Below are 72,089 nucleotides of genomic sequence, written 5' to 3' on the forward strand. Positions count from 1 at the left end.
CTCCATGACAAGTCAATGGGTTGACATAGAAGGTGCCACTAACCTTCTCATCCTTTCTAGGATTTTGACAGATGGAGGATATACACAGAAATTACAGGAAGAAAAAGGAAATGAGTGCAGATCTTACCAGTTTTTGTATGACTCCAGTTACTACCAAAACGACTAGAAAACTGTTTTAGCCAAGACATCAGATACTCAGATTAGATGCCCCTTCTCCTTGGAAATGAGGACATAAGCAAACACCAAACAAATAAGAAGAGTTTGCTATTGCAAGGGAGTCAGCCACTACCACTTCAACTTTTGCAGAGATTCAAAGGCATGCAGAGGACTGGGAAAGCCTTATAGTGGAAAAAGGGGAATCTTTAGGTGTGCCTTGTTCAGAGGCTGTTGGCCTGGGGAAGCTGTAGGCACGGTCAGCTAGAAATAGGGCATCCTCTGTGGTGGGTAGGGGTGCATATTTAGCTTTCACTAAAGTTTTAAAATTGGAATCAGGCACAAAAATGAGGGAATATGTCAATTATTAATCAAATCATGGCCATTTTGGGCCAGTTATTACAGAGGTTATTATTTGGCTTCCTGAAGTGTTTCTAGAGATAGCCGTCTGACTCCTTCAAGTCTGACTGGTTTCCTGGTTTGTCATTATAGAGAAAGGGGTTGGACAGGTTGCTGCAGGTTGTGAATCAGAGTTCTATTTTTAAATATAGACTGGGCATTGCTGGTTTGTGTATTCAGACTCCCAGAAGGAGGGAAAGGCCAGGAAGAAGAGGGTAATTGCCCTCTCTCTACTGCTATCTCATACTCCCAGAGAAGGTGCAGGTTTTAAGGGCAGAAGCATAAATGTCAGGAAAGGGTCATAGGTAACCCTCCTTTGCCCATCACTTGAAGATTATTAAAAATTCTCATTGAAGGTTTGTCCCCTAAGTAATCAAGAAAAATAGCATACAAAAATGAAGAACCATAAACTGAATTCAAATTAAAGTGTGCCCGTAGCACAGAGATTGCTATGCAAAATGACTGTCTGTATAAACATACTAATGACATGTTATTTTGTATCAACCAGTATCATCATGTATCAACCTGTATCCCCATGTATCAATCTGGTGATTGGATGGAAGGTGCAGTATGTATACAGGTGTGCTTGACAAAGAGTGGGAAGGAGAGACCAAAATCCAGAGAGAGCCTGCGAGATCTGACTTGCTCCATCAGAGCTGTGCATGCTTCAGAAAGACTCGGGAAATGTTCCTGTTAATTTTGCCTTTGAAATAGACTACATTGGTTGAAATGCAAATATAAAGGCGGTTCCAGTGATACACAAGTGAAACTCCTTAGCCTTGCTAGTTGATTTGTGTTTCGGATCATTCTGTTGATGGGCTGGCTTTAGCAGAGTGTGCCCTGGTTAGTATTTATCGTGATTGATTTTACAGGCTGACCTTCGTCTCAGCAGACACATGGCAGTGAAAATGAAAGGTATTTAGGAGACCAGCCAAAATATCTACATTGAGGCCATGAAAAATGGAACCCTAAATGCCCTGATATCCACTCTAATTTGCCTGGTTTACCTGGTGTTAATTGCTTCCTGGCCTTACTTCTTAGAATGGACCTTTACATTTCATATCCTGTTCACTTGGAAGTCCATTGTTTTAACTCTTTCCACATATGGAGGTGGATGCATTTTCATTTTCTTTCTTTGGCTTCACTAAAGACAGTTCAATTAACCTCTGAACAGTAGGTTTGTCAATTCTGACTTTGCATCTAACATTTTCTTGAATTTCTGTTTCTACTGGGCTCTTGGTGGTAAGATCAGGAAATTATCACGAACAATGTATGTGTTTCCTAAATCAAATCAAGCAATGGGAGCACAAGCAAGAGTGTTTGTTTTTGTTTTTAAGCAGATTTTTAAAGGAACTGATTGTTAAAGAAAATATTTCCTTTCTTCTTTTGTTAATGTACCTGTTATCTCTTTTGCTATAGATTTAGCTTGCATACATTTTTCCATTTGTCTTGTTTCTCTACAGAAAACTTCTCTGTAGATTGAAAATTAAAAAAGTAAGTAAGCAAATTAGTCCAAGGCCTTTGGGCCACCCTTTTATATAGATTGTTTGTTTCCCCAGAGCATTTTGAAACTGCACTACTGCCCTTCCCTGTATTTAATGAGACCTATGGGCAAACACATGATTCAGTGGAAACTAAGAGGCAGAGTTTAAATATGCTCCGATGACAGCTGGCTTACTTGTGCGAGCTGTTGCAAAAGAACTTTACTAATGGTTCAAGCAGATGGACAGAAGGAAGAAAGCTGAATGTTAGAATGTGTGAGAGGCCAAAGGTCAAGGTGAATGAGGCTGGTGATTTCCTGAGGTCTGTGGGTGTTTTGTGTTGCAGTCTAAATTGAGGGTTGTTTTTAATTTGATGCATTTTTCTAAACTTTAAATAGCTTCATTAAATCTCCCCGCATCCCAAATGTCTCAACTCTTCAATTAGTTCTCAATTAAATTTTAGCTTTTACCTTTTAAGATAATATGGTATTTACCTGTAAAGTATAGACATCTATAATGTTTTTAAGGGTATGTTTAAAGTGGTCCATTTAATGAATATTTTTTACAAAACATGATCCCATGAGGTTTTTTTTAACCAACAATGGTACATATACTATATCCTCTTGCCCTTTTTTAACTTAAAAATAATTTTTCTGCTGGTGCATGGTGATTATAAAACACTTTAAATATATTACATAAAGAATAACTGCCATTTGATTATTTCTGGAAAACCCTACTTTCCAGATACTTGCTGCGATTTAGGTTAAAAATCCCATGCCATTTTTGTATTTCTTCTGATTTTGTAACTCTTATATCTTTCAGCTTTAATCAAATTCTACTGAAGCCAAGACATTAACTAACTTTCAGTTTGACAATCAAGCCCTTTAAAGGAGGTCATAAATTTAAAAGGAAGATTGTTTTTGTTCCAGAAAAGAGATTATTTTGAAAGCTAAAATATATGTACCACTTATGGAAAGAAACAAAGTAAATCTTTGTTGCAAAAGGTACATTCTTTATTTCTCTGGTTCAAGAAATGGAGCAGGCTGCTGGAAGAAGTGGAGAAAGGTGCTCCTCTAGCTGCCTGGGTACCATGCCTTTCTTCCCATAGGGGATGGCATTGCATTGGCAGTTGCCTTGGGGTCAAGTATTTATTTATTTAAAGATATAATTTTAATTATATGAAACCCCAAATTTAAGCGTGTGTAAAATATTAACACAGAAATTAGATGTATTGTTTATCACCTTGATTTCCAAGCCATGTCAGACTGAAATCCATTTAGGAGTCATAAAAAATCACCAGGACTGGCCACTTAAAAAAATTACCTCAAATTACAATTAGCAGCTCTTTATTTGCAGTTTTCATACATACGTGGAGGTGCTGTTTGTGTTGCTGTTTCAGAAATAATTCACTATGACCAACTACACTGAAAAATAAGTGCACAGGTACAGGTTGAGGTCATTTAAAATCAAACACATTCAAAATTTGAAGATAAATAGTGTACTTGCCATCGGTGGTTAATTTTTCCTATACTTTGGTTTCTGGTGATCTTTCGGGTGAGGACTTTGAAGGTTATATTCATTATTAAAGAAATTCTTTAGGTGATGGGAAGGGTCTCAAATGAAATCTATAAAAGCAAAATATAACACCTGTAGAAAGGAAGGGAGGAAGGGAGAGAGGGTGCAAAGGAAAGAGGGAGGGAGGGAGAGAGAGAGAGAAAGAGAGAAAGAAAGAAAGAATAGTAGTAGATATGTAGATATTTATTTCTCTTCATGTTTTCAGCAAAAGGTATTGACTGGAAAAATTTTAAATTTGTATTAATTGTATTAAAATGATATTCATAAAGAGAAAAATATCAGTTCCACTGACTTAATAAATTTCTCTGCACAGCTTTAACCTAACTAACCACTTTTATGAACAAAAAGTCATTGGAGACTCGATTGGGGAGCTAAGAAATTAAAGAAAGAAAAAAATGTCAATAAACCTGACTTGATTATGTAAACTTGGCTTATTTTTGAATATAACTAAAAATATATTTTAAATATTAATACACAATACATGTTTTAAACTTCTGTCTAGTCACTGTCCGTGATTTTTTTAATAACAATTTTTAGTTTTTGCCTTTTAGCACTTTTTAAACACATGTGCCCAGAAAATTTCCCTTTTAATTGATGTGCCACTGAGAAGACAGCCCGGTGTAGAGAAAGGAGCAGTGGACTTGGCAACAAACAGCTATGGCTCCACCCACAGCTCTACCTCCAACTGCTTTTGTGAGCTTGGTCAAATTTGTTAACCTCTCTGAGTTATACATAAAATGGGGATGAAACCTACCTTGCAGGGTTGCTGTGAGTTTTAAGTGGGTTAATTCATGTAAAGTGGCAAGCTCTGCTCAGCAAATATTAGTTCACTTCCTCTTTAGTTCACTTGAAGAAACATTTATTCAGACACGGTATTAGGCTAAATGCCTTAAGTATAATTGTCTGGTTAATCTTAAAAACAAAACACAAGTCATGAGGTTGGCTCTCCAGTCGTTGTTGTTCTGCACTGAGAAAACTGAAACAGAAACAGCTAATAGTGAGTGGCTTAAACCTGGGTCTGCTTGATTCTAAAACCTGTGTCCTTAACTATTGAATATGCTGTGGAAAGAGATGGTCATATGAGCACAGAGAAAAAATAGATTAGTAGTGATATAGGGATCAAGGAATAAGAGACCAAAAAGATCCAACATTTTTGTAACTCTAATATCTGTAAAATGAACTTGAACTTTCTTTAGATATGACAATGAGAATTAAAAAATATTCTAAATGCTTGGCTATAATACGTGGATACAAAACAGAAAAAGTCATGCAAAAAACAGAGTAGATAGGACCCAAATGGACAGAATGTCTGTTGGTGAATCCTGTATAAGGAGTTATTTTGATATTGGCACGTTGGCATGATTAAGCATTTTTTCTCTAGTACATACTGTATTAGTCAGGCTAGGCTGGGTTACAGTGTGGTGCAAAAACAGACAGTGCCTAAATCTCAGTGGCTTCATACAGCAGGATTTTATTTTTCATCTGTGCAAAGTCTACTATAAGTCTGATTGCCTTCCAGGCAATCAACCAGACCTAAGTACATACTCTGCCTAACTGCCTAACCCATCAACCAGACCTAAGTACATACTCTGCCTAACTGCAAGGGGAACAGAACTGTGTGTTGTGTCACAAATCTGCACCATGTATACTTAAGACTGTTGGTAGGCTGTTTATTTTCAGACTATAACTTTTATGACTATTTAACTGAGATAATTTCTATAAACTAAAACTCCCCCCAGTAGAAAAGTGTCACTTTTATCTCAGCCATTTCTGATTAAGACATATTAAAACACTTAAGATGATTTAAGTGGGAATTGTTATCTGGAAGTGATTTTGAAAACTAAATATTCATTGCTCTTCAATCAGCAGGGATTATGTAATGTTTGCTCTGCCTTGTTTCAAGCAGTAGAATGTGATCTTACAGTTACAAATCTGTATAACAAAGAAAAAAACAACAACAAAAACAAAAGAACTGCTCTTTCATTCTGCCATAGTTTGTGGTGGGACTTGGTTTATATTAGAGACCGTTCATTTATTCTTGGGTCATTGCGCTGCAGAAGGAGTGGTGAGGCAGGGTGAGGGTTATGACAGCTTCAGGGCATGCATGTTCTGAGGGTTCTTCCACAGTGAGACTGGAAAGAGCAAATGGTCAAAGCCCTGGTTTCTACCTTTCCCCTATTTGAACAATAATGACAATTTACCTGTGGCTCATGTGGTAGCATAAGCAAATAAGTCCAGCCAAAGTAAACAGCATTTCAGTAATTCAGAAAGCAAAACCATCTCATGATCATGAGAAAAGATAAAAATATAGATGTACATTGATGAGGATTTTTAAAATAATTGCTATCCATGACGTTCCTTCGGAGATTATTTCATTACTTCTTGAGAAAGCAGAATTTACTTCTTGTTTATGAACATGGTGAAAATACAGGGACAGGAGAGCGTAGGAGAAACTTTATAGTGGCTTAAACCAATTGTTTTCCTTGGCTTTGAATTTTTATTTTTAACAGGTAAAGTGTTGCATTTATTAAAAGCAGTAAAGTGGACCACAAAAAAGGTTATTTCAAAAACTGTCAGCCAAGCACATTTATTGAGTACTCAATAGCTATGGTCCAAAAATGTAAAAGTAAATAAACATAATAAAATAAATCAATTAACTGAACCAAGCAAACCACACTTGAAGCTTTTATCTTGTTTCCTTCCTTGGCGTCAAAGTCTGGACACTCTGGAGATTTATACCTACGGTGGTTTCATTGCCAGAATGCCTTCTTCCTAACACTTATCTCTATCAGAGGATCCAGTTAAAAAAAAAAAACAAAAAAACAGTTTTATCATCACAAGATTTAGGAGCCATAATTTCCTGATTCAGTTGCTTGGGGTAGGGATCTGAAATTTATATTTTAAAAAGTTCTTCAAGTGATTCACATATGTACCTGTTTCCAAAACTTGAATTTAGAGTGTTCCACAGTGGTGGGATTTGGGATCCAAGAGAGACATAAATATGGCAACACTTTATGGCAACTGTTTTACACAAAGACTACTTTTAAGCAGCCCCACTGATATAGTTAAACTATTTGTCCCTGCCCAAATCTCATGTTGAATTACAATTCCCAGTGTTGAAGGTGGGGCCTGTGGGAAATGTTTAGATTAATGGAGCGATCCCTCATGAATGACTTGGGCCATCACCTTGGTGATAAGTGAGCTCTCCATCTGAGTTTACACAAGATCTAGTCATCTAAAAGTGTGTGACACCTTCCCTTCCCACCCTCCCACTCTCTCTCTCTTTCTTGCTTGCTTCTGCTTTCTCCATTTGACATGCCTGCTCACCATTCGCCTTCTGTTATGATTGTAAGCTTCCTGGGGCCTCCCTAGAAGTCAAGCAGATGCCAACACCATGCTTCCTGTAAAGCCTACAGAGCCATGAGCCAATTAGACCTCTTTTCTTTGTAAATTACCCAGTCTCAGGTATTTCTTTGTAGCAATGCAAAAACAGCCTAATACACCTACAACTGGGCAGGTTACACTTTGTCTAGTGCTTCTGATTCTCACCTGCCTCACAGTATGTTTGGGTTAAAGCTCTGGCCAGTATGGACTGGTGTGCATCCTTGGCTCTTTCATTTCATAGCTGTATGGTCTTTGGCAAGTTCTTAATTCTGAGCTCTGGTTGCAGTTGCCTTGTCTAATAAAGGAGCTAATTTCATCTGCTTGGTAGCATTAGAGAGAATATTTGTAAAAAAGCCCTTCATTTGATGTCTGGAATATGGTAGGTGTTCTGTTTCCATCTCACTCAAAGTAAAAGTCAAAAGGCCCTCATAACCTTTGTCCCCACTTCCATTACCCCGACCTCCTCTATTAGTTTCCCTGTTGCTTGCTTCACATTGACCTCACTTCTGTTCCTGAAACCCTCCCTGGACACCTTGGCCCAGCCCCTGCACCTGTACATGCTTCTACCTGGAATATGCTTCTCTCAGCTACCTGCAGGTTTCCTCCCTTCCTTCCTGGCCTGAAACAAGTCCACGCTTCCCAGGGAGGCTCTCTCTCTCACCTTCCCTGTTTAAGTTGAAGCTTCTGCTTTCACTCTCTATTCCCCTTTCCTGCACTTACTACCATATACTATACTATATATTTTATTAATGTACCTTGTTTACTCTCTCTATCACCAGAATATAAACTCCAGCTGGGTGGAATTATTTGTTTGCTTTTGTAATTACTTCTTAACTTTCTAACAGCAATAACAATGCCTGGCAGACAGTAGGTGTTTAGTAAATGTTTCCCGAAAGAATGATTGTGAGTGGTGGTAGGTCAGTCTGGATAGGGGAGCATCATCCTTAGGCCAGAGAAATTCTGGGCTGGGAAGTTTTGGTTTCAGTTAGTCCTGGATGTCAAATCTTAGTATTATTTAGGGTGAACCAAATCACCACATTGTTCCTGTGAACACCCCAGCCACCTAAAATATATTTAGAAGGGTAATGACTCCAAGTTGTTCTAGATCCTACTTCCTTCCATGTCTCTCCATCTGGAATCACCTCTCAAGGCCAAGATGATACTTGATCTGCATTTAGGGAAAGGACAAGTGGGCAAAGTTTGAAACTGCCAGCTCAGAGATCCCTTGGGACATCTGTTTGATGACACCTGATGATCAGTGAATGATATTTGATTAATAATCTTGATTCACACTTTTCACCAATAAAATTTCTGTCGTTTTTCCTGAGATTCACCCTAGTGAACTTTTCAAGCTTCCTTGGTCCCATGAAAAGAAAAAAAATTCTCATGTTTCCTCTCATGCCTTCTCTGTGCTGCTGAAAAAGGCTCGGCTTCCTTAGCCTTTATTGTGTCCAGAGAAAGGGTCTCCCTCCCTTCCTCTATGGAAAGGCATAATCAGATGGGGAACTACACCTATCTTCTCATTTTCCCACTAAAAATAGTTTTTTCCCCCAAATGTAGTTATGTAGTTAAAAGAAACCTGGGAATTATCATTTATGACAGAAATGTCAATTTGTTGAAAAAATGTCGGTTTTACCAGATGCTTCTGGTGTTGGCTGCCTCGTCCAATTGCTCTCTCAACAGCTGCAAGCCCTTTGTCAGACTCCACACCTCCTCCCACGTGCTGTCTCTATCAGTTGGAGCCCAATTGGTGCCCGCTGCAGGCACTAAACTTCAGGCAAATAAAATAGGAGGGGTGAATCATGAACAAGACCAGTAAAAATAGCCTTCCTCTGTGCCTCTAAATTACAGTATTAAAATTACACTCCCGAATGCTCTTAGAAAGCTGAGTCGATGAATTTGGAGGATAATTTTTCAGTTGGGGAATCCAAGGATATTGCTGAAAAAGGAAAAGAACTCATATTTATGAAAGGTGTATTGCTACAAATTTTGCTGTGCAAAATTAGATTATATTTTACTCAATTCTCACACACCCTGTGATGATGAAACCCCTGTTTTACAGATGAAGAAACTAAGACTCAGAGAAATCAACTAAGTTACCCAAAGTCATAACAGGTACTCTTGCCCTTGCTCTGATTCCCCATTCTTTTGAGTATTTCAAAACACCCTAAATTTGTAATATCTCAATAAATGCTGCCATGGAAAGTTGCCATGATGGAATTTTGTGTACCTACAAGAGACTCTGACATTTGCAGACACTGTATGTTGAGAATGTTCGAATCCTCAAATTCAGAGGGCATTGTGGTATAAAATTCTCCACAATTGTCTCAGAGCTGTACTGAAATGGGCTGGCTAGATGGTGAGTAAAGGCTCAGTCACTGGTTATGTGATAGGCTTTGGCAAGCTAGCCAAAAAGATTAAAATCCAAGCCTTAGAATAATTGCAAATTATTACATTGTGAAGGTTGAGAGCTGGTAGTGAATAAAATGTTAAATCTAACAGCCTATGGCACTACATCAAAACTTGACTAGGACTTCTCTTTAAAACCAGCCTTAGAGTTAAATTAGGATTATGGTTAAAAGCAAGGACTTTGGAGAGTGACTTCCCAGGCTTAAATCCTTGGTTTTGCCACTTACTAGCTGTATTTTCCCTCCTATTTGCCTCAGTATTTTTAACTTCAAAATAGTGATGATGCAACTTGCATCACAGTGTTGTGCTAGCATGGCTTGAAATTGTGGTTGTCAAATGATCAGAACAGTGGCACTTAGTAGAATTTTGTGTTAGTTACTTTTATTATGCATAACAATGCAAATTTTATTTAAAAATTTCATTTGTTTATGGTTCCATTGAATTTTGCTCAACATTCTACCCTTCAGTTCACTTACTCTGGTCACCAGAATTGGGGCTGTACAACTTCATTCATTAAAAAATGTCAGATTTATCCTCAGAAGAAGAGGTTTTCTATTACATTTATTTATTTAAAACTTTCAACTTTTATTTTAGACATAAGGGGTACATGTGCAGGTTTGTTAACACGGGAATATTGTACAATACCATGGTTTGGGATATGGATTCCATCACCTAGGTAGTGAACATAGTACCCAATAGGCAGTTTTTCAAACCATGCTCCCCTACCTCCTTCCCCATTTGACTAGTCCTCAGTGTCCATTGTTCCTATGTTTATGCCCATGTGTGCCCAATATTTGGTTCCCACTTATAGAGACAGTTCTGTCACCCAGGCTGGAATGCAGTGGCATAATTATAGCTCACTGCCTGAACTCGAGGGCTCAAGGCATCCTCCCAACTCAACTTCCCAAGTAGCTAGGTGTAAGCCACTGTGTCCGGCCAAGAAGAGGTGTTTCCATTTCCAAAGAAAGACCTTGCCTCAGTTTCTGACAGCAACAATTAGATGAGTGTAGTGTCTGCAACATCATTGTTTTTAAAGGGACAATATTCAATTTGCATGTATAAATTCTTCAATGTTGATTAAAAATTAATTCTATTACTTTATAGTTATACCTCATAGAGGATGATCTCTTTGGTTTATTTCCTAAGATTTCCAACTCCATTTGTGATTTCATGAACATATTGAGATCTGTCCAATATACCGTACAGTCCACTGAATTAAACACAAACTCCAAAGCATCTCATCTGTAATTGCTATCAAAGACTCAAGGAGTTGAATCTAGTCTTATATTTGATACCAGCTGACGGAGATCAATAATTTTTGACCAATTACCCTTTTCTAAGTGGCTTACATTCAACAGGACTTATAGTTCTGAGAAACTATTTTAAACTTTCTTCAACCTTAGTTTACTTTAGCAAAGAAGTAAAAGATTTAGGAAAAGACAAGATGGTAACTTTTTTTTTAATATGGAGGTATGTCTCAGTTTTATGTTTTCACAGCAATTGTATTAATAACTTAAGTTTCTTTAAATGTTATGGAAAAGTTTGCAACTCTATAGAATATTTAATAATAGTTCTTTCCTCATATAGAAAATGGTTGGGTTACAATGTCAGATATTTTTGCAGTTAAAAGTTATTCACTGGCATGACTGATTTTGTTTATTCCACAAAGCTTTCCTCTGAAAAAGGAAGAACTACTAAAAACTGCAAAGAACTTCGCTTTTGCCATCTTCTGGTTTTCTGTTTTGATTCCCTTCTCTATATCTTGGGAACTCCTCTTTAGCTCCTTTTATTATAACCATCCTTTCTCTCTCTCCTTGTTTTTAATGAGATCTATTGGTCTCTCATTTCCTAGTAGGTAGGAGATTTAGTGCTCCTGATGTTCCCCCCAGTACCTAGAACAGTGACCCCCAAAACTCATGGATGTGGGAATAGTTCACAAATAGTTCACAAACTGTTATGTTAGGATTATTTTCCTTTGAACTGTGAACTATTAGAGATAAAATATCTAATAAGGAGGAATGAATTCTGTTAGTGGACCCTGAGACCTAGTGGTGGACTAGTGAGGAGAAAGCATGGAGGTCCAGATGGAGAAGTCCTTTCCTGAATTCCATAAGTATGTGATGTAACACACACACACACACACATATGCACACACACATATGCACACATACATGGGGAGAGAGAGACAGAGCAAGAGAGAGAGAGAGGATATATAAATGCATCCTTTGCTCACAAATAAAAGGATTTTCATTGCTTGGACTTTAAGAAAGCTTATATACTTTTAAGAGTCCTATTTTGTTTGCTTGAACAAATCAGTGAGTCCAAAAATTGGCTTCCTACGTAGTTTGGATAATAAAAACAATATTGAAATAGCATTATTTTTGTGTGGAAACTGCGGAATTTGAGACTCCATGAAGAGAACTAGTATAGTCTTTCTACTTGCTTTATTTTGTTTCCAGACAATTAAAACTATGAAAATATTAATTCTATTGAGTTTTTCTTAATGTCATTTTACATGAGGAATATGACTGCACCTTTCAGATATTATAGAAAGGCAATGCAAATGTTTTCTAACATTGGGATAAAATCTGGTTGTTAAATAAAGTGTACATCTTTTAGCCTGAATAGTAAGAAACATCAGTCCCAGAAGAAATAAAAACTTATTTTGAAATGGTATTTTAGGCTTTAAGTATACAGAAGGTTTTCCAAAAATGGAAGAGAATGATTCCATTTTGCTACCCTTTAAATAATGAAACTACAAAATAGTGCCCACATCATGGTATATAATACCCTTCCATTGGAGGCTTATTTTCTTGTCAATATTTTTACTTCAAGTCTAATCTTTTGATATGATAGAGACTTCAAATTAAATCACAGACAGTGGTTTTCATTTTCTTCCTTTAAAATGACATTATTTCCAGCTCTAAAATGATTGTGAAGAAAATGCTTAACTCCCTAAACTGGCTGTTTAAAGCGCCACAATAGATTTGACTCTCAAATCGCATCTGTGGTTAAAGTTCACCTTGCAATGCATTTGAAATAAGTGTCTTGTGTTGAAAAACAAAAACTGTAAAACTTTTGGAGTTTCAAGTTTTCTGACTCCAAGTTAGTCATTTTCCTTTACTACTAGAAGAATTAAAGACATTAAAAATCAGCTGTTAGTGCATGTAATTGTGGCCTCTCATTTTTCCTTTTTCTGGAAATGAAAGGAATGCTGAAAGTGTTCCTATTTTATAATGTAGGAGGTGGCCAAGCATTTACAACTCTATATACTCCTCCAGTTGAATTATTCTAAACCTCAGACCTGGCCAGCAGGTTTCTCCCAGACGATTTTCATTTTCATAACATTCACATCCAATAAGCTGCACAAAACATAGTGTGAGAGAAAAAGGGGGACAGGAAATGGCTCTGTTGCATGGTTATTACATCCTATTGCCTGTGGGTTGCTTGTTATGAGTTTTAACTATGTAAATATGACGTATATGACATCAGAATTTAATCTTAAAGCTTCTATGTGGGAGATAGAGTGTGACTTTATTGTTAGGGTTAAAATCAACTGGGTGTTGACAGGTCTCAAAAGTCACTGAGTAAAAGCTTAAAAAGAAAAAGCTCAGACTGATAAGCTGTTCTTTGATTGACAACTTCAGGCCTGACTGCCACTATTGAAAACAGTTGGGTGAAAGTTTGGTTGAAGGGAAAAAGTGTTATTTCATAAGAAACTATACTGGGAAATATAGGATGATTTATAAGCTGATATAGCACAAAACCCAAAGAAAAACAGGTGTAAGGTTTAGAAAATCTGGAAACTGGGAGAAAGGACACTGTCTATGAATGATTTAATTAATATTGTAAAAGGACTTTACCAAAAGAATGCTGACTCAACCAGAAAAATACATTTCTGTCCACTAGCTTTGGGTTTCAGCAAATCATTTGTCAACAGCTTGTGGTGAAACAATCTAATAGGGAGTGGGAGGAAAGAATAAAATGCACAAGCAAAATATTACAATGGAAAATACATGTAGGAGGAAAAAGAATATAGTTCTTTTTTTCATCTTTCTAGTAGAGTAGAACCAATTCTGGCACTGTAAAATTCATTATGGAAACAATAAAATAAATGCATTCTAAAGTAGCCATCATTGGTTGATTGAAATGTTATGATTGTTATACATGCCATATCTTATCAAATATTATCCATAAGGAAGTATTCAGTTCCTGTTGTGCCAATTATCCTACTATGTGCATCATAAACTTTTATGGCTTGTTATGGAATGTCACTTGGCTAACTATTTCTCCCTTCAAATATTGCATCATCAGATTCAGATGGAAAACATATTCTAATGTGGCAAAGTGTTAAAGAAATTTAATACTCTAGGGCTAAATGAAACTGCTATGGTTCATCTCCTGGATAAGAACAACAATTTATGAATGCAATATTCATTTCCTGAGGTGAACACAAGCAAAAACCTTGTCTGAAACTTAAAACCTAGATGTTTGGCCTCTGGTAGTTTCCTCATTTAACTCATTGATGTCATATATTAAGGCCACTGGTAAGATCACATCTGGGGAGTGCTCACTTTTTCAACTTCCCTAATTACTTTTACAGGGGACTCCTGGCATAATTACATCAGCCAGGACCAGACCACAGAGTTTATGAGATCAGTCTTTCTCTTTTAATATATTGCTAAAATGTCAAAATAATCTATTTGTTTTCTCTTGATCATGAAAACTGATGAAGAGTTTGGCATTTTAATTCACAGAGGCATCCATTGAGATCTAGGTTCTAGAATAGTGCATAATTCTATGGAGAAATCATGAAATTATAAACTTAGCATGTATATGTCTTTAAGACCAGAGAACCCAGAGATGATTCCACAGTCATTTGTATTTGTAGAAAGACAAAAATTGCCAAGAACTGTCATTTTTCTCCTTCCAAAAACTAAACATCTGCATTATAAATTTTAGTATATTAAACATAATAAAGTAAATTTACAGGGAAATCCATTTGAGTCTTATCTGTTATTATCAGGGAGAAGTAGAGGACATATCTAGACAGCAATATTTTGAGCTTTTAATGCAAACTTCTTTCATTGACAAGAAACCACTTTTATTTAAATATTCTAGAATTCACAGAAATTCTAGGTGACAAGGTTAAATATTCAGATAAATATATGAGAAGTTGATGATTTGTCCATCTGAGATTTCTATAGAATCAGGAGCAAATTTTGCTCAAAGTATGATTTTGCATGACTGTCAGCTATTGCGGGCACCTATAGCTGGGGGAAAATGAGACAGCAACAGAGAGAAACACATCGCAAGTTTTCATATAAAAAGCCTTCTTGCCTTTCATAAACTCACTTCTGAACACTAAACTAAACCACGTACGGAGTTGAAAGATGCTTTGACTCTGTAAAGATCCAGCATTTAGAGACTTCAGCTTTTGTGGAAAAAGTGCTCATTGTAAGATAATCAACTGATTTGAGGGGCATAAGAACAATAATAATAAGAAGAATAAGAAACCATTTCAGGTGATAACTGGAGAAAGAAAACCCCAGCAAGGTGTGGGGCAGGCTCTGTGGTATAAAATTAGAACTCAAACCTGTCATACACTTTCAATAAGTGAGGGCCATGTGGAGATAACTTGGAGGGAGAAGGATAAAACACAAAGAGAAAAGAAGAAAGAAGCCTAGCCCCTTCTGGAAGCAGCTGCATCTACCGTTCTTGGCATGCAGTGTTCTTTAGTTATTCTGTCTTCTGACACTGCAATGCTCTGCTTGAAATTCCTTGCCATTCCTCACAGGTCTTTTTCAATTCACCTTTAAAAAATTCTCACTTTTTTTTTTTCGTTGGTCAGACCTGCAAGGGAGAAAAAAGCAACTTTCTCTATCAGACAGTCATGGCATATTATTTTGGCTTAGCTAGAATTTGCTAGAATGAACCCATTATTACCCTTCCTCTGAGTGCTGACAATGTCATCATCTCTGCATTCTGCAAGTAAATTTGAACTGTGAGTCAAGAATGCCTATTCCAGGGAGATGCTAGGCATACATAACTGCCTTCTCATCTGCTATCCTCTAACTCAGAGAAGAGAGGTAGAGCAGGCAGAAAGGAGGGTATGAGTAAAGAATTGGGTCCTTACTAATGACTCACATATTGCAACAGGTACCTTACATACCTGAATTATCTCACTCCATCCATATCACAATTCTACACTGTAGGTAGGCAGATATGCTTACCTTTTTTTAAACAGGCAAAGAAACAGATGAAGAGCTCACATAGCTTATAAGAGCTCAGTTTGACTCCAAGTTTGTGCTTCTTTCACTATATTCTGCCATAAACTCCTTTAATATATTCCTTTTCAAGTATTTTAAAGACATTATCTTTAAAATGCTGAATGGTCAATAAACGAAGGTATGTTTTTAAGTGTTTTATGAATCTTAATTTTTTATGCCCAAGTAGACTTACTTTATTTTATTTTATTTGAGACAAAGTCTCGCTCTGTCACCCAGGCTGGAGTGCAAAGACTCAATCTCAGCTCACTGCAGCCTCAACGTCTCAGGCTCAAGCGATCCTCCCACCTTAACCTCCCAAATAGCTGGGACTACAGGCATGCATCACTATGCCTGGCTAATTTTTGTTTGCTTTTTGTAGAGACAAGGTCTCACTATGCTGCCCAGGCTGCTCTTCAACTTCTGGGCTCAAGTGATCCTCCCACCTTGACCTCCCAAAGTGCTGGGATTACAGGTGTGAACCACCATGACTGACCTAGGTATTTTAAAGAGCCCCTTTTCTAGCAGATGATCAGGCAGACACCTCTTCTATTGAAATACTACATAAGGAGCTGCCAGTGTATCATAAAGCAAGATCAAATGAAAAGATTCAGATAAACAAAAGCCCTGTGGGGGAAGTAAAGCAGGGAGTAATATAAATCTCAAGTGCAGTTACAACAGTAGATTCTCAGTAGGTTGGAGCAGAAATTCCAAGCATTAGAAGTTTGTCGGGGTTTACAGATCCAATCATGCCTCAAGGACATGGATCACAATATAGCTGAGGTGGTAGGCACCCACCTGGGTGAAATCCCAGGCTATTTTCTTAGTTGTGTTCAGTGGTCTTATGGCCATAGTCTCTTCTACACTCTTGAGTGAAGGGTCATTCTTGTCTTCCAGGAACAGTTGGCCTTTTTGGATGAAGGTGTGATTACTAGAAAGGAGTACTACTGGGTGATAAAGTAAGAAGACAAAGGTGCAGACAATCAAAAGCAGCCACATCAGTCTGGTGATGGGTGAGGGAACAGGTGTCAGAGCCAGGTGACCTTTACATACATCACGGCTAACTAGAAAACCATTGGGTGACTTGCTAGTTCCTCGAACTTCTGGGAAAGAGAATGGTGTTATAGGTGAGAGAACAGGGTGAAATCAGGGAGGTGTAAAATAGCAGGATTTATTGGAAGGATAAGATTTTTGATGCAGTTGAAATAGAGGATTAAGGTTGGGGGGGAACGTGGCAATAGAATTTTTATCGTCACAATAAACCAAAGGCATAATAAAGTACCTAAGAGATGTTTTGCTCAACATTGTCCTAAATGGCATAGCCAGAGCCCTTTCTTCTAGGAGTTTATCAAGAAAACGTGTACTGATGCGGAACATGGTCATAGCTGTGCAGAAGAGACGTAGCTAAAATGCACAGAGAGCTTTACATATACCATTTGATTTAATCCCCATACAACCTATTGTGTTGTATCTACTACTATTTTGCCTACTCAATTTATGTGGAAACTAAAGCTTGGAAAGGGCAAGTAACTTCCCAGGGTAAAAGCTAATGTGTGAGAGTTTAGAACCCAGAATTAGGGCCCAGGTCTTTTGGACTTCAGGGCCTGTGGTGATGAGCAATAGGCAGTGCTGCTCCTCACTACACTATTCTGAGTATTGTATCTGGGCCTCACTTCAATACGCTAAACTGTAGCTATCAAAGGCTACTGGATTTTTTAAAAATTCAGACATTCATCGATTTAAAAAAAAAATCTTTCCATCATTATTAACTAAGAGTTGACCGTATGCTTAGTACTGGGCTAGGTTGTTTGCTTTAAAGATACAGGCATTAATTAAATATTTCCATATGAGTGTGTTGGCAAAGTTTGGTGTTCTAGTGTGAAATGCAAAGTCTGTGATATTTAATCATAATTATGGAATCAAAATAGTGTGTATTACGATGAATTTTTCTATTTGTATCAATATGTTGGATACAAGTATAGTTTTGTTACATTGATGTCTATAGTGGTGAAGTCAGGGCTTTTAGTATATCCATCACTAGAGTAACTACATATTACCCATGTGTGTATTATCATTGTCCTATTTTCAAAGCAGAGCAATTGCTTTTCAGAATTAAGTTTACACAGGCAAGTATTTTTCCAAATTGATAATTAAATGTCCTTGCTGTAGTCAGAGTTCTAACTTCAGTCATGGGGTAGCTACTGAAATTATATATTTTTAGATGTGTGTTTGTGTGTGTGTGGGCATGTGTGTGTGTGTGCGTGTACACGATGGAGGGGGTGTCACATAATTGAGAAGAATATTGAATAGACTGGCTCAGGTGGGGAAGCAGAATGAAACACCAAATCAAAGGCAAAACATCAACTGCATGCAGTATTGCATAAATCAAAGGGGCGCCGGATGATATGGATGTGGTTTTAGTTGTGAAAATGAAAAAGAAAGGATACATTTTGAAGAAAAACTGACTGCTTAGTAGAGATTAAAAAAAACATAATTTTAAGGATGTGTGCTTTAAATAGGAAGATAATTATAAAATTAAGTATGAAACTCAATGAAACTATTATAATAGGGTTTTTTTTCCCCCAATGCCTATTGAATTTCACAGGACTTACCAAAAATTGAATACAAGATTTTTCTTGAATATATCATATGTATAACCTATCAAAATTGTTCAACAATTTCTCTAAGGCTTGCAACAAATTTAACAATAAATTGAACTTGCAACAAACTAAACTTTAAGCTTCAGAAAAGACTAGTATATTTACATGTAGAATCCTTATACTGCCTTAATGTTTATTCTTTTATCTTAAGGTCCCTGCCTGGAGGAAATTCATTTTCCTTTCTGTTTGATTGAAAGCTTGTAACAACCTCCCTCCCATATTTACAATAAGATCAAAATGGCATTTTATTTGCCCATCTGGAGATCACCAAATGCGTAAAGCTTGTCCGTGTGGAGGCCATCTGTTGTGAATGGAGACACACATGGAAACTTAATCCTTGAACTTCTTTTTTAACTTTCTCTTTTGCTTGCCTGAGTAGAAGGCAATTCAGACCTGTCACTTGTGATACAAACTGTAGGCCAGGACACACTGCTGCCTTTTAATGTCACAAACACTTTCATTTGCCCAACTGTGAGTACCTCTCTGAGAAGATCTAAAGGGTGAAAAAATTTTAGCACCATCTTTCATGACACAAATTGAAGGTTAGAGTCAGAGCTTTCCCTAATGGGCTATTGCTTGGGTTGCACTTAGAACAAGGGAAGAGTCTTGGGGAATCATAACCATACTTTTTCTTTGAAAGTACCCATGGTCTCTCTAAGTAATTCTGAATGTGGTGAATACGGAGAAAAACACTTTCTGACTCAATTTTTTTTTTTTTAACTTTATGTCCTCACATGTTTCTATTTCAAGTTGAAGAAAATCATTTGGTTTAAAAATCATTTCAAAATGATGTTACTTATGAGGTAGGACAAATAAATCACCAGGGACTGGACTTCCCAGAGACACTTTGGATATGGATAGAATTTTGCAGACTTGCACTGTTTTTGTCTACCTTAGATTATATGCAGGTATAATTTTGTGTCTTTATATATGTAAGTACAATTTCATGTCTGTAAATATCACAAGTCAGTATGTTAACTGGACTGGCTTGATGCTAAAACTCAGTGCACAGCTGTAAGCAAGGAGGCCACACAATCTTTGTCTACAAGCTTTCTGCATCAGACTGTTTCGTGAACCTTTGACGCTTTTAGCACCTGACTGGTTTGCCATTAAAGACAACAAAATTGCTTCTTAAACAATAATTTTAAGATCTCAGCTTTGCACTCTATATTGCCTTGTTCTTTAATTTTCCTCACATTCATTTTCAACATTTCTGTATGTAGTTCTGCTTTCTCTTATACTCTTTGCTCAAATGCCAGTCATCTGTCCCATTCGTGATTAGAACTTCTTTCTTGAAGTCATCTTAACCTTTATTTAAACAGCCTCTAAAAATTCTCAACACTGTTACCAAAGTGATCCTTTCTTTCTGGATTCTTCACTCTCTAAAACTGATTTGTGTAGTGTTCTAAAAAACATTCAGTGGTAATTGCAATAGCAATTTATTCCTTACTATTTTTAAAGAAAGCTGTGCTTTTGGTAATAGCAAAAAATTGAAAACAACTTAAATGTTAGACCATAGGGAACTGGATTAATGGATTATGGTATATAAACATACTTGAATCTGAAGCAACCACCAAGGATTATTTTCTAGGAGTTGTTAACAATTTGGAAAATGTTCACAATAAATTGAAGGGGAAGACTGTGTTAGAAAATAGTATGTGAGGTATCACCACATTTTTGTAATAAGAAATTTACATGTTTGTGTAGAGAAAAGGACTGCAACTACAGAATCAAAATGTTAACTGTGCTTATCTCTGATTGATGGAATTATCAGTGATTTCATTTTATTCTTTATGAGTTGTGTATATTTTTCAAATATTCTACAATGAAAGTATTTACTTTTAGAGCCAGAAAAACTATTTTAGAAAATGGGCAAAAACATATCACTTAAGAAGTGGTGTGATATGGTTTGGCTATGTCCCCATCCAAATGTCATCTTGAATTGTAGTTCCCACAATCTCCGTGTGTCATGGAAAAGACCCAGTGGGAAGTAATTGAATCATGAAGGTGGTCCGCTCCATGCTATTCTCATGATAGTAAGTTCTCACAAGATTTGATGATTTTATAAGGGGCTTCCCCCTTTGCTTGGTTTCCCCTCTCATTCTCTTTGTTACCACCATGTGAAGAAGGACACTTGCTTCCCTTTTGCCATGGTTGTAAAATTTCTGAGACCTCCCCATCCCTGCAGAAATAGGAGTCAATTAAATGTCATTTCTTTACAACTTACCCAGTCTTTGGTATTTCCTCATAGCAGTGTGAGAATGGACTAATACATGGTGTTTGCCTTCTATTATTCGAAAACACTTATCTAAATTCAGACCTAAAAACTGGGCAGGTAAAATGGTATCACACCTCTAAACCAAGGAGCGGATGAGAATTCTATATTATGTATAGCAAATGAGCCAAACATCTGGGGTTTTAGGATACTTTCTGCTGTTTGAGACCAGTAGGTGATCTGATAACATTTAAGTCTACTTATGTTTCAACATTTCTAGAAATAGTAGCATGTACCATGTTTCCTCCACTCTAAATAAGACACCCTGGCAGCATCTTTTATTAGAGATCATTGTCAAGAGCATTAGCTCTTCTGTGTAAATCCTTTGGCTGAGCCCATCTCCTTCAGCTTCTTCAAAGTTTCACCTTAATCCCTTACTTTGTTCAGTATCGTTTATATTGGGTTATTTCATATCAACCTCAGAACCTTCTCACAATGACATATTTTTGAAATGTCTTTCCTGTCCTGTAAGAATATGTCAAGACATTTCCATGGCTATGTGACCATTCTTGACCAACTTGTAACCCAGCCTGGCCTGGACAAAGAGGAGAGAAAAGGCTGCATGAGGTATCTGCAGGGAGATGTGCCTGAGGCAACTGCAGATAACTTTTGAGCGCTCCCAGGAGTAGGGGTTGAGTATGGAGAAGGAAGAAGAGGAACAGCATGGTTGAGAGAGGTGCAGGCATGGCAGAGAAAGCTGGAAGGCCTGGCAAGGCCTCCTAAGGCTTTATGAGGAAAATGCAGCAGTGATCTTTAAGGATATGGAAGTAGCTTGTCAGCATCTGGGATGACTCCTCAAGTGCCCAGATGAAGAGATGACAATCAAATATGGGACACTCCCCACTACTCTCTTGATACCTTGACTCTCACTCTCTCTAGGCACCTGGGACATATATGCAGACCTAGGGATTCCGATCAACTGAAAGACCCAGTAGTGACCTAAAACTGAATCGACTGAAATTGACTTTCTTCCATCTATGAGAATGGGGTTAGGGATAGAAAATATGTTGAATTATGGCAAAAAATTATTTTGCATGCTTGAGTCTGTGGCCTGAGAATTATGCGTGCCATAAACAGGGCAGAAATTTTGCTTAAATTGGTACTTTGTACAGGTATTATAAATATTTGTCTGTATAGTAAAGATAGATAAAGACAGATAGATACATAGGTAGATAAATAGATAGATTTCCATAGCTGAATTATTTACATACCATTTTTTTCTGGCAATTCCCTATCTATTCCTTTTTAGCAGTGCCCAGGACTATTTCATCTACAATCTAGGACTTAATAGAGCTTTTTAGAGGAAACTTATGAAGCAGAAAATACTACATATGTACCTTTATTATTTAGAATCTAAAATGACAGAACAGAATTCAACATTTTCTCTAATGTAAAGCAAAGCTGTTCATTACCCCCGAAAATGTCAGGGATAACAACAAAACAATAACAAGAACAAACAAAAACAAAAAAACCAAAAAACCTCAAACTAGTTTTTGGGTCTCTTTGTCTTAGTCAAAAAGCCAAGAAGCCAAATCAGATGGAGTACCATACTGCAAAGCTTTCGTCAAATCTTCCCTAAATTGTACACAAAGGACCCCAGGACATCATTTAGTTTAACCCCTATGTTGGTCTTGGGGTTCACAAATTCAAAAGCCTTTAGGACTTGGTGGATGATAAAAATGAGTAAAGGTGTGAAGAGTACAAAAGGAGTGATTGGAACTCTGGCAAACTCGTCTTAAGATATGACCTAAAGAATAAGCAGCAGCCAGACAGGAGCAGATGCTAGGAGAGAGTTCACAGGAAGATGGAAAAAGGGTTTGGGGGCCAACGGCAAGTGGGAACTTGGTACACTCTTGGAGAATGATGAACAACAAAACCAGACAGATAAGCCAGGGACAAGATAACCATGAAGAATACTGCTCTACTGCTTAGAATGAAAAGATTGATAAGTTAACAATAACTTCATTCCTAAATCCCCTTCTTCTACCCCATCCCCAAGGTAGTATTGCCTCGATACTACAATTCTCTTCCCACACCTAGATTTATTGAGGTATAAATAACCAAAAACTTGCATATATTTAACGTGTACAACATAATGCTTTGATGTACATATACATTGTGAAATTATTACCACAATCAAACTAATCACCTCACATAGTTATCTTTTCTCTCAGTCTCTCAGTCTCTCTCTCTCTCTCTCTCTCTCTCTCTCTGTGTGTGTATGTGTGTGTGTGTGTGTGTGTGGTGGTGGTGATGGTGGTGGTGGTGAGAACACTTAAGATTTATTCTGTTAGCAAACTTAAAGAATACAATACAATATTATCAACTGTAGTCACCTTGTCATTCATTAGTTCTCCAGAACTTATTCATCCCACATAACTTAAATTTTGTACCCTTTGACCAACATCTCTCCACTCCCTATGCCTCTGTCCCCTGCTACCACTATTTTCTTTTCTGCTTCTATGAGTTTGTCTTTGTTAGATTCCACATATAAGTGAGATTGTATAGTATTTCTCTTCCTGTGTCTTGCTTATTTCACTTAGCGTTAACACCCTCCAGGTTCATTCATTTCATAAAAATGGCAAGGTTTCCTTCTTTTTACGAGTGAGCAACATTCTATTGCATATAAATATATAGTACTATATTTTCTATCTCCATTCATCTATTAACAGATATTTAGTTTGATTCCATGTCTTGACTATTGTGAATAATGCTGCAATAAACATAGGGGTGTAGATATCTCCTTGACATACTGATTTCATTTCCTTTGGGTATATAACCAGAAGGGGGATTGCTAAATCATATAGCAGTTCTGTTAATTTTATTTTTAAAATTCAATTATAGTTTTTATCTATGTATATATATTTTTCTTTATAGTTATACAATATTTTACATATTTATGGAGTACATGTGAGTATTTTTTATGTGTATATATGTCTAATGATCAAATCAGTGAGTTTGGAGCATCCATTACCTTGAGTATTTATCATTTTCGTATGTTAACATCTTGAGTTTTCCCTGCTAGCTACTTTGAAATATGTAATATACTGTTGCTAACTATAGTCACCCTTGTCTGCTTTTGAACATTACAATCTTCTATCTAACAGTAAGCCTGTACCCATTCACCAACTTCTCTTCATTTTCTCCTCCTACCTTAACACCCTTCCTAGCCTCTAGTATCTATCATTCTATTCTCTGTCTTCATGAAATAAAGTTTTTCGAGTCCAGATATGAGTAGGAACATGCAGTACTTGTCTTTCTGTGCCTGAGTTATTTCACTTAACATAATGACCTCCAGTTCCATCCGTGTTTCTGCAATGACATGATTTCATTTTTTTTTATAGCCGAATAGTATTCCATTGTGTGTATATAGCACATTTTCTTTATCAATTTGTTGATGGACACAGGTTGATTCCATACTATTTTTATTGTGAATAGTGCTGTAATAAACATGTAAGTACAGGTATCACTTTGATATACTGATTTTCTTTTCGTTGGATAGATATCCAGCAGTGGGCTACTAAATCATATGGTAGTTCCATTTTTTTTTCTTTTTTGGGAAATCTCCTTACTGTTTTCTATAGTGGTTGTGTTAATTTACATTCCCCAAACACTGTAGAGTTAGTTCCCTTTTCTCCGCATGCTTGCCAGCATCTGTTTTTTTTTTTTTTTTTTTTTTTGTCTTTTTAATAATAACCATTCGAATTGGGGTAAAATGATACCTTATTGTGGTTTTGATTTGCATTTCCCTGATGATTAGTGATAGTGAGCGTTTTTTCATATACCTGCTGTTCATTTTTAGGTCTTCTTTTGAGAATTGTCTATTCATGTTATTTTTCCACATTTTAATGAAATATTTGTTTTGCTTTGTTATTGTTGAGTTGTTTGTATATTATTGTATATTCTAGGTATTAGTCCCTTATCAGATGAATAGTTTGCACATAACATGTTGTCTCTTCACTTTGTCAATTGTTTCCTTTGCTGTTCAGAAGGCTCTTAGTTGCATATAGTTCAATTTGTCTATTTCTGTTTTTTTTTTATTTTTTTTATTTTTATTTTTTTAAATTTATTTATTATTATTATACTTTAAGTTGTAGGGTACATGTGCATAACGTGCAGGTTTGTTACATATGTATACTTGTGCCATGTTGGTCTGCTGCACCCATCAACTCGTCATTTACATCAGGTATAACTCCCAATGCAATCCCTCCCCCCTCCCCCCTCCCCATGATAGGCCCCGGTGTGTGATGTTTTAGTTGTCTATGCTTTTGAGGTCTTAGCCATAAAATATTTGTTTAGACCAATGTCTGGAAGTGTTTTCACTGTGTTTTCTACTAATAATTTTATAGTTTCAAGTCTTACATGTAAGTCTTTAGTCCATCTTGCGTTGATTTTTGTATATAGTGAGAGGTAGAGGTCCAGTTTCATTCTTCTGCCTATGGATATCCAGTTTTCCCAGCACCATTTATTGAAGATGGTGTCCTTTCTCCAGTGTATGTTCTTGGCATCTTGTCAAAAATTAGTTGGCTGTAAATATGTGGATTTATTTCTGGATTCTCTATTCTGTTCCATTGGTCTATGTGTCTGTTTTTATACCAATAGCATGCTGGTTTGGTTACTTTACTCTTATAGTATATTTTGAAGTTAGGAAGTGTGAAGCCTCCAGCTTTGTTTTTTCTGCTCCGGATTGCTTTGGCTATTCTGGCTTTTTTTTTCTTTCTTTCTTTCTTTTGTTTTTTTGGTTCCATATAAATTTTAGGATTTTTTTTCTATTTCTGTGAAAAATGGTAATGGTGTTTGATAGTGATCACATTGAGCCTGTATATTGCTTTGGGCTATATGGCCATTTAAATGATATTAATTCTTTTGATTCAGGAGTATGGGATGCCTTTCCATTTGTTTGTGTCCTCTTCAACTTCTTTCATCAGTGTTTTGTAGTCCTCCTTGTAGAGATATTTCACCTCCTTAAATTTATTCCTAGGTATTTTTTTGTAGCTACTGTAAATGGATTGCCTTCTTGTTTCTTTTGGCTATTTGATTGCTGGTATATAAAAACACTACTGATTTTTGTACATTGATTTTGCATGCTCCAACTTTACTGAATTTGCTTATCAGATCTAAAAGATTTTTGATGGAGGGAGTCTTTTGGCTTTTCCAAATATAAGATCACGCCATCTGCAGTCAACCAAAATGCCCATCAATGATAGACTAGATAAAGAAAACATGCTACAAAAACATCACGGAATACTATGCAGCCATTAAAGGAAAAAGATCATGTCCTTCGCAGGGACATAGATTGAGCTGGAGTCCATTATCCTTAGTAAACTAATACAGGAACAGAAAATCAAATACCACATGTTCTCACTTATAAGTGGGAGCTGAATAATGAGAACACATGGACACATGGGGGATGGGAAACAACACACACCAGGGCCTGTCGGAGGGTCGGGGGTGGGAGGAGGAAAAGCATCATAGCTAATAAATGCTGGGTTTATTAGCTATGTGGGTGATGGGATGATCTGTGCACCAAACCACTATGGCACACATTTACCTATGTAACAAACCTGCACATCCTGTACATGTACCCCAGAACTTAAAATAAAAGTTGGAAAAAAAGAGATTATGTCATCTACAAAAAGGGACAATTTGAGTTCCTCTTTTCCAATTTGGATCCCTTTTATTTCTTTTTCTTACCTGATTGCACTGGCTATACTATTCAGTACTATGTTGAATAGGAGTAGTGAAAGTGGGTATCCTTGTCTTGTCCCAATTCTTAGAGGAAAGGCTCTCAATTTTAACCCATTCAGTATAATCTTAGCTGTGAATTTGTCATATATGTCCTTTATTATTTTGAGATGTAATCCCCCTATACCTAGTTTGTTGAGAGTTTTTCTCATGAAAGGATATCCAATTACATAAAATATTTTTCTGTGTCTATTGAGATGATTATATGGTTTTTGTCCTTCATCCTGTTGATGTGATATATAATATTTACTGATTTCTGTATGTTAAAACATTCTTGCATCCCTGATATAAATCCCACTTGATCATGGTGTATTATCTTTTTGATGTGCTGTTGAACTCAGTTTGCTAGTATTTTGCTGAGGATTCCTGTGTTTATGTTCAGCAGGGGTATTGGCCTATAGAGTGTGTGTGTGTGTGTGTGTGTGTGTGTGTGTGTGTGTGTTCTTGTCTGGTTTTGGTATCAGATTAATGCTGGTGCCATAGAATGAGTTAGGGAGAATTCTCTCCTCTTCAATGGTTTGGAATAGATAGAGGAGCATAGATATTAGTTCGTTATATGTTTGGTAGAATTTGGCAGTGAATGTATTCAGTCTTGGGCTTTTCCTTTTTGGGAGACTTTTTATTACTGTGTTAATATTGCTACTCATTATTATTCAAGTTTTTAATTTTTTCCTGATTCAGTGTCGGTAGGTTTAATGTTTTCTGGAATTTATTCATTTCCTCTAGGTTTTCCAGTTGTTCGTAATAGTTATTCATAATAGTCTCTGATAATCTTCTGTATTTCTGTGGTATCAGTTGTAATGCCTCCTTCTTCATTTCTGATTTTGTTTATTTGGGTTTCCTTCTTCTCATGGTTAGTCTAGCTGGTGGTTTATTGATTTTGTTTATATTTTTGAAGAATCAATGTTTTGTTTTGCTGATTCTTTTTATTTTACAGCTCTATTTCATTTACTTCTGCCTTAATCTTTAATATTTCTCTTTTTCTGCTACTTTTGGGTTTGGTTTATTCTTGCTTTTCAAGTTCTTTGAGGCACCTTGTTAGATTGCTTATTTGAGACCTTCCTATTTTTTGATCTAGGTGTTTATTGCTATAAACTTCCCTCTAAGTATTGCTTTTGCTGTATCCCACAAGTTTTGGTATGTTGTGTATCCATTTTCATGTGTTTCAAGATATGGTTTGATTTATAGCTCAATTTCTTTATTGACCTAATGGTTGTTCAGGAGCATGTCATTTTTTTTTTTTATGTATTTGAATTTTTTCCAAAATTGCTTTAATATTTATTTCAAGTTTTAGTCCACTGTGGTCTGAGAAGATACTTGATATGATTTTGATTTTTAAAAATTTATTGAGCTTTTTTGTTGTCTAACATAGGCTTTTTTCTGGAGAGTGCTTCATGTGCTGATAAGAACAATGTGCATTCTGCAGTTGTTGGATAAAGTGTTCTGTAAATGTGTGTTAGGTCCATTTTGTCTAAAGTCCAGCGGGTGTTAAAAATCCCCTGTTATTATTGTATTAAAGTCTATCTCTCTGTTTAGATCTAGTAATATTTGCCTTATGAATCTGGTTGCTCTAGTGTTGGCTGCATATATATTTAAAATTGTTATATCCTTCTCCTTGGATCAATCCCTTTATTGTTATGTAATGGACTTTGTCTTTTTTAAAAACTGTTTTTGACTTAAAATATCATGTATGTGATATCAGCATAGCTACTCCTGCTTGCTTTTGGTTTTAATTTGCATGAAATATCTGTTTCCATCTCTTCATTTTCAGTCTGTATGTGTTTCTATAGGTAAAATGTGTTTCTTATAGGCAGCATACAGTTGAATCTTTCTTATTTTTTATTTTTGACAGGGCCTCACTCTGTTACTCAGGCTGGAGTGAAGTGGCAAAATTATGGCTCATTGCAGCCTTGACTTTCTATGCTCAAACAATCCTTCCACCTCAGCCTCCCAACCAGCTGGGACTACAGGCACATGCCACCATGCTTGGCTAATATTTAATATTTACTTTTTTGTAGAGATAGGGACTCACTATGTTGCCCATGTTGGTCTTAAACTCCTGGGCTCAAGTAATCCTCTCACCTCGGCTTCTTAAAACGTTAAGACTACAGGCATGAGCCACGGCACCCAGCCATTTAAAAAAAACAATCTTTCAGCCAGTCTATATATTTTGAGTGGAGAATTTAATTCATTTACTTTCAAAGTTATTATTGATATGCGAGGTTTTGTTCCTGTCTTCATATTGTTAATTATTTTCTGATTGTTTCCTATCTTCTTTGATCCTTTCTTTTTCTCTTATGTTTGTCATCGTGGTTTGGTGGTTTTCTGTAGTGATGATTTGAATCCTTTCTCTTCTTCATTTGCGTGTTGGCCTTACCAATGTGTTTTGTAATTTTGTGTGTTTTCATGATAGTAAATATCATCCTTTTGCTTCCGGGTTTAGTACTCCTTTGAGAATTTCTTGTAGGGCTGGTTTAGTGGTAATAAATTTTCTCAGCTTCTGCTTGTATGGGAAATACTTTATTTCTCCTTCATCTATGAAGGATAATTATGCTGGATATAGTATCTTTGACTGGCAGTTTTCTTCTTTCAGCACTTTAAACATATCATCCCATTCTCTCCTAGCCTGTAAGGTTTTTGCTGAGAAATCCATTGTTAATTTAATGAAGATTCTTTTATAGGTGACTACACACTTTTCTCTTGCTGTTTTAAGAATTCTTTCTTTGTCATTGACTTTAGATATCTTTATGTACTGTGAAGAAGAGCTTTTTTATTCTATCTGTTTGGGGATTGCTAGGCTCTTTGTATATGGCTGTCCTAATCTCTTTCTAGACTTGGAAGCTTTCATGTACTATTTTGTCAAATAAGTTTTCTAAACCATTTATTTTCTCTTCACCCTCTAGTACCCTGATGATTTGAATATTTGGTTGCTTTATGGTGTTCTATATGTCAGGAAGGCTTTACTCATTCTTCTAATTATTTTTTCCTTTTTTTTCTTACTGGCTTATTTAAAAAGATGTGATTTAAGTTCTCAGATTCTTTCTTCTTCTTGATTTAGTCTATTGTTGAAGCTTGTATTTCATTCAATAAATTATTCAGTTCCAGAATATCTGGGGTCTTTTAAATGATATCTGTCTCTTTGGTAAATTTCTCATTCATATTCTGAATTTTTTTTTCTGATTTCTTTTTCAGAATTTTCCTGTATCTCACTGAGCTTCTTTTGAATTAATAATCTGAATTCTTTTTTCAGGATCTCATGAATTTCTTTTCAGTTGTGATCTGTTGCTGGAGAGTTATCGTGTTCCTGTGGAGGTATCGCATTTCCTTGCTTTTTCATGTTTCCTGTGTCCTTATATTGATATTTGTGCATCTAGTGTGATAGTCATTTCTTCTACTTTTCTACTTTTTGAATTTGTTTATATATGGAAAGATTTTTTCCTGAAGATAATTTATCTATAGTGCCGGTGGGGTAGGGCACTTTGGCTGTAATTCTTGCTGCAGTAGTGTAATCTCTGCATCATTTCTTCAGCTGTAAACAGCAACAGTGGTATCTGATTTTTTTCGGTATCTCAGGGTGCAGTTATTAGTGGAGGCTGTGGTGAAGTCTTGCTGGGGACTGGAATGCCATGTAGGCCAGTTTTTTGGCCCCAGTGGTGGTAGTGGCCAGCTGAGCATGGTGTACCACTACCACACCATGGGGCCCTAGGGTGGTGTACACTGGTACCGGTGTTAGCAGGTCCAGGCAGGCTAATTCTTGGACCTCCAGGTGGTATACTCAGATGCCAGTAGTGGCGGCAGCGGGCTGGGCAGATGGGTGGGTTCTCAGGCCCCTGGGCAGCTGGTGTGACATGGGCACTGGCAGGGGCAAGATGACCCTCTGTGTCTTGACAGTTGTGTATGCTGGTGTGGGCAGTGGTTACAGTGGGCTAGATGGGTCAGTCTCCAGGCCAGCGGGTGGCACATGCAAGTAGGTGCCAGCTGAGGATGTGGTGACCAAGTGGATAGTACTAACTTCAGGGCCCTTTGTGGGGGTGTTAAGGTACCAATAATGGTGGACTGGTTTGGGAATATCCCTGGCCTCCAAACTGTGTGCTCTGGCTTGGGGTGGCAGTGGAGAGTTGCGGACTTGCACAGCTAGACCAGGTGGTCTTATCCTCAGGCCTTCTGATGAAGTGTGTAGGTGCCAGCCATAATAGGGAAAAGTGGGGTAATCCCCAGCCCATCTGAATAATGCTCAGCTCAAGGGTGGCAGTGGCTGTAATCTTGCCCTGTTATTAGGGAAGGCAGGTCTGCTGGTGGGTGGGGAACAACCACATCACTTATAACTCAGCTCTGGTAGTGTTCATGCTTAAGTCCCTGCTGTAGTAACCCTGCCTCAGTCATGCCTTAGCCGCAGCTGCAGTGACCTGTGGTTGCTCATGCAACCCTGGGGGCATCGGTGTGTACTTCTCTCTCTCTTTTTTTTAAAATTATACTTTAAGTTCTAGGGTACATGTGCACAATGTGCAGGTTTGTTACATATGTATACATGTGCCATGTTTTTTTTTTTTTCTCCTTGATTTCTTTTAATTTCGGGAAACACTGAATTGTTGGATGTTAGGAGTATTATAAGGCTTAAGAATATGGTTTAATATTTCATAATTGTAAATGTGTGTGTGTGTGCACGTGCGTGTGCATGTGTGCATGCATACACATGTGTGGGATCAGCAATATAATTTGCAGAGCCCAGTGCAAAATGAAAGTAGAAGTCTCTGTGTGCAAAAATTGTTTAGAATTTCAAAATGGCAACAGCAGATCATTATACTAAGTTCTGAACACGAAGCCATGTGCATAGATTGCATGTCTGTGAAGCTGGCCTTGTTTGTATACATATATTTTTAATTCAACAGTTTTGTGGGAACAGGTGGTTTTTGGTTACATGGATAAATTCTTTAGTTGTGATTTCTGAGATTTTGGTGGATCCATCACCTGAGCCATGTACATACACTGTACCCAATATATAGTATTTTATCCCTCATTCCCTTCACAGGCTTCCCCCTGAATCCCCAAAGTCTATTATATCATTCTTCTGCTTTTGCATCCTTATAGTTTAGCTCCCATTTATGATATTTTCTGCCTGGACCTGCTAATACCAGTACCAGTGTACATCACTCTAGGGCCCCAAAACAGAGATGCTCAGCCTGCCATTGACACCAGTGGGACCAAAAGACTGGCCTACATGGCATTCCAATCCCCAGCAAAACTTCACCACAGCCTCCACTAATATATGACATTTGGTTTTCTGTTCCTGAGTTACTTCACCTAGACTAATGGCCTCCAACTCCATCCAAGTTGCTGCAAAGGCCATTGTTTTGTTCCATTTTACATCTGAGTAGTATTCCATGGTGTATATGGAATTTTCTTTATCCACTCGGTTAATGGGCATTTAAGTTGGTTCCATATATTTCCAATTACGATTTGTGCTCCTATAAACATGTATGTGCATGCGTCTTTTTATATGATGACATCTTTTCCTTTGGGAAGATACCCGTTAGTGGTGTTGCTGGATCAGATGATAGTTCTACTTTTAGTTCTTTAAGGAATCTCCATACTGTTTTCCACGGTGGTTTTACTAGTTACATTCCCATCAGTACTGTGAAAGTGTTCCCTTTTCAACATATTCATACCAATGTCTACTAAATTTTTTATTTTTAACTATGGCCATTCTTGCAAGAGTAAGGTGGTATCTCATTGTGGTTTTAATTTGCATTTCTCTGATAACTAGTGATGGTGAGCATATTTTCATATGTTTGTTCATTGTTTGTATATCTTCTTTTGTGAATCATCTATTCATGTCCTTTGCCCAGTTTTTGATGGAATTACTTGTTTGGTTTTTTTCTTGCTGATCTGTTTGAGTTCCTTGTAGATTCTGGATATTAGTTCTTCATTAGATGTATACTTTGCAAATATTTTCTCCCACTCTATGGTTTGTCTGTTTACTCTGCTGATTATTTTTTCTGCTGCACAGAAGCCTTTTAGTTTAATTACATCCCATTTATCTATTTTGCTTTTGTTGCTTTTGCTTTTGGGTTCTTAGTTGTGCTTCTCTTTTTCCTCAGCCCTGGTGCTGCTGGGCTCCAGGACAGTGTGCAGTCTGTTATGGGTAGGACTCTAAAATGGCTCTTTGCTGTAGCTGCTTAGGTTTCAGGGAATGTGTGGGACCTAGGATGGGCTCCTTCTCGCTAACTGTGCCATCACAGTTAGATTGTGTAATCTCCTGGCAGCTCCATTTGTTAATTTCAGGGCTCAAAGATGGTTGAGGGACTTTCTCATAGCTAGGATTGTAGCTATGGGAGTCCACAGTGGGAATGTGGGCTGTTGAAGGGCTCTCACTTACCTTTTTGGTAGTTCCGGTTTTAATTTTTAAGGAATCTCCCTACCATTTTCCATAATGGAAAATGGTACAAATTTATATTTCTACTAACAGTGTACAACAGTTCACATTATTCTACATCTTTACCAACACTTGCTATCTCTTGTGTTTTTTAATAATAGCCATCCTAACAAGTGTAAGGTGATTCTCATTGTGGTTTTGATTTGCATTTTTGTGATGATTAGTGGTGTTGAGCACCTTTTCATATACCTATTGGGCATTTGTACGTGCTCTTTTGAAAAATTTCTATTCAAGTATATTGCTTATATTTAAATTGGATTATATGATTTTTTGCTATTGAGTTGTATATGTTATTTATGTATTTTGGATATTAACCCCTTGTCAGATATATTGTTTTTAAATGTTTCCTCCCATTCTGTAAGTTGTCTTCTCATTTTATTGGTTGTTTTCTTTGGTATGCAGAAGATTTTTAGTTGATATAGTTCCCTTGTTGGCTTCTGTTTTCATTGTCTGTGCTTTGGGAATCATATCCAAAAAAATTATTGCCAAGAGTAATGTCAAGGAGCTTTCTCTCTATGTTTCCTTCTAGGAGTTTTACAGTTTCTGGTCTTACATTTATTTAATTTTTCAATTCATTTGGAGGTAATTTTTGTGTATAGTGTATGATAAGGATCCAAATTCATTCATTTGCCTGAAGATATCCAATTTTCCTAGTACCATTTGTTGAAGACCCTATCCTTTCCCTGTTGTGTATTCTTGGTTTCTGTTTCAAAGATTATCAACCACATATGTGTAAGTTTATTTTTGGGCTATCTATTCTGTTCCATTGGCCTATGTGAATGCTTTTATGCCAGTACCATACTGTTTTGATTACTATAGCTTTGTGGTGAACTTTGAAACCAGGTAGTGTGCTACCTCCCGCTTTGTTTTTTTTTTGTTTTTTGTTTTTTGTTTTTTTTAATTGCAGATTGCTTTGGCCATTTGGGGTCTTTTCTGGTCCCATACAAATTGTAGTGGCTTTTTTTCTATTTCTGTGAGGAGTGACATTGGAATTTTGATAAGAATTGCATTGAACCTATAGATCACTTTGGATAGTATGAACATTTTAACAATATTAACTTAATCAATCCATGAACATGGGATGTCTTTTCATTTATTTGTGTCTTCTTTCTTTTATCAGGGTCTCATTGTTTAGTATACATATCTTTCACTTCCTTGGTTAAATTTATTCCTAAGTATTTTATTCTTTTTGATGATAAATGGGATTCTTTTCTTAAGGTCTCTTTTTCAGGTGGTTTATTGTTAGTGTACAGCAACACAACTAATTTTGCATATTTGTTTAGTATTCTACAACTTTACTAAATTAGTTTATTAATTCTAACAATTTTGATGGAATCTTTAGGATTTTCTACATATGAGCTCATGCCATCTGAAAAGAGAGATAAGTTGACTTCTTTCTTTCCAATTTGGATCCTTTTTTTCCTTTAGCTTCTCTAATTGCTCTGGCTATGACTTTGAATATTGTTGTTAATAGAAGTGGCAAGGGTGGACATTCTTGTCTTGTTCCTAATCTTAAAGAAAAGCTGTCACCTTTCCATTGGTAAGTATGATGTTTATTGTGGGTTTGTCCTACATTGCCTTTATTATGTTGAGGTGCTTTTCTTTTGTGCTTAAGTGGTTGATAAGTGTCTTTTTTAATTATAAAAATACATTGTATTTTGTCAAATGCTTTCTCTGCATCTATTGAGATAATCATGTGATTTTAATCTTTCATTATATTAATGTGGTGTATCATGTTTATTGATTTGTGTATGTTGCACCACTTTTTCATCTCAAGGATAAGTCCCACTTAATCACGATGAATGATTCTTTTAATGTGCTGTTGAATTGGGTTTCCTAGGATTTTGTTGAAGTTTTTTGCATCCATACACATCAGAGTTATTGGCCTGATTTCATGTTCTTGTCTAACTTTAGTATGAGGGTAAAGCTGGCCTCATAAAAAGAGTTTAGAGCACTCCATCTTCAAGACTAAGCAAAAAGAAGAAATCTGGAGGCATCACATTACCTGACATCAACCTATACTATAGGTCATTGTCACCAAAACAGCATTATACTGGTATAAAAATATGCAAATAGACCAATGAAACAATAGAGAACCCACAAATAATGCCAGATACATACATCCAACTGATGTTTGGCAAAGCAAACAAAACGTAAGGTAGGGAAAGAATGCCCTATTCAACAAATGGTGCTGGGATAATTGGAAAGCCAGTATCCAATAGAAGAAAGAAACTGGATCCTCATCTATCACCTCATACAAAAATCAAGTGAGTATGGATCAATGACTTAAATATAAGACTTGAAACCATATAATTTCTAGAAGATAACATCAGAAAAACACTTCTAGACATTGGCTTAGGCAAAGACTTCATGTCCAAGAACACAAAAGAAAATACAGCACAAACAAAAATAAATAGATGTGACTTAATTAAAAAGTTTCTGCACAGCAAAATAAACAATCAGTAAACAGACCACCCACAGAGTGAGAGAAAGTCTTCACAATCTATACATCTGCCAAAGGACTAATATCCAGAATCTACAAGGAACTCAAACAAATCAGCAAGAATAAAACAAACAAATCCATCAAAAAATGGGCTAAGGACATGAATAGACAGTTCGCAAAAAGAAAATATACAAATGGCCAACAGACATATTAAAAATGCTCAACATTGCTAATGATCAGGGAAATGCAAATCAAACCACAATGTGATACCATCTTACTTCTGCAAAAATGGCCATAATCAAAAAGTTAAAAAATAATGGATGTTGATGTGGACATTGTGTAAAGGGAACACTTTTACACTGCTGGTGGGAATGTAAACTAGTACAGCCACTATGGAAAACAATGTGAAGATTCCTTAAATAACTAAAAATAGAACTAACATTTCATTCAGCAATCCCACTACTGGATATCTACCCAGAGGAAAAAAAGTCATTATACAAAAAGATACTTGCACACACATGTTTATAGCCACACAATTCTTAATTGCCAAAATATGGAACCAGCCAAAATGTCCATCGATCATTGAGTGGATAAAGTAATTGTGGCATACACACACACACACACACACACACACACACACACACACACACCATGATATACTATTCAGCCATAAAAAGGAATAAAATAATGGCATTTGCAGCAAGTTGGGTGGCATTGGAGACTGTTATTCTAAGTGAAGTAACTCAGGAATGGAAAACCAAACATTGTATGTTCTTACTCATAATTGGGAGCTTAGCTATGAGGATGCAGAGGCATAAGGATAATACAATGAACTTTGGGGACTTGGGGAGAAAGAATGGGAGGGGGGTGAGGGATGAAAGACTATAAATTGGGTACAGTGTATACTGTTTGGGTGATGGGTGCACCAAAACCTCACAAATCACTGCTATTACTTGTGTAATCAAACAACACCCGTTCCCCAAAAACCTACAGAAATACAAATTTTTAAAAAGAAAAAGTGTTCCCTCCTCTTCAATTTTTTGAGAGTTTGAGAAGGATAGGCATTAATTCTCAACATGTTCAGAAGAATTCATACATGAAGCTACATTGTCATGGGCTTTTCTTTGTTGGGAAGTTTTGATTACTGCTTCAATCTCCTTACTCATTATTGTTTTGTTCAGATTTTCTGTTTATTCATGATTCAGTCTTGGCAGGTTGTGTATTTCCAGAAATTTATCCATTTCTTCTAGGTTATCCAATTTGCTGGTCTATAATTATTCATGGTAGTCTCTTACAATGCTTGGTATTTCTGTGGCATTAATTGTAAGGTCTCCTCTTTCATTTGTAATTTTATTTATTTGAGTCTTTTTCTGTTGGTTAGTTTAGCTAAAGGTTTGTCATTTTTTTTTTTTTTTTTTTTTAAGACAGATCCTCACTCTGTCACCCAGGCTGGAGTGCAGTGGTGCCATCTCAGCTCATGGCAACTTCTGCCTGCTGGGTTCAAGCAATTCTCTAGCCTCAGCCTCCTGAGTAGCTGGGATTACAGGCATCTGCTACCATGTTTGGCTAATTTTTGTACTTTTAGTAGAGATGGAGTTGCACCATGTTGACCAGGCTGCTCGACCTCAAGTGATCCACCTGCCTCAGCTTCCCAAAGTGCTGGGATTACAGGTGTAAACCACTGTGCCAGGCCAGGTTTGTCAAATTTTATCTTTTCAAAAAGCCAACTCTTAGTTTAGTTGATCTTTTTTTATTGTTTTTCTAGTCTCTATATTATTTATATTTGCTGTGATCTTTATTATTTTCTTCCTTTTACAAATCTTGGGCTTAGTTTTTTTCTTCTTTTTCTAGGTCCTTGAAGTGTAGCATTAGATTGTTTGAGGTCTTTCTGTTTTCTTAATGTACACATTTATTACTATGAATTTTCCTTTAGAACTGCTTTTGCTGCATTCCATAAATTTTGATATTACAATTCTCTTTTGAGAAGACTCAGCTTTGAGAAGACTCCCGATGTGATCAATATATTTTCCTCCAATTTCTTAGAGTGTGGTCTCTTACATAAAATCTTTTTACAACTCACTTCAATCAGGTAAATATTATTTAAAATTAATTTTATTTTAAAACTGCATGGCAGACAATTTCAAATTATGTTTAAGTTTTTCCATCAACTTTGGCCTACTCAAACTGTATAGGCTTTGCTCACATATGCCAATGTTGTTTTCACCTCCATTTCATCTGTTTTCTCCCTCCCACTTTTAACAGCTAATGTGTGGATAGTATTATCATATCAATTCTTTAGGAGTCCATGTTGAAATCACTGTAAATCTACACTAGTTTTCTGTTTAAATATTAACTTAAACATATGAAGTGATGACAGCAATGTCATGAAATTGATTGGGATTACTATTAAGAAAGTAATCGTATTGATTTTTCAAAACTTGACTTGTTATTCATCAAGTGTTTCTGTATAAAAAGTCAGATAAAAATGGAACCAACCTGAAAAATGGCACAGGATTTTGTTCAGCCTTATAACCATGACCAAAGCCACCCTGTAAATGCTTGCTTTATCATTTCTTTCTATCTTTCTCCATCCATTAGCCTCTTACTTAATATCAAAGACTCAACTCTAACCCTAATTCGTTTGTAAAGTCTTCCCTCACTACCTCAACTGCTAGTGCTCTGGTACCTCCTCTGATCTTCTAGTTTAATTATTCTTTGAAAAATGGTTATTGATCAAATATTTATTGGAAGTTGTATTTGTTATAAAGCAGTGAAAAAACAAACCAACATTTCCTTAAGCATATAGTCAACTGAGGTAAGTTACATGAGGAAAAAGTAGAAGATACTGTGGGAAAGGATAATGGGGGAGCATTCTAGAGGGGGGATCCATGGAAGATCTCCTTGAGACAATGACTTTTAGTTCATGTCCTGATTGTTGGAGAGGATGAATTAGGAGGGGAAGAAGGCAGTAGGTTCTAGTTATAGGGAACAGTGTGGTGTCCTGAAACTTGTAAGAACTTAAAGCATTTCAGGAACAGAGAAAAGCCCAATGTATCTGGCGTCAGGCAAGTGAGGGAGAGAGCACAGAGAGATGAGGTTGAGGGGAAGAGTGGGGCTGGATTATGCAGGGCTAAATAGAATGTTTTAAAAATGGTGAACTTTTCTTGACGTCAATGGGAAGCCTTTAACATCAAACAGGGCTGTGACAGAGTATATTTGGACTTCATGAAAGATCTCTTTGACTCTTGTGAGAAGGATAGACTGCAGGAGGCAAGGGAAGATGAAAGAAAGCCAGTAAGGAAGTTTCTGCACTTATTAAAGGTAAAAGATGATGGTGGCTGGTACTAGTGAGGTAGTAATGGAAATAAAGAGGTGAACATATTTGAGATGTAACTGATTATCTGTATCACTCATTTGGCACCTATGGCATATTGCTCTGAAATAAAAAAAAAAATTGTGTGTCTTTTCCTCACTTCTACATCTCCTCCCTGAAGATAGGAACTATATCTTTTATTTCTCATGGTGACTTGAACAGAATGGACACTATATGAAGACTGGTGAGTTGATTTAAAAATGTAATAGAGGAGCAGACTTTATGTTTCCGTTATTACCACTGCCTGATTTCTTTTAAACCTAAGCTTGATTTCTTTTAGGATCCTATAGTCTTCACTTTCTCATGGCCCCATCCCCATCCTTGTTTGTACTTCCTTATCCTGGCAGCACTTAAAAAATATGACTTTGAAGCAAAATCAAGTTAAACATGGTAGCAGATAAAGATATTAATAAGTTTTTGTTAGTCTCTCCTTCTGTATATTGTAAAAACATATTTATTGAAACTCTCTATGAATAAAAATGCCTTCTTTTTAAGGAATTATAGAAAACCCCAAAGAGACTACTATATCAGAAGTAGAGTACAGACCATCATTCACTTGTTTCATTTTCTCTGCGGCAGGTGAAGGTGTGAATTATGCCACAGAAGTTACTCCAGCAAGAGCACTTGCTGGGACAGGGCTTCTAGAATGAGCAACACTTGTTTGGTGTAATCTTAGAAGCACCCAAATATCCTCCTCTCCTAGGGTTCTCTTGTTCAGCTTGCCAGGTTGCGCAGCCTCTGGAGTCCTGCAGTCAGCCCTCCTTTGGGTTAGTGCCTAGCATGTTATTAGACACAAGCACTCCCCAAAATCCCAAGGTTTTCTGCAGTCAGTGTGGCCTTGTAAAACTCTGTGTCTCTATGCTGTGACAGATGAAGTCTCCAGTACTTTTAAATGCAGACGTTTTAGGATTGTATTTTATTAGTATCTTACCATTTATTAATCTAGTGAAGTGACTTCAGATATCCAGGGAGATTTCTGAAGGAAAGCTCTAGTGCATGGGGCATTACCTGGAGCAATGCATGGAGCACAGCTGCCTCCTCCCTCACCACTGTCCTTCAGAGCCATAGGCCTCACAGGCTTTTTAGGGAACAAACTCCTGCTTTGCCTGACAAGTCAGATGATGTTCAGCATCAAGAAGATTTCTAGTCATGACCATAGGAATATTCAGGTATAATAGAGCCTCCAAAAGGGACAGGAATTTCTAAATATAGGCATATGCTGGAAAAAAGGTGGAATAGTTCTTATTCCAAGGCTCCAGTCTGGAATAAACGAACAAATAAAAGCTAGGGAAGGACAACTGGACTCTGTTATTCTTGCAGCAGGAGGAACTCTGGGGAGGCATGGCTTTTATGATTCTTCTCTTAATCCCTAGCACCTAGCACAGTGTGGCATACCATAAGCACACTGTCAGTATTTATTGAATGAATGGAAGACACATTCCAGTGCCAGCAGGGTGGGAGTTCCTTAATGTGCACATACCACCTGCCTTGAGTGGGTAAGGAACAGTCCCAGCTAGGCTTTAAATGTAACACCTTCTTAAGGTGGCTTGGTGAGGCAAGGAGAGTGAAGGTGCAGAGGGAGGGAATGTCACCCATGGTTTCCCAAAGGTTATTCCAGCCTTTATTTGATCCCAGGAATAATGCTTACATAGGGTGGCAGGCTGATTGAAGCTTGTGGGAAAATTACCCTTTTCAGTGAGAGTTGTCAGAAACAAGACTCCAAAGCAGAAGAAAATGGAATCTGCTGTTTTTCTTCTTGTGAGTGTCTGGCTGTCTAGAAAAATCCCAAAGCCTTGACTTTGAGCATTAGCTCTGCCCAGGTGCAGCCTGGTTTTTTTATCCCCATTAAAATCCACCAAGGGGACTTGTAACGTGCCGCAGAAATAATAGAGATGTAAGGTGGAATTTACACATCTGGAGAGCTTTTAATGAATGAGGAAATGGGACTGGTTACCTGGCAACCCTGAGTAAGTGCAAATTAATCCATTTTTATTTGATGTCAGGAGGGCAGTCCAAGGCTTCCACTCTGTTGGGACAGAATGAAAGCTGATGATGCTCTAGTGGAGTTTGGGGATTTTGTTTAATTTTAATTTCACCCTCATCTCTATGCTTGGTACTTATCCTGCTGGCACAAAATTGAAATGGGTTAACTCTACTATAGGCCTTTATTTGGAGCAGTTATTCTAACTCATGAATCCTTATAAAATGTGGGTAAGGCATGCCAGTGAAGTTCTGTTTCTCAGTTTGAAGCTTGCGAAGATCAAGGAGTTCAGTGTTAAGTTATTCTTCTGGTTTTGGCCAGAATAAAGGCAGAATTGTCAGACTGGTCACTTTGTTTATGGCTCCCTTCCATTGTGCCCTGTCTACCCAGGCTGTGACAGTCTTATGATACCTGGACTTTAACCTGAAGATAATTTATATTAAGGTAATCACAATACCTTGATACTGTTTTAATTCAATGAAAATTAATTTTTGTTAAATTTCATTGCATTTTTTTGTTATGAGTTTTTGTTATGAAAAATGCAATGGATAAAGATGATAGTTTCTTTTGGTTTGTAAGGAAGAGATGATAGTTACAGGCAGAGCTAACATCTCTGTGCCTAATACATTAATTTTTATTAAGAAGAGATATTGTTAATACCTTTATTTATGTTATTGTAGCTTAATTAAGATTTTTAGGTGGTATTGATGACCACAGCTAATTCTGGGGGTTGTCATATTTTGTTTAGAGTTGCCATATTATGTGATATAGTGCAAAGTATATTAACTTGGGTAGCAGAAGCCATGTTGCTATTCCTTAGCCATTCTGAGTCTCAGTGTAAAATGACAGTTATTCTTGATAAGCACAAAATTCCTACCCAGGTTTAAATTCTATGACTTCATGACTATGTTTTAACTGAGATTAGGGAATGATTATATCTTAAAACTAAGAGAATTAAGTACATGCATGTGTACTCTAATAGAGTCTTATTTGTTCAAATGTTCTCTTTTTGGTACTTAAAAAAAATTCCACTGGTGTTGTCTATTTATTGGAGACAGCCTGGGGATCCTTAACCCCTGACTTGATTCTTTTTTTTTTTTTTTTAACTCAAAACACTGCTTGGCTTTGGGTTTGACTTTTTTGATTCCAGCGACCACCTGATCAGTCCTGCCTGTTTGCACCACAGCCCCCACCTCCTTCAAAAGCTCGAGAATCCAGCCTGTATACTGGGACAAGCCATGTAGGAGAACAACACTTTCCAATATGGACCTGAATATACTTTTCCTTGCTAGAGATTTTTCCCATCAGAATAATGAAGCATTTAACATAGTTTTTCTAATTCCTCTATTGTTATCATGGTTTAAAAACAAGAATGCTTGTTTCCAGATGTCTCATTTGACAGTACCCAGGAACACATGGGAATATTTTGTAGTGGCTGACAGAGTGGGTTGGAGAAAATAAAAAACAGATGGACACAGATTAACCCTATCTGTTCCTGGTCTAGGCTTCTCTCTGGATTCTAGTCATGGGATTTTTTTCTACCCGTTTCATCTTATGAGGGCTATCACAAGCTTGGCAATGAATCAGAGGAAACCACTGAGTACTGGTTCAAGCACCCTGTGTGTAAATTCATGTTACATTGTATACTGCCTGGTGTTGGGCAGTATTTTGTACCAGTTGATCTCTAGATGGCAAGAGGGAGATTTGGCCTGAATGAAACACTCTTTGACCAGCCACTATTGCTGTTCAATAATTATAGGGACAGTTAGCACTCAAAGACCCTCTGGGTAAATTGGCATTGCTTCCTATTAGCCATAATTTCAATGTTGAATATGTATGTGGTCTTCTTTTATGATGAGCTATGGTAGACCACATAGTAACTTTTTCTACGTAAGATCTAAAGACAAAGTGGACTTCTTGGCCCCATTTCTTTGAGTCCATTATCATGATCTCAGCCTTCTGGATCTTTTTCTCTGATTATGAGAAGAGGTATGAGAAGTGAACAGAAAAAGATATCTTCCTCAGAGTGATGAGCCTCACCATCCCTTCCTTGAATGTCACAGGTTCAACACTTTTTTAGAAGACGGTTCAATTCTGTCTCCCATCATCAGTCTCATAGGCATGTCTTAGGTCCTACATATAGACCCTATGATAGGGATTACTGTCAAGCAATTGATTGATGGAGTACTCTCCAAAGAAGAGAAGTGAGAGAAGCAGGGTAGGGCAGTAAAGAATGCTAACCAAAGAAATTGTCTATCCTGGAAACTAGTTTCAGTCTGGCTGCATGAGGAAGCCTTGGGGAACAACGTACACTACAGAGATGTTCTTGACTTGAGACAAGAGGACTGATCTGGCCTTTTGTACCCTCAGATCAAGTCAGTCTTTGGCCACTGGCTGTCCCTAAGAGGGAATAGGGGAATCTCCTAGTCCTCCTTGGTCAGGGGCAATTACCTGGAGAAGAGGGCAAGTGTGTACCTTTTACAGCCAATACCCATAGCAGACAGGGCATGGGTACACTAGCCTAGGTAAGTGATCTTGGCGGGGGGGGGGGGCACCAAAAGCACCCACTATGGGTGGGAAGAGAGAGAAATAAGTCATCCCAAAGTTATTATAATGCAAGGGGGAAATAATTTGTTCACTTATTTTACCCAAAGCTCTACTCTTTACAACGGAATGTTCTTGACATGTATCAGAGCTTCTTCTTCTTGACAATAGAGCTGATGGGAAGGAGAATCTTGAGCTATCCCCAGGGATTAGAGAATGTGTTTAATTTGGATCCAATAGCTTCTGCATAGGATCCCTCTGGCAATAGAGAATAACAATATGTTTGATAGCTGCCCAGTTAGTTTTTGACATGGAGAAAAGTGATGTCTTTGGGATTTTCTCTACTTTGATTTAGTTATATCGCTTTTGAATGTTTGTACATCTTGGAAGATTGCTCCCATTCTTCATAACTGGGATCCAATAAAAACTTCCTAAAAGGAGGCACTAGGTTTGTGTACTTATTTCATTACTTCTGGGTCTCTAATTCATAGATTGTCATTCTATCGTTTTGGTAGTAGTTGGAAAATTGTAGATTCTTGGAACTTAAATATTAGTTTATAAAATTTCTTAATTTCAAAAATGAGATTCTAGAGCCCTAAAGTTAAATAACTTTTTCAGGTTATAGAACAAATTTATCCCAGAGGGAGAGAAAACTGAGCAGAAACTGATTTGTGCTACTGATTTTGATTTGCAATGCAGCTACTCATTGAGCTGTTTTTACCCCAGTATTCTTTTCTTATCAGTGATGACTATGAAGTCATCACGTTTTGATAGTATTTTTTCACAGTCCTCTTAGGGTGAGGAGAGTTTTCAATACCCTCCTTGTAACAGGGGAACATTCCTCCTCCTCCTTCTTCCTTCTTTCTTTTACTTAAGAAGAAATTATAATCCAGTTGTTTAGCTTGAAGGAAAATGATTATACCATGGTTGCCATGGGTGGGGGTCATTGTGTATTAAGTAGTCATGTGCTGCTGTGTCTCAATTTCTCTTGATTCCTTTTCTGCTAATGAGTGACTGTTAAGTGGGTTTTGGCTTACAGAAGGGTTTGCATCTTTCTCTTTCCTGTATATAATAAATACTTGCATTTGATGTTATATCCTGTAGCTGGCCAGAGGATCTTGGGAACCCAAGACCAAGATTCTGGCTTAAAAGAGACAGAGGCTTTGCTTAGAATTCAAGCTGAAGCTGCATTTTCAACCCAATTTTATCAGAACTCAGCCTTGTGAGATTTAACTGTGATGGGCAACATCAAATAAAGGCATACTTTTGATTATTCTTTTTTGTGTATATAATTGTTAGGAAACTTGTGGAAGAAGGGGATGATTTGCTGGGTAACATTCAGAAATTCCTCTGGTCAAATGTTATTAAATAATATCAAAATCATCCCTAGTATTATTATGTTAGTGTTCTAACTGGTGTACATTACGCATTAAACTTTAAAATTTAATAATGCATACCCTGACCAGGCAGGCATTACAATTACTAGTACAATAAATATTTGTAGATTAACTGAATTGATGAATTTATGAAAGGTGTTGAAGAACAGTAGAATAAACTTTATCCTCTTTAGTTAGACAGGGGATTCAAATACGGTTCTGCCCCTTACTAGATGTATGAATTTGGCAACTAACTTACTTTCTTCTTTATTCAATGCTTTTATCAGTGAAATGGAGAAAATTATAGTATTTTCTTTAGAGGATTGTTATAAAAATTAAATCATATCATGTACATATGAAGGCATTTAGCATAAATGTTACCTATCATTATTATGATTATGAGAACTGTGCACTTCTCTCAGGGTCTAGTGTCTATGTCATGATTTTATATATAATTATATATGTTTTGCAGGAAAGTTCTGGATGAAAGTATATCAACAGGACATTGTGAACTTCACCACTATCAATTCTGTGGCACTGCAGGCCTCACGGTGGACCAGGTGCCAATGCTTTTCCAGATCTGCCAAAAATTTACTCCTCAGGCAGACTTGAGGTTAAGCAACTGGTTGGTGAGTATGTCTGACTTCAGAAGTTCACAGATTTCTTAAGTATACCCCTTTATGATAATGGCTGGTTCTCTTTCTTCATCATTTGTGAGACAAGAAGAGTTGCAAGTTGCCTAAGTCTATTTTGATTAAGTCTGCTCTGTGGTGATGCCTGATCCATTAATGAATAACTTAAATGCTTACCGCAATCTATGCTTTAAGGACTACAGAATGCCATTTTCAGTTTGTCTGTACAAACAGTCATTACTGAAACTTCTATTTAAATCTTGAGAGAAAGAGAAACGCCAATCAATTTTTCATATAGACCAATGGCTGTTAAACACAGCTCACAGAGGCTATTAAATTAATGAATAGAACATTTGCTGAATGAAAATCTAATACCATTTGGAAAGTTTGAGTCACTGAATCACATCAATCAATATATTCAAGTCCTTGAATATGTCTTGAGCAAAGGATTTTCCCACAAAGCAATATAAATAAGTTCCAGATAATGATGAAATTGTTGCTCAATGTCATTTTTTTCAGCCTAACAAATATTTTAAATAGCATTTCAAAAAGTCTCCAATGCTTAGATATGCCAAAACAATGTAGACTTTAAAATGGAATCTAATGAAGTCGTCGCTACTTAAAAAGTTCATGTTGAAACATACTTCTTTTTATTGTTTAGAATGTTATTATTCAAAAACCCTGTCAAGAAAACTTTTTAAGAGGCCACCAAGGACATTAGATGTCAGGTTTTGAAATCAGACAAATCTGCATTTAGATTAGGTAAAGAAAAATACTTTTTTTCCTTCTTCTCAGTTTTTCAGATTAAATGAAATAGTCCTCAAGCCTCTAATGCTTGTAACTAATATTGCATTACTTTCAAAAATGTATTTTTAGATGTAATTAATCAGTGCGTTTATAGACCATGTGACTGCAATATTAGTGGACTGTGCTCCAGTCCTTGGCCTTTTTGCTCTAGATTCAGTCATCACTCATCTTCTTCTCTGGAAGCTGGAGGGGGACTGATTATATTATAAGTTACAGGATGACTGATTCTTGCAGGGTGCCTTTTCCAGATTCCTGTCTTCTGTGTTTGGACAGTGAGAGGCATTGGCTGGGTATTGGAGGATACTCATTTACATGTTTTACAGTGTTGGTGAAAGGATCTCATTTGAGAGAGAGAAAAGAAGAAAATACATGAAAATAAAAGCTAATAGTATTTTAAAGTAATGTTAGCTCGTGTGTTTACTTAGTTAATGTGCATTTTTCTGCTAGTTTGTAGCCCTGATGAAGACAAGGATCATGTCTGTGCTGCTATTTACACAGTGTCTAGCACAAATGTCTGGCATGTGGTAGAAGCTCAATAACATTGTTGAATGAATGATTGAATAATGAATAACTATTTATCTGAGGTCATTTAACTAGTTCCCTATAGTGCTGAGATTCAAAATCCAAGTCTGTTCAACCTCAGCATCATAAACTTTTTATTAAATTATATTGTCTGACAACCTTACAATAAAGTTTTTCAAGCTTGTGTTTCAAAGTAGGAAATTAATTTTATACTCAGTAAGTCAATAATCAGATACTATGTTTATTACCTGGGTGACAAAATATTCTCTATAGCAAATCCTCATGACATGCAATTTACCCACTTAACAAACCTGCACATGTACTCTGGAATCTAAAATAAAAGTTAAAAAAAATAGACAGTAACATACCTTTTTACCTCAGCTTTAATAACAAGTTCATTGTCATGAGTGTGCCTACCATGTATGATTGTTCATATTGATTGGACCACGTTCTAGCCTAGAGAGAATATAATACCTGCACCAATGATGCATTTTAAAAACTTGTTATTAAGTACCTTTTACAAGCAATAATTTGTGCTAAATTCTTCAGAAACTAAGTAATCTAAAATATGAGCTACTGCTTCTTTCAAAGAATTTATAAATATAGTTGTAGAAAAATACATCGATATCTAAAGGCTAACAATATAATTAGGTATTTTTATCTAGCAAAACCAAATGGTATGAATTGAAGAACAGTAAAACTGACTTTTAACTTCTATTCCCAACAATATGGCAGAAGAGATAATCCAAAAGATCCTACTCAAAGAAACAAAAAATTCTGATGAAAGTATCAAAAATCGTATTGTAAAATATATCATTGGGTTGGTACAAAAGAGAAGAATGGTCAGAGCCTTAAAATTAACAGAAAGCAGAAATCCTGGGTGTCAAATTAAAAAAAGGAAAGGAAGGAAGGAAGGAAGGAAGGAAGGAAGGAAGGAAGAAAGAGAAAGAAAGAGAAAGAAAAAAAGAAAGAGAAAGAAAAAAAGAAATGAAAGAAAGAAAGAAAAAAAGAAAGAAAGAAAGAAAAGAAAGAAAGAAAGAAAGAAAGAAAGAAAGAAAGAAAGAAAGAAAGAAAGAAAGAAAGAAAGAAAGAAGGGAGGGAGGGAGGCAGGGAGGGAAGCATCAACACCAGCTCTTATCCTAAGGGTTTGTGCTGAATTCTGGCAATCCAGAGTTTCAACCTTGATAGTGGCATTAAGGTTAATATTCTATGAAAGCATCTATATACTAGGGATTTATACTGAGCTCATGTGAACAGCTGTCTATAGAGTCAAGGACTTACAAAAAGTAGGAAAAAAAGTAGATTTCAAAGTAGTGTGCACAGTCTGACTGAAATGTCCTTTATAAATCACATATTATATATGAGAACTATGCCAAGGCATTCCTCTCTGCATAGTGAGGTTTTGAGTGATTTTTATTTTCTCTTTATATTATTGTAAATTTTCCCAGGTTTCTGTAATAAAATATTATTGCTTTTATAATAAAAATATATGCTGAGGACTTACTACATTTGTACTTGGGATGTAGAAAACTGGGAAAAAAACATAGGTCCTGCACTCATACAACCAAAAAACAACAAATAAACTAGACAAATTGCAAATTCACAACTTTTCTTGATCCATCAGAGAACTGAGCACACAGAGACTTCAAGGAGAAATAGGACCCGAACCCTTGTTTATTTGGGGATTTGGGGCAGACACAGCTGATCACTAGTAAGAAGAACCTAGCTAAAGTTATTGAATTAGTAATGGCAAAATGTGGGCTAGATTATACAGACCTTTAGGGAGGATAATATAAGGGGAATTTTTATCTACTTACAGGCAATTCACAACAGAGCTCACCAGGTACTCTCAGAAAAGACTGGAAGAGTCCTGAGAAAGTGTCCCTCATGGCACAGGTCTGGGGCAGAAAACAGCTATCTCTGCAGAAAAGATACACAATCTCATCCGAATCTTTTCTTCTCACTGGAATAAGAAAGCCTTAAATACTATGTGTGTGGGAGGAATTATAGCAACTACTGACAAGCTTAAGGAAACAGAATCCATTGCAGTGAAGAGACATGTGAACATAAAACAAAACAAAACAACAACAAAAAATAAAACTTCCTCCCATAAGGGAGGAGTGGGAATAAAGTTCTGGGCCTAGAACTACAGATAGAAGAGGGACAGGAGTGTGGAGAAGGCCATACTTTCAACACTCATGAATACAGTCTAAGAATGAGGTTAGACTGTATTCGCTTAATCAAATGAAGAGCGAAGGCTTCCTACTACTGGACTAACAAATGTTGAGTAAAAAGACTCATAAGTGGGAGTTGAACAATGAGAACATCTGAAGACAGGGAGGGGAACATCACACACCGGGGCCTGTTGGGGGTGGTGGGAGGCTAGGGGAGGGGTAGCATTAGGGGAAATACCTAATGTAGATGACAGGTTGATGAATGCAGCAAACCACCATGGCACATGTATACCTATGTAACAAACCTGCACATTCTGCACATGTATCCCAGAGCTTAAAGTATTAAAAAAAAAGAAAAAAGTAACAGTAGCAGTTGGGTTGATTCCATGTCTTTGCTATTGTGAATAGTGCTTCAATGAAGATATGCAAATGGGATTACTGGGTCAAATGGTATTTCTGATTCTTGATATTTGAGGAATCACCACACTGTCTTCCACATGGTTGAACTAATTGATATTCCCATGAACAGTGTAAAAGCATTGTTATTTTTCTGCTACCTTGTCAGCATCTGTTTTTTCTTGATTTTATGTGGTACATAGACAGCATAGAATACTATGCAGTCATGAAAAACAAGATCGTGTCCTTTGCAGAGACATGAATGGAGCTGGAAGCCATTATCCTCAGCAAACTGAGGCAGAAAACCAAATACTGCATGTTAATGAGAACACATGGACACAAGGTACACAGGGAGGGGAACAACACATACTGGGGCCTGTTGGGGAATGGGGTTGGGGGAGGGAGAGCATTAGGAAAAATAGCTAATGTATGCTGGCCTTAATACCTAGGTGATGGGTTGATAGGGGCAGCAAACCACCATGGCGCACATTTACCTATGTAACAAACCTGCACATCCTGCACAAGTACCCTGGGACTTAAAATACAAATAAAATTTTTTTAAGAAGTAACAGTGGCATACCATTGGAGAGTTACAAAAGCACAGAGAGACCCTCTCTAAAATGCTATACAAAGGAATGACTTAAACCTGACGGTTAAGCAAATTGGAAAAAAAAAAAAAGCAAACAAAAAAGCAAACTGAAACCCTGGTAAACCAGCCTTCACCAAAAGATGAGATATCACTTAAAGAATTTGAAGGCTCTGACAGGGAAACAATAGCGACAGCAAACTTTAAACCTACCTAATTCCTGAACGGATTGTCACAAATCCCCCAAATTAAAGACCTAGCACAAGAAAAGTGGGCTTCTTTTTAGGCATAAAAAGTATTTACTTCAGTTTCTACTAATCTACACAGAATGTCTGGTTTTAAACCAAAACTTACAAGACGTATGAAAAAGCAAGAAAAAAAAAAACAAAAAAACACAGTGACAAAGCACTTGATAAAACCATAACCAATATGACACCGATGCTGAAACTACCAGTTAATTTAAAATAACCTTAAAATCACTGAATGTAAAGTCTTTACTGGTAAAGGTGGGAAACATGCAAGACCTGGTGGATAGTTTCAGCAAAGAAATGGAAACTGTAAGAAAGAATCAAATAGAAATACTAGATATTAAAAAAAAAAAAAAAGGATCCGAGATGAAGAATGCCTTTGATAGGCTCATTGGCAGACTCAAAATACAGTTGAGGAACTCTGCAAACTTGAACATAAGTCAATTGAAATTTCTCAAATTTAAACACAGAGAAGAAAGAGTGAAGAAAATAAAGTAAAACAGAACAGAGCATTCAAGACCTTCAGGACAACATCAAATAATCTAATCTATGTGTCACTAGAGGAGGAGGAGGAGGAGGAGGAGGAGAAGAAGAAGAAGAAGAAGAAGAAGAAGAAGAAGAAGAAGAAGAAGAAGAAGAAGAAGAAGAAGAAGAAGAAGAAGAAGGAGAAGGAGAAGGAGAAGGAGAAGGAGAAGGAGAAGGAGAAGGAGAAGGAGAAGGAGAAGGAGAAGGAGAAGGAGAAGGAGAAGGAGAAGGAGAAGGAGAAGGAGGAGAAGGAGGAGGAGGAGGAGGAGTGGGAGGAGGAGGAGGAGTGGGAGGAGGAGGAGGAGAGGAGGAGGAGGAGGAAGAGGAAGAAGAAGGAGAAGGAGAAGAAGAAAAAGGAGAGAGAAACAGAGAAAGAGAGAAACAGAGCATAAAAAATATTTGAAGGAATATATTTGAAGAAATAATGGCCAAGTATTTTCCAAAATTAATGACACATGCTCTATTTATTTCTTATTTCTGCTGAAACATATTACCAGAAATCTCGTTACTTAAAACTACACAAATTTATTATCTTACAGTTCTGGACATATTTGTGGGGGCCGTCATTCATCCTGCAACACACACCAAAGGATCAAAGGATAGGTGCAAGAAGCTCAGAGAATATCAAGGGGGATCAAAAAACAAAACAAGACAAAACAAAAAACTTAGGTTCATATCATAGAAGCAGCTGAAATCCAAAGATAATTAAAAAAAGGTCTTGGAAGTGACCAAGGACAGCGGATGACAGGAAATGACACATTCCACATAGAGGATCACATGAGAATTTAGGCAGACTACTTGTTAAAAAGTGTGCAAGCCAGGAAACAATGGAGTGTCATCTTTAAAGTGCTGAAAGAAAAAGTGTTGTCAGCACAAAAATCTACACTCAGCAAAAATATCTTTCAAGAAGTGAATGGAGAAACCAAAAGACTTTCTCACACAAAAACTGAGAAAATTCACTGCCAGGAGATTTGCCTACAAGAAAAAAGAAAAGTTAAAGAAAGTAATTAAGCAGAAGTACTATGATGTTAGGCAGTAGCTCGAATAAAGAAACAAAAAGTGGAGAAATTGTAATAAATACAAGTAAAATAACTTTCTTTTTTCTTTTACTTGTTCTAGAAGATAACTGTATAAGCAAACAATAGTAGCTTACATGTAATAGTAAAATGTATGAACAAATGTTCACAAAAAAGGGAGGAAGAAATACAGAGTACACAGTTGTAAGGTCCTTATACTACATATGAAGTAGTGTATTATTTGAAGTAGAATCCTACTAATTGAAAGTGTGCACCAACCCAGAAATAAAATAAAGTAGGTTGGTTTTTAGGAACAACTATTTAACTTCAACCTCTAATGCATCTCCCCCCACCCCCATCACTTCACTCCGAGTATCTGTCTGGTTCTTTTCCAAGGTTTGATTCACATTTCCTCTTGGTTTATGGCACAGTGATAGTTCTGTTTGACCAAATTTCAACTGATCATAGACTTGAAAACCAGGCAGATCCTTAAGTGAGATGTTAGGAAGCAATTTCCATTTAGTAAAATAAATGCGACACACTTACAGGAAGAGTTATAGCCTTTGAGAGAGCCAGCCCTGGGCTTTCTGGGACTCCTCTGCGTAGTGTTTGGAGAGCCAACATTCAGTGGGCTGAGGGATTGGTAGGGATTTGAGAGAAGGGAGGCTTTAGGGGGAGTTGGAGGTGGGGCAGAGAGTGAGAATGGCTGGAGACAGACTTTAATTACTGCTGTCAAATATCTGGACTCTTCTGCTGCTTTCTTTGTGGCCACATACTTGGCAACCATTATAAAAAATAACGGAAAATAAGGTGCAATATAGTAAATAAAGGATGATCAAAGGAGAATATATGTTAAATAAAATTAGGGCAGATTGTAGAATGAATGAAAATGGGAGTAAGATAAGATAAAATTAAGAAATAGGGATACAGTTGAAGTTTTAAAATATCCTAATAAAAATCCTAATAGAAACTAAAAGTTTAACAATAATACTGTCAACATGTAACAATACTGACAAATACTGTATTTGGTATTTTATTCCAAATACATATTTAGAATAAAAGATAAAAAGATCAAAACCAGTAACAGAAAGTTAATTTTTAAAAAAATGCATAAAAACAAAATAGATGGAAGGTTAAGATAAAAATCTAAAACTAGTGAAAAGTAAAACGTATAAAAGGACCACAGATTAAGGTTTCAAAAAGATATTAGCAACTGGAAACAGAAAAAAGTAGTTGAAGGAATTAATGAAAATACTTTTAAACAGAGAGCATGACTAATAAAGAAAAGGAGACAAGAAATGTGTAACATCGGGAAATATAGAGGATATATAACCACAGGCACAGAGATCAGATAAATTGTGGACTACTGTGTAAAATTCTGTCCAATTATCTGTTGTGTTGTAATCCATATTATTAACTATTTTGCACTTCTGCATGGCATGCCTTCTGCCTGGAGTATCATTTTTCCTCTTCTGCAATCTCTTTTCCTTCCCCTTATCCTCACCAGATTTCACTTGTCTTTCATATTTGGGCTTAAATGCTGCTTCCTCCTTGTTTTAAATGTTGGTCCCCTAGAAGCCTCTGAGTTTGCAAGTCCCAGATGTGACATTCCTGGTGGTGTTATTGGATAATATTAGAAATCCATTTCTCTCAAATATGTTAATAATTAGCTCACAGCATGACAAATGATCTGCCTATATTCCTTACATGAGTGTTACTATTGGAGAGAGTGGTAGCTATTTGCAGTGGCCCTAGAGTCTAACAACCTTAGTTTGAGTTCCAACTCTACCATTTACTGACTGTCTTGGCACTAAGGTGTTTCCCATTTTGTAAATGGGGATCAAATTAATACCTAAGTCATTCAGTGGTTGTAGGTATAAAATAAAATGATACATTTAAAACACCTAGTCCAGTCCTTGAAACAGAGTGAACCTTCAATAGATAAGAGTTATTCTAGAGAGCCTTGAATTATTTTAGGGTTTGGGGAGTGGCCGTAGTTTTAAACTTCTAAGAGGATGCATCATGTTCAAATATTTCTTTTTGATCTGATTTACGAAATATATAAAATGGGAGTTCTCTTTCATTGTGCCTACCTATTTGCACCATTCACTGAGCTATCACGATGTAATCCTGGCAAACTGCCTGGATTTGCCAAAATGAATGATTCTGAGAGTTTGGTCACGTGGTCCTATTGAACTGTAAGTTAGCACAAAGCCAGTTAAAATTTCAGAGTATTTTTCCTGGTGTCTGCAATGCTTCAACTCAATGCTACCTGTTCTGAGTATATTTGGGTCAAGTCTGTGTATGGACCACTCTGACCTGAGAGAGTTCTGGGTAGAAGTCTGAGAGAGTGGAACACTTATATGGTTGCCCTAGTTGGTTTTCACCCTTTTTCATACAGTGAAGTCATCATTGACATGCCAAAGGTTTTCTGACACTTGGCTCAATTATTTGGTGAAATGTTCACAACATTGGAGCAATACTCTGCAAAATCTGCTTATTTTACAGACTTAAAATGCATATTCTTCACCGTTCAGGGTTGGTATAAAACTGCAAGTTTCTTAGGCCCTTGAATCTGAACTCTGCTGTTGCATTTAAGAAGTCTCTTATGGAACTAAGGAGTCTTTAGATGTAATGGTGGTTGTATTTCCAAAAAATTAGGAGATGACCTAACTAATTTTGTAATATAAAGACCCAGATTCCTCTTCTGTTTTGCCGCTGATTAAACAGGTCATTTTTATTTCTCAGTAAAATGTCCTCCACATGTCAGAAAATGAGGAGAGGTTAGAAAACCCCTATTAAAATCTTTAGGTTTATCATCTCTTTTACTGAGAAGGTGATCTCTCCTGGGCCCCATTACAAATATTTTATTGTAATTGTACACTTGATTTGGATAATAATAACTACTACTATCATTTAATCATACAAATGTAATGCCCATTTCACATGTGAGAAAACTGAGTTTTAGAAAGATAAAACAATTTTTCCAAGGTCATACAGCTAGTAAGTGGGGAAGACAGGGCACCAGTACACATAAGGCTAACTCCAGATCAGTTTTTCTTAAACACCACATTCATGGCTGCTTATGCAATCTGTATAAATTTGGATTCCAGACATATTTTGCTACTGAAGAACTTTGCTACTCAACTTGACTTTTTAGATTATCTCTTCCTTGGTGAGAAGATATAAATTATGGTATATACAATCAAATGTGCAGTTCATACTACACAACTGTATATAATTTTTGAGGAAAACATTTCTCAACTTTCATACCAATGTCCCTATACCAGTCCTGGTAACTTTACAATGACCCAATTATTGGCAGTGGTCTTTCAGAGAGGATTTGAAAAAAGTTCCTGTGCCTTGTCAAAAAACACATTGGTGGAACAAGAACTGAAAAAGCTTGTCATTAAAGTTTCAAATTAGTTGCAAGGCCAGAAAAAAAAAAAACACTGGAATTCATAAAGTAACAGAGCAGTTGTGTTATGATATTAATGTGTCCCACTCTGAACCTGGGTTTAAGAAGCAGGCCGGGTGTGGTGGCTCATGCCTGTAATCCCAACACTTTGGGAGGCTGAGTCGGGTGGATTGCTTGAGGTCAGGAGTTTGAGACCAGCCTGGTCAACATGGCAAAACCCCGTCTCTACTAGAATACAAAAATTAGCTGGGCATGGTGGTGCATGCCTGTAATCCCAGCTACTAGGGAGGCTGAGGCAGGAGAATCACTTGAACCCAGGAGGTGGAGGTTGCTGTGAGCTGAGATCCTACCACTGCACTCCAGCCTGGGTGACAGAGTGAAACTCTGTCTCAAAAACAAAACAAAACAAAACAAACAAACAAACAAAAAAAAACGCAACAGCAGAAAAGTCAATTATATTGAAGACAACTAAGGTCAGACACCAGTTACCAGTTGGGGAGCACAAATGAGAGAAAGACATTGTTAAAAAGGCACTTGGAAAGTGAATTTGAATTTGAGAGTTGGTTACAGTTCTAAGATCAGCTATAGTGAGAAAAACTGACTTGGTCTGAGCATAATTAAACTTCAAACAAATCAGGCTCTGAGTTGTCCTTCCATATTGGGGTGGCAGTAACTGGGCTTGTGGGTTCGTTATTGTGGTTCAAACAGCAAACAATCATTAGAGGCCCAGAAGGACCTTGGATCCAGGCATGAGACTTAAGGACAGAAAATCAGTCCTAAAGGGACTGAGGTCTCCTGTAGCTAGAAGGACTGCTGCACATAGTGGAAACTGAGCTACCAAAAAAGAAGGAACAGGGCATGAAACTCATAACTATGAATCTGGGAAACGGGACAAGACTCTATCACTAGGGGATAATAATTGCATTTACAATAATAATAAAGCTGTGAAGTTTATATAAGCACTTGGTATCTACTGTGCATTATGCACAATGAACTGTGCTGAGTACTTTATCTGGATAATTTCATTTAATCTTCACAGCCAACCTATGGGGATATACTGTCACTATTTCAATTTTATACATGGGGGAACCGAAGCTTAGAGAGGGTTTCATAACTTGAAAATAGATTGATGACTATTTATAACTGCAGTCCTGGAGCTGGGGGTGAAGCCCCAGCTGGCTCCACCAGTGCAGGCTGAGGTGGGGGCTATGCAGAACCAGTGTGTTTCTGACTCAGGGCTCAGGTCTGGTGCTGGTCTCTCATACAGGTTCGAGAGAAGCTCCCAATGCTGAGTTTGGAATGAGTGTATGGGTTAGGAGGATTGGCTGAGGGGAACTCAGAGACTCAGCAACCCTGCCCTCTTGTAAATATGAAGGTTTCCATCCTGTGTCAGACCTACCTCACAGCTTCTTTAGTAAAAAAAAAAAAAAAAAAAAAAAAAAAATCACACCCCTTAATATACACATATAGATTTGATTAAAACATGGTATACTTGAATTTGTTTTTGGGCCCCCAAAAATACACAGTATCATAAATATTTAGATACTATTTAATATCTTTTAAGTTTCCTTATCATTGATAGTATCTTATATTTATAACATTTATTTTTAATCATAACATTTCTGTGGCCAGGAGCGATGGCTTATACCTGTAACCCAGCACTTTGGGAGGCCGAGGTGGGCGGATCACCTGAGGTCAGGAGTTTGAGACTAGCCTGGCCAATATGATGAAACTCCATCTCTACTAAAAATACAAAAATTAGCTAGGTGTGGTGGCCTGTGCCTGTAATTCCAGGTACTCTGGAGGCTAAGACAAAAGAATCGCTTGAACTTGGGAGGCAGAGATTGCAGTGAGACTACATTGTGGCACTGCACTCCAGCCTGGGTGACAGAGTGAGACTTCATTCCCCTCCCTGGCACTCTCAAGAAACAAAACAAAACAAGACAAAAACAAAAACAAAAACAAAAACAAAAAACCACTTTCCATGATATAGGGGATAGGCCTAACTACCATGTTTTAGAAAAAGGAGTTTAGCTGTAGGGAAGTACAATGCCTTATACATGCCTAGATCCCTGAGCTATAAAACTGTAACATTAAATTCAAGATAACTCAAACATTACATGCTTATTTTATTTATTTATTTATTTAGAGACAGGATTTATTTATTTAGAATAATTCATATTCAAAACAGTGACCTGTTTGACATTCGATTTTGCTTGGAGAGCATTTGCTTTCTCGAGTACAATGTTCTGAAATATATACACTTAATTATTTAAATAATTAGTTACAAATATGAAACATGGTCAAGTTACCTAGGTAATAAGACAGGGGAAAAATCCAATCAATATAAGCTTCAAGTGTTAAATGGCTATTTCATATAACCTTTGTTACAATCACTGCCATTATATCACCAGCACTTCTTTATAACACCTTAAAAAACTTGCCTGTTTCCAAGAATGGCATTATAAATATGTTTCTTTATTCTACTCTCATTATAACAAGAGGAGGTCAATGGTCTAAAGGGTGGTTTCCTATTATGAGAGGGATAAAAACTAAAATCAATAAATCTTCAGATCATAAATGTTGCTACAGTCTGGCAAGGTTGAGAAAATTATGAGCCGAGCCCCATGATGTCTGGATATTGCAGCTTGTAAATTTCTACATACATATGTATATGGTTATGTATATACTCACTGCTGGGTCCTTCCTAGAATTTGCTCACAAATGGTGGAGTTTTGTTCAGTATTGTTAGAATATACCCAGCATACAAAAATAAAGATGTGACACTACTTTATTTAGAAAAATGTTTCTAAGATTATAAAGTCACATTTTTCTCAATTGGCTTCATTACTTTGATCAGGAAACTCAAACAGGAAATTATTTGCTTCTGCTGTTCAATAAATTACAAATATTGAGATTAATTGGCAAAACTTTTACCTCTGTTACAAATATTCACACTGAGTGGTGATAATTCTAATAGGTCCACCAAAATAAGAGAGATAATCAGAAACATAATAAATTGGCTCAAAGACAATATATAATGAATAATGATGCAGTCCAGTATGAACTTTTAGGCAGTGTTGTCTAGCATTTAAGGACAAGGATGCCGAAGCCAGATTGTCCCTGTTCGGTTCCTGCCTCTGCCACTTAAAAATTATGTGATTTTGGGCAATATTCCTAACCTCTTTGTGCCTCATTTTCTTCATCTATAAACTGAGGATAAATAAAAGTTCCTACTCAGAGCAAGCTGTTGTGAGAATTAAGTGTGTAAATATATACAAAGAGCTTCTATACATAGTAAGCATTACTGTGCAGCTGCAAACACTTCCATATCCGTTAAATATAATACTATCTTGTTTGATAGTGTGTTAAGTGATATTCAAATGGCTAATTTTAGTTTCTAACAAACAGGTTGAATGGGGTCACAATTTTGTTTTTGCTTAAACAGGCAGGTAAATGAATACATTAAGCAGTAAGGGGACAAACTCTTCTTTCTAGACACAAATCATGCCACATAAGTTCTGAGCATGTAAGTCTTTTATGTAAATATAAAAAAAGACATTGGAAACACCTTCTATAATTTGCTTGGAATCTTTGCAGACATTATTATGCATGTGCCAAATTATACCTACCAATAATAAAAAATGGGAAATAGTACAGAGATCCTTCATAACACCCTTAATAAAATTCATTGAGGACATTTTGCATATTGTGGGAAATATAGGGTGGCTTCTTTGGTTTGGAAATGGCTGAAGACAATTATCAATATCCCCACTTCATACCCCATCTTCTAGTTTAACTCCACCTACCCTGATTTCCATCAGACCATACTGTTGAATGTAACTGACTTGCTGTCTTAAAGGCTTGCAGGGGCTACTCAGATGTTGCAATTCTTATTAAATCAGTTTTAGAAGGTGGGAGAAGGGAGTGGAGGCTAAAACAGGAGCACAGCAACCAGAAATAGCCATCCTGTCACTAGGGATTTGTTACCATTATCCACTAAATGATTAGCCCCATAATTTACAGGCATCACTATTTGCGAAGTGCTTCCTCCTGAGACACCAAAAGTGATCAATTTTGAAAAAATTGCTGAAAATATTGGCACTCATCTCCTTACAACTCAAATGTATCTTTTATGACCATGAGAGAGTCCAAAAAATTTGAGAATTCACAGGAATCTTCAACATGTTCATTTTAATGAACGTTTACTATTGTCATATTATTACAACTCTCTCACAAACATATTAAGACCCCTACCTCCTATATCCTTATCCTCATGTCTATCACTGTGTTCCCAAATGCGTGAGAAGAAAGTTCAGAATTTATTTTTTATAAGTCTGGACTGTGGTCACTAAAATACAGCAGGCAGCCAACCAAGGCCAAAGCAGAGCTGAGTATGCTACATTGAGGCATGATTTGCTAGAATATGCCCATTCTATGTAAGTAGCTGGCAACAGGGAGTTACAATGAAATCCAGTATCAGAAGGTAGGCAAATGGCCCAGAAATTGAACATACATGTCTTTGGTGTTTGGAGACAGAAGAGCAGCCTAATGTAAGAGCAATTCAAGTACTAGATGGAAAAGTCAAGAAGTGAATCAAAATTAGATAATAGCTAAAGTACAAACAGAAGTTATAGGTCAAAGCAATACAGCAAGTCTTTCTCTTTCAACCAGCCAAATATCTCATTTCGATGGCTGACAGATACATTTCTGTACTTTGCTTCTATCCCCCATTTGCTCCCCCTTTTTTGGTGTGAAAAATAAGTCTTCTATGAGACAATGTAGTTGGCAAGTGGGAGTGGGCAGACATCCCATGGGAACTTTTCAGAAGATTATCCATTTTCATAAATTATTCTCAAATTGCTCTATTCATTTTAAGGAGTGAAGAGTCACTTGGGAATGTATTTGATCATCAAAAAAACAAAAAAATTCTGGTGCTTTGTGTTAAGAATACATAAAAGTTAATGGAAAATTTATTAAGGCTGACAGTCCACTATGAAATTCAGTGTGCTGCAAGCCAAGCTGCAAAATTCTCTTTAACAGGAAAGAGAAATGGGACAATGGAGCTAACCTATCATATCACTTCTCAATGGCAGCTCTCATGGGAGAGGCTTTGTCAAAACCTGTTTGTCATTGTTCTGTGTTCTTTGATGATTTTCTTTCTTAGCTTTGGGCTCCAGGAACATATTCAAGATGGAACTTAACTCTACTACATAACATCTGCTAAGGGGTTTCAAAACCACAAAGCAAGCACATTTAATGATTCAAAGTTCACAGCTTTATCAACAGCAACAACTGTTCACAATCAGAGTCAACATGCCATCACCACATGTTATTGACGTGATTGTAAATGGTGCTGATGATTACCACATTCACATAGTACCTTTCCCAATGATCTGTTTTCAAACAGTAATTAATGAATCCTCTCTGGACCTGTGTGAAGAAATACTACAGCACTTTAGTTGGTTGGTTTTACAGGCAGGCGTGTTAAATGACTCTGCTAACTTTCTCCACTCACCACCCTTGTTATCTTTCAACTCTCTCCATTGCCCCCACCTCATGTGCTTCCTGAGGCTAGAGTATTTAATGTTGAGAGGAAAAAGCACAGGCAATATGACATTTCAGATGTAGCACTTCTGACATGCATATTCACAGTATAATGAGATGCTCTGTGCAAAGATTTCTCAAGCAAACTTGGAGATTCTCATACGCTCCTTGGAGATTCCTAACTAACATTACCAAATTAAAGGCACTGAGTATTTCTGTAACATCAGTCTCCTTGTATGTGATGCATTTCACCTGAAGTTGGGACTTCAGGAAAAGTTTAAAGTGATTAAAACATGTAGAAGTGGGAAGGGATATGGAAGAGTGAATAGACGATGGTTGTGTTTGAAATGTTCAGCAAACACAAGGGAAATGCAAAGTCATATGAAATCCACTTGTGTTATCAAATACTTAAAGCAATTAGTAGTTCCTTATAAAATATGAGAGCCTTGCACAGGAAAAAGATTTGAAGTCTTCTTTGACTCTTATAACTAATTAGCAGAATGGCATTAACTAAGCCATTTCATCTCTTTGGGATCTCTTTTCCTCATCTGTAAATAAGGTTTTATTCTTATTTATATAAGGTTTATTTTAAAAGATACTGAAAGCATCTTAAGTATTTTGTCATGGTTTAGTATGATCTTTAGTCTCATATGGAAGCAAGTAATGTTCTCATGGTTAAAAACTTTTTTTACTGTTAAATAATTTTTTAAAGGCACCTTGGAAGAGCACGGTTTTGGTATTTCCCCTGGTGACTTCATCACAGTCCAGACTGTAGTAATGAAGTATGCAGCCCTAGGATGTTGCTGGTGGCTTATTTTTCAGGAGCATACTCAAATTCACAAAAGTTATAGAGCTAGATGTGTAAGTAGCTAACTTATTATTTTACCACCGATCTGTCAGCACTGACAGCAGCTTTGTTAATGAATTGTCTCCTGGTAGCATCTGGCAGGGAAGCCATATCATCATTAGAAGAGGTCTTGGGGTCTGTGGAATCAGATAACACAAGGTTTATTTTGTAATTCGGATGTTAGTACCAAGGGACCCTGGTTACCCCTAAAAGGTAAACTTAGTTTTGAGGTTGACTGAGTCATATTCTAGAGCCAGAAGCAGCCCCTCCCACCTGTACATGCACCTAAGTCTCCCCTTCTGAGGCATCCATGGCTGTCCCATCTCTTTGTGGATCTTCGTTTTTTTTTCCTTTGTGCATATAAATCCCCATACTGAAGTCTCATTTTTGCTCTGGTCTTGGAAACAATCTATCTTGCTTAAAGTCTTTGGAAAAAAATCTCTAAGCTCTTACATTAATTTTTGGTTTTACAGTTTAACTTTCAGAAGGCAGTTCCCCCACCCTTCTTTATAGCCAAAATCTTTGTAGGAGAAGGGCTTTATTGTTACCCTCACGTATCATCCATACAGAAGTTTACGTTTGCTCTTTTCAGGAGGAAAATAATTGAAGGACTTCTCTGAACCCCAGTCAAATTCTTCACTTGTCTCTTGCTTAAATGTGACAATGTATGTAAAGGGCTTTGCTTCAAGCCTGGCACACTGAGTTTAATAAATGTTAGACTGAAAAAGAAAACAAAAACAAAATACAAATAAGCCTACTTATTTTTATGTTGAAGCAGGGGTTCAAAGGTTAAAGGAATAAATTCTTTGCCCAGCTCTGTTAACCATTATCAAACAGAACAGAAGCAAATAAGACATTTTCTGCTAATCTGTTACATTATCATGAAACCTACTCTAATGAATTATTCTAAGGAATAAATGAAATAATGCACTGTGTATTAAAAAGTGCTTTTTCAAGTATATTATGGTTATTAAATTAGCTATAGCTTGTTTCAGATTTTGCTACTCGAAAAATGTAAATATTATTCAAGAACTTCCAAACTGTAGATAGTACTGGAAGGTTTGCAAATGGTATGAAAAATCAATTTATATGACACCAGTCCAATGTTGAGCCTTCAAGACCATTATAACCTTCAATGCACAGTTAGTTGGAATATAAAATCAATGCTATGACCTGAGATGGTCTTTCTGGTAAACTCTTAACAGTAGGGCGAAAACAAGTGAACTATGTTGTCTGTGGGCGGCCTTGTTATGAGACCATGATGAATGTGGCTGTTAAACATTTAGGCAAAAAAGATTTGCAGCTTTCAGTGCCACAGGGAGCAGCTTTCTCTGTGTCCTTACCCAGTGAAGTGATACAAAGCAAACTTGGCTGTTGAATAATTTCATGTAATTGTACCTTGGAGAGCTGAAACATACAGGAAGGAGGTCTTTTGTGTACAAGTACCCATTTTAAAAACTACCATGGAAAATCAATACATCGGTTGGTGGACGCTTACCTGCAATTATCTTTAGTTGAAATTTCCAAATGTCGAACATAATGAAAAATCCCTGGATAGAAAAATGTCCCTGGTTAGCTTCAGTAGCTACTCGTTACTTTCTAAATGTTCTTACCAGGCAAACTGAGCAAAAAGAAACCCCTTTTATGAAAATATTACCTGCAAAGCACAGGGGCAGGTTGGCTGGTCTGTTGTAGGCAGTAATTCCTCCAAAGAGCCTTGTGGTTTTGTATGTGGGGGTGGGGGTGGAATTTCACTCTATCACCTGTCTAAACCCTTCACAGGCATGGACTTGATTTGGGGGAACCCCTTGTGTCAATCTCCTAAACTGGAATTAATTGGTGAGGGAGACAGTTTCAGGTGAACAATTAGAATTTTCTTTCTCAAGAGAGGTGTTAAATATTTTACACTACACATTACTCATATATCATGCTTTACAACCCCTCATTAGCCCAAACAATAGACCAGGAGAGCGCTCCAAGGTATTACCCTCCTGTGATAGTTGAGGGGAAACTAAAAGGGAAAGAGGTTGTCCTTGGTCACACTGTGTCAAATATAGAAGCAGAACTAACTAGTCGTTCTATTCATGAACTGAGAGTAAAGGCATTAGACAACTAAATAAGTACTTAAATGCTCACGGAGAGCTAGTTTTGCAGTTCCTTTTCTCTTCCAACTCCTTCCCTAAATGCATTGTTGGAGCCTCTCCCAGTCATTGCATACTTGGTCACTCTGTGAAATTCTAGGGAACGCAGCATCTCACTGCTGTATCTGGCACTGTTTCCCAGGTGGGACGCCAAGGTTCTTTTCTTACCCTCATTTTTGTTGTTTTGGTTCTATCTTTGGGGGACAGAGGGAATTACCTCATATTTTATCCTCTCTGCCCCCTTTTGTGCTACATTGCCTCATCATTTATTAGTATATTCCTTCTTAGTTATTATGGCCAGCAATCTTCGGCTTCCCTGACATTGCTTCTCAGAACTCTTCAGTGGTATTAAGGAACAACTCCTGTGTCATTTTCTTTTGCATCCATTTATCTCACTCTCTTTTCATTGCCATCTGAGAAGTTGATCTTAGAGTAGGCACTTCAAATTAATTATCAAAAAATTGGCAAGCAATCTAGATGTACAATTAGAGAATGACTACATTTTATATGCCTCAACTCAGTGGAATATTGTAAGTGATAAAGTTTACAGAGAATTATGAAAAAGTAATTTTAATAACATGTTAAGTGAAAAAAAAACACATGCAAAGTGTTATGTTTATTAGCTTCCAATTAATTCATATGCCTATGGACAAAGTCTGAAATGGAATATGTCAAACAAAAATATAGATCATTTAGGTGGTAAAATTATTGGAACTTCTAAACGTAAAAATTTCTGTACAGTTATCACATTTTTTATATTCTTCAGTTTTGACCCAGTCTGATTTATCCCTCCTTGCCCCTTCCCAAATTGTTATTATTAGCAACATGACTGTCTTAAATTTGAGGTGGAGATTCCATTCTAAAGGGAAGGTCTATAAATTCCATCTCTGAATGAAAATGGTCAGGATATAAGATGAATTGCCATAAGGGATAGCTTATTAGTTAAATTTATGAAAAGAATTTCTAATCAGTTTTCATTCTTTTAATAATTCAGGCTAAAAAAACTTTATGTATTTGTCAAATATAAAAGTTGCCAGGACCAGAAAGAAAATTTGTCTTCATTGTCTTTTTTTCCATCTAGAAACCTACATACTCTGAAATGAAAAGGAGCCTAGAAACATCAGAAAAGCAGGCAGTACCACCCTCTAAATAATACAATGTTCTATGAGTTTCACCTTTATGTGTTGTTTGTTTGGTGTCTGTGAGATTAGGTGTCAAAGTCATAGTGTAAAACACAAATGTTCCAGTTTCGGGGAGTATAAAAGAAACTGCAGACAAAACTAGTGCCTTGCTTTCCCTCAGGAGTAAAGTAGAATGAAATGCTTCACAACTAATTTTGTCCAGTTGTTCTTTGGCCGTGGTCATAGATTTCTTTCATAATTAGCCTTCTCTAGCTTACATTCAGTCTCTGAAAGTATGTGCTAAAGGTACCCCTTGGGTTTGGTCCAGTTTCTCCAGAATACTGCAGCCAGCTCTCGTTAACAGTTCTGTGTCTCTTGCTTCTCAGACTGAAGGCTCAGAGATTCAGACATCAGAGAAAGTTGGGTCTGATACATAGCGTCAAGCAGTTTGACTGTCTCTAAGCTAAAGATAGGTGCAAGGCGAAACTCTCTGAGTTTTAAGCTTTCCTGGAGCCCTGAGATTTTAGCTCTGGATACAGTCTTGTCGGATTGTTAATTCTGAGAATGCAAGAGTGGCTCATACCATGAGCCCAGTGCCTCAGTGCCGGAGGTAAACCTGCCCTGAGCTGAAAATGGAATGGTGCAACATTGCATGCAGGTTATTAAAGATTCTGCTTACTTTACAATGGTCTGTTAACAGCTCTAATGTCTTTAACATGTGGAGCCTATTGACTTTTAAGTAACATTTTATTGAAGTAACTGCCGTGCTTATTAGCCCGTAAGATTTACGCTTCATTTTCAGTCCTGAATCTTGGGGAGTCCTGAACCTTTCCTTAAATTGTGAGGTAGGAACACTATGAGATAAGAGATGCTCAGTGTGAACGGGAACATGTGTGATTCAGTAGGGTAAGGAAGAGAAATAGCCGTCTGCTAGGATTTGGAGAAAGCTAAAAGGTCATAGAGAAACAATCACATATTCATTAATGGGTCTGAAATTTAGAGAAAAAAATATTTGCAGATGTGGCCAGTGTGAATGGCTTATATCGTGGTTGTACTGTTTTATAGTGTCAGGTGTATAGTTAACTCCAATGAGTGCAAAATTTCACATAAAAGAACATACAGAGAACCATCAGGACTGACACCTGAATTTAATATGCTGCTTTTACTTAGGCATTTTGGAAGAATCAAAGTTTGCCCACCTCTATCTTTTCACTGCTGTTAGCTCTTGAAAACACAGAGTAATGTCACTATGTTTATAAATCATTGTACACAAAATAAATCAACATCAAATTTATTTACCTACCAAAAAAACATACTGAGGAGTAGCTGGCATTCAGTTAACTCTGGGATTTGGGATTTATCACATGTTTAATTATATGATATGAAATGAAACTTTAATGTATTTAAAATAAAATTTGATTTTATATTAACTGTGTTAGAAATATGTAAACAGCAGAATATCTGTACAGTTTTTCTTTCATTTTTCCTTACTGCTGAGGAAAACAGCTATCTCATGGATATTTCATAAAAAGGAATCCTCCCACATAACTACATATGAATGAGCTCAGTGTGATGGGAGGGGAAATTAAATCTAAGAGAAATTGAAATCTTTCAGTGGCTCTACCAAAGAATAGAGTGGAGAGCAAGAAACAGTTCATAAGGATAGGCATAAACATGACTTTCACAAGGATCTGACATTTTGTGGCCTATGGAAAACTTTGTGTTTTTCATCTCAGTTTTCAGGCTGTGGCTCCGAAATCAGTTGAAGAATATAAGCACAAGGCATGATTTTCTTATAACTTTCTCAGACCAGAGATAATGCGCTCTTAAACATTTGTGGTAAAAACTAAAAGAAGACAGATAAGAACCCATTACTAACCCTGGGCCAGTACTATTTCTTCTGCTTTTGAGACATCTCTCCCTTTCTGAGAAACCCCATCACCCATGCTTGAACTGATGGAAGGGAACTGTCTGTCATAGCCACAGAGCTTAAATTACCAGCTTTTCAGGTCTACAGAGACTTTGAGAGATGTACTAATATATTCACAACAGGAGGAAAGTGCCAACAGAAACAGATCTTGAATTGGTTCCCAAACAGGATGACAAAAAATGTCCACCCAGACCACACACGATTCAGCCACATTGCACGAGAGTCCTGCAACACATACTTGTTTTGTTTCACCCACCTATCAGCAGACCTCTTCACAGGGGGACTAGATCGCTCCTGCCATTTAATTAAATTTTGCACTTAGCTCAGTGACACAGAATCTGTGTTGGTAAAAAGTACATATTTCTTCCAAGTAGTTCAGTCTCAAAAAGATGTTTCGTTAAGAAAAAATAAGGTGGGGGTTGGTGAGGGAGAAGGAGGGGCAGTGTGCAAAGAAGAGAGTTAAGTTTTTGCTCAGAAATTGCACACAGTATACATGCATAAATTGTATGTACATTTATCAATTTTATTTTTTTTTATTTTAGAACAGTTTTTAAACAACTGTGTGAATATTACTTAAGGTAAAGCACTAAAGCAAGACTAAGCCGCCTGTTGCAAAAGCCTGGAAATTCAATACAAATTTTACAAAATTAGCTCCTACTCTGATGGTTTCTGGACATAGAATCTTTTAAAGATATTGTGAAATTGCAGAGACTGCTATGGCCTGAGAATATTTTTAACATTCAGATGATATTCCCTGAAAACTCTTGATTCTACCCACAGCAAACAAGGCAAAGTGCTTCCTAAAATGACTACAAAAGATCCCCACCCTAGCTGCCTTGCCTCAAATCTAAGCATTACAGGCACAAAACTGAAATGTTAAGTACTTGAAAGCATCTGTGGTGTCCTACTTCTGATTAGCTGTAGATATCCCTATGTGAAAACAATTCATAAAAGGCTGAAAGAGATTGGTGATTCTAAACATTTAAGGACCGCTGTATGAGTGTTTTTCAACCTTGGTTAATGCTTTAGTCCCAACACCTTTAATAAAAGCAAGGTGACAGACTATGAAAACATTTACTTCAGAACTACAAGCAAATCTGATACTATTGTTGAAAGATGCTTCAGGGCACATGTACACAGGTTCCACAGGAGCAAGGGCCGTGGAGGAGGTGGAGGTGTGGTGTGTGGTGCTCTGCCGCCTGCATGGGGAACTGTGTGATTCCCCAGAATAACTGCAGGGCTTTGGTATTTTAAACCTGCTAAAAGAAAAAAAGCTGGAGGACCAATCCTATGCACATCGCAGGGGAGAGAGTATTGTCGAAACACAAATGTATTTTCTCATAAAAGTTAGATTTTTTTCTGATTTTAAGTAAACTGTGGTTTCATAAACCCATGTTAGTGCTACACGAAGGAGGTTTACACATGGCCACGCAATTATTTCACACTGAAAGTCACAACTCATGCTTCACCCACCATCAAACCCAGACCCTGAAAATGCAAACAGGCAATTTCACAGCTAGCTTAAACATTGATTGTTAAATAGCATCATATTTTCAGACTTCCAAACAGTGTATTTCATAAAATGACAAGAGGTAATTTTGTAACTCCCTGGATAGAAATCAGGGAACAATAAGACTTAAATCATTTCAGGGAACTGAGAGATTTCTGTTTAGCAAAGCCAGTTTTATCTAAGAAAAGAATTGGTTCTGATCCATGTCTATCATGTTCTTCCTAGTTTTTATTGGCTAACATGAGATAAAAATTAGGGCATATTTATTTTGTCATGCTGTGATCAGTGTTTATTTCTGGACGTGTTCTTTTTTATTTTCTACCATGTTGTGATGGCTCTCTGAAAAAGTCCCTATATGTAATAAAAGTTTAAAATACTGTAACTCTGGGATTTCAGAATATCAAATATTTGAATGTGTCTCAAAGCATGATTACTTTACAGAGAGAATTGAGGTCTGATATTGCACAAGCAAAAATAAAATGATTGCATAGGGGAAAATACTATGCTGCTTGGGAAAGTGATCAGGGTTCCTATTTTGGGGCATCACATAGCATTTATTCTCACAGGACGGAAAAAATTTTTTTCTTATAACATTATTCAAGTTGTATAATATAGGCTATGCTTGAAAAATAAATGAATTTTATGCAAATGAACTGTCATTTGAAACAGAAATAAACGGTTCTTTTTTATTTTTAAAACTTTAAATAGTTAAAATGTGGTAGATTATTTCTGATTTAAAGTCTACATAGATGCTCTCAAAATGTCATGAACAAATGTGAACTACTATGTGTTCATAAATCTAATTTCCATTCCTTCCTTACGGGATGCTATTAAACACTATTTAATAGCATACTATGTAATTCTAATGGGAGATTGGATCTCCATTATTTAGATGTTATGTGTCCAATTAAAACCATCTAAATTGAAAGCAATAGTATATTAAGAAAATTCTGCTTTAGTAATAAAATCATGTTATCGCTTGTCAACCAAATTTTATGAATGTTTTCTTGAAATTGCAATAAATAATTTTCTACAAAATCATATATTGTCTATGTTGCAATGTACAGTTATGATAGGTGCTATTAAAGAAAATCTGTTGTTTCATTATAATTATTCTCTAATTTGAGCATTATTTTAAAAATCTGTGTGTGTCTGAATGAGTGTGTATGAAACCATACTGTTTTCTATATGTAAGAAAAAAGCATTCCATTGAATTTATTAAGAAATAAAACATATCTGTTGACTTTAAGTTCAAACTAGATGACAATGATTGGAGTATTGGAAGAAAAAAACTAATAAAAATATATTTCTTACACAAACCCCCAGAATTATGACAATTCCTTTTAGAACAAGTTTACTTGTATTGTTAGTCATATTAAAGCAATTGCATGAATCTCTGTAGAGATTAAAGCCTTATGACAACTTAATGACTCTGCAGATTGCAATGTGTTCCTTGCCATTTTAACACCCAGTTTTAAATTTAAAAAATAATTTGATTTCTCCATCCTCCATAGTGGTTTTTTTTTTTTTTTAGATGAAGTCTCACTGTCGTCCAGGCTGGAGTACAGTGGCAGGATCTTGGTTCATGCAACTTCTGCCTCCTGGATTCAAGCAATTCTCCTGCCTCAGCCTCCCAAGTAGCTGGGATTACAGGTACCTGCCACCACGCCCAGTGAATTTTTGTATTTTTAGTAGAGACAGGGTTTCGCCACGTTGGTCAGGCTGATCTTGAACTCCTGCCCTCAAATGATCCACCCACCTCGGCCTCCCAAAGTGCTGGGAGTACAGGCATAAGCCACCGCACCCGGACCACCCTCCATACTTTTTTAAATCACAGAGCCTATATGGCTTTCAGCAGTAACCATGGCATACACACTCACAATGTACATCTGTAGAGAGCTTTATTGTTTTCAAAGCATTTTCACACACATCATCTTGAGAGGTAGAGTTTTCACATCTATTCTATAGATGAGGAAGCTGAGATACAGAAAGTTGAGTGGTAGAACCCAAATATTAGAAACTGAGCTAGAAGTACAATTCCAGTTTTGAGACATCAAGCCCAGATCTAGTAATTGTAAAGATCACTAAACAAGCACAGATGTGCCAGTTTCCTAAGGCTTGGGGAATCTTAACAGCAAGCAACAGTGTATGAATTTTAACATCCTTCTTCTAGGTATCTAATTCCAACTGTATATTTGAATGTGTATGAACAGATAACCATTCACACAAACTACGTTTAAAAATTATTTTAAAGATGAAACATATTGGCCTTAAGATTGAGTTGGGGGACTCGAATCAGGATGTATTTAGACTTATTGGATCCAAGTCAAAGTGGCCCATTAACATTCTGGAAGTTTCATGTTCTCAGTTTTATGCCACTCAGCATGGCTCTGGTCAAGCCAGTTGTACCACGACTAGCTCTGCCTCTGGAACAAGCTGTTCAATCTCTCTTAGCCTTAGTTTCCTCATCTCTAAAATGGGGATAATAATACTTCTCTCATAGGGAATTTTGTGAGGATTAAATGTGATAATATGAATAAAGCCATTGAACAATGTGTTAGATTTTTTTTTTAGGGCTGCCATAACATTATCTCAAACTGAGTGACTTAAAACATCGTAAATTTATTCTCTCACCACTCTGAGGCCAAGTCCAAAACGAAGGTATGTGCGGACTGCACTCCCTCCAGAGGCTCTCAGGGAGAGCCTTTCTTTGCCTCCTCCAGCTTTTGCTGGCTCCAAGTATTCCTTGGTTTGTGACTGAATAATGCCAATCTCTGTCTCTTTCTTGAAATGGCCTTCTCCTCAGTCTCCATCCCAAATCTCCCTCTGTCTTCCACTTTTAAGGACACTTGTCTTTGAATTTAGGACCCTCATGAAAATTCAGGATCATCTCATCTTGAGATCCTTAATTCAATCACACCTACAAAGACTCATTTTTTTTTTCCCCCAAATAAGGTCATATTCGCAGGTTCTGAGGAGTGAGACATAAACATATCTTTTTGGGGGGGTGGTGGTGTGTGTCACAATTTAACCCAGTGCCTGGGAACAAACCCCTGCACCTTCTACCTCTATTGTCTTTGATTCAGACCATAAAATGTGGTCAATTCTGCAGTGATTAGCTCGGTAGTTCCCAATCCTGACTGTACATTAGAATCACCTGGAGTGTCTTTGAACCTCTCAGTACCCACCTGGGCTGCATTATAGACCAATTAAATCAGAATCTCTGAGAGTGGAACACAAAAATTGGTATGTTTTAAAGTTCCCTAGGTGATTCCAATGCACAGTCAAGGTTAGAAACTGGGGTATAACTCAATTGAAGGCCAGTCCATAGAGGGCCTGGGTTTTCTGGATTAAACAAGAATCATTGGATTTTACCTGTTCAATGTACCAAGTCTTTTGGGGTATAGAAACAGAAATTTATTTTTTTATCAGCACACCTATGCAAATCATAGTCCTTGACTTCTGCACACCATTTTTGGTTGTGCTGTATGCTAACTCTCATTATCTGTAGCAGTAAAATTTAATAGAAGGATTTAAGGCAAGACTTGATAGGAAATTTAGGAGACAAGCTCTAATTTCAGTGAGATTGTTGATCCAAAAGGACTTTGTCTAGTGGGGCTTGATATGGATATAATATTTTGTTTCCAAATCTAAATCAAGCTAAGGTTCTAGGGCAGTATAAGAGGCCCTGTAGTGCTGGAAAAATTCTGACATTCCCAGGCATACCTTGCTAATAAAAACATCATACAATTCTTTTGCAGAAGGCTTTAGTGTGTTTACTAGAGTAGGCGATGTTTGTTGGGTTAGTCTGTCCAAGGTGTTGGCAAATTCTTTCAGTAGTTTTCTTTTAACACCGTTCCAGTCACTGACCTTCTGCATGGATTATAGGTTTCTTTTTGAAGCAAAACTCTAGAAGAGACTTGGGAAGGAAACTTGTTCTTGTGCCACCTGACTCAGGAGGCCAGCATGTATCACAATCAAACACCACCACTATTAAAAGCTGCAGCACCATAGGTCCCTGCATGTTAGGTTCAAAGTACTTTTCTACCTGTCGTGGCTATTCAGTCATCGAATGGCAGATCTTCAAGAGGTCCCATTACTGATCCCTTCTGTCCTGATAGCCTCACCTTTGTCCCCTTTGAAAACATGATCCCAGAAACCAGTGTAAGACC

The sequence above is a fragment of the Theropithecus gelada genome, chromosome 4 (genome assembly GCF_003255815.1).
Source record: "Theropithecus gelada isolate Dixy chromosome 4, Tgel_1.0, whole genome shotgun sequence".
Taxonomy (NCBI): Eukaryota; Metazoa; Chordata; class Mammalia; order Primates; family Cercopithecidae; genus Theropithecus; species Theropithecus gelada.